The 67,849-nt window shown below is 54.2% G+C and overlaps 3 protein-coding genes and 1 pseudogene across 5 annotated transcripts; all 4 read right to left on the bottom strand.

The window, feature by feature from the left end:
• Positions 1–7,416: 7,416 nt before the first annotated feature.
• Positions 7,417–13,593, bottom strand: LOC135418600 (maestro heat-like repeat-containing protein family member 6). The gene is made up of 16 exons (XM_064664031.1): positions 13,255–13,593; positions 12,774–13,124; positions 12,469–12,533; positions 11,932–12,354; positions 11,616–11,764; positions 11,238–11,385; positions 10,800–10,987; positions 10,575–10,712; positions 10,182–10,296; positions 9,871–10,011; positions 9,348–9,524; positions 9,061–9,216; positions 8,801–8,902; positions 8,308–8,410; positions 7,986–8,042; positions 7,417–7,690 (listed from the first exon to the last, which is right to left on the bottom strand). Exons 2-16 carry the CDS (start codon positions 12,886–12,888, stop codon positions 7,494–7,496), a joined length of 2,274 nt encoding a protein of 757 aa, XP_064520101.1. The 5' UTR covers positions 12,889–13,124; positions 13,255–13,593; the 3' UTR covers positions 7,417–7,493.
• Positions 13,594–15,807: 2,214 nt separating this feature from the next.
• LOC135418599 (maestro heat-like repeat-containing protein family member 6) lies at positions 15,808–22,156 on the bottom strand (annotated as a pseudogene).
• A 2,044-nt stretch (positions 22,157–24,200) lies between these two features.
• LOC135418597 (maestro heat-like repeat-containing protein family member 6) lies at positions 24,201–46,834 on the bottom strand. 3 transcript variants are annotated; one of them, XM_064664030.1, is made up of 16 exons: positions 46,155–46,834; positions 45,851–45,915; positions 29,019–29,138; positions 28,716–28,892; positions 28,400–28,548; positions 28,022–28,169; positions 27,584–27,771; positions 27,359–27,496; positions 26,966–27,080; positions 26,655–26,795; positions 26,132–26,308; positions 25,845–26,000; positions 25,585–25,686; positions 25,092–25,194; positions 24,770–24,826; positions 24,201–24,472 (listed from the first exon to the last, which is right to left on the bottom strand). In XM_064664030.1, exons 1-16 carry the CDS (start codon positions 46,273–46,275, stop codon positions 24,276–24,278), a joined length of 2,154 nt encoding a protein of 717 aa, XP_064520100.1. In that variant the 5' UTR covers positions 46,276–46,834; the 3' UTR covers positions 24,201–24,275. The 3 variants fall into 3 exon arrangements, with proteins under 3 accessions (XP_064520100.1, XP_064520098.1, XP_064520099.1); XM_064664028.1 differs by having other exon boundaries at positions 28,716–29,138; XM_064664029.1 differs by lacking the exons at positions 45,851–45,915; positions 46,155–46,834 and adding exons at positions 29,253–29,317; positions 29,558–29,829 and having other exon boundaries at positions 28,716–29,138.
• LOC135418512 (uncharacterized) lies at positions 32,366–40,203 on the bottom strand. The gene is made up of 20 exons (XM_064663942.1): positions 39,522–40,203; positions 39,218–39,276; positions 38,785–39,102; positions 38,292–38,439; positions 37,987–38,045; positions 37,555–37,872; positions 37,060–37,207; positions 36,710–36,813; positions 36,395–36,543; positions 36,017–36,164; positions 35,584–35,771; positions 35,359–35,496; positions 34,978–35,092; positions 34,713–34,850; positions 34,283–34,459; positions 33,996–34,151; positions 33,735–33,836; positions 33,354–33,456; positions 33,019–33,087; positions 32,366–32,725 (listed from the first exon to the last, which is right to left on the bottom strand). The coding sequence occupies exons 1-20, from the start codon at positions 39,640–39,642 to the stop codon at positions 32,631–32,633; spliced, it is 2,853 nt and encodes a 950-aa protein (XP_064520012.1). The 5' UTR covers positions 39,643–40,203; the 3' UTR covers positions 32,366–32,630.
• Positions 46,835–67,849: the final 21,015 nt, after the last annotated feature.

The following is a 67,849-nucleotide window of genomic DNA, read 5'->3' as shown; positions in this document are numbered from 1 at the left end:
AATGGTTGATAAATTATGTATCACTCTGGTCTGAGTAGGCAAGGAAGAAAACAAGACTCTGTACTTGGACTTAATTTTGACATGTAAGGATTTTATATGCAACATGAATATACATATATTTATAGCAGTTGTTTTTTAAAAGGGACAGACCAAACAAAACATTCAAAATATGCCAGATTTAACAGCAGATAGTGAAGGAACTCTGCTTTTTGTGGCTTCTGGGCAATGCTTTCTGGGTGTGCTCTACTTCAGTATGTCCACCGCTGTTGTTGGCATTCCCCACATTCATCCATAAAAATCTCGGAAGGGTTTGGGCTGGGAGGGACCTTAAAGCTCATCTCATTCCAGCCCCCTGCTTTGGGCAGGGACACCTTCCACTAGATAAGATCTATTGTTTGTTATTTTAGAGGTCTGTTCAGGTGCAGTGTGGATTATTTACACGCACTGATAATGTGATGGGAGGTTTGATCCCAAAAATCCCTGCCACTATTTCCTAAACTTGCTTTCTCTCATCTCCCACATTTATTTCCCCTGCTTCAAAACCTGTGAAGGCCACAAGGTTGCACACACCACCTCTTGGGCTTCTGGGGCATTTTGCACTTTGTAAGCAGGGAGTGAAAATCTCAAATATCTACTTTGTCAGAATTCCATAGTAGGGGGAGTCCCACAGACACAGGGATGAGGGAAGAGCACTGGCACAGGTTGCCCAGAGAAGCTGTGGCTGCCCCTGGATCCCTGGAAGTGTCCAAGGCCAGGTTGGACGGGGCTTGGAGCACCCTGGGCTAGTGGAAGGTGTCCCTGTCCATGGCAGGGGGTGGAACTGGGTGGGCTTTGAGGTCCCTCCCAGCCCAAAACGTTCTGGGATTCCATGAAGAGCAAAAGGAATGGAGGTCAACCAAGCAAGAGAGAATAAATGTCATCCTTTCTTCCCCTCACATTGCCACAGGCATCCCTCTCTAAGAGCTGCACACCCATCAAAACACTAACAAAATTCCTCCTTTTCTTGGCTGGTGGCACTTCCAAGCTCCTTGATCCCTCAGCCATACTGGAACACCAATTAGCCCCCGTGAGTACAGCATTGTTTTGAGTCTTTAACCCAGAACTAAACAAACTTTTAGTTCCTTCTTGGTTAATATTTACCCACGTGAGTAAGGCTGTGATTATTTCACAGGTTCTCTTGTAATAGTTACCTGCTTTATTTTGTCTTCCTGACAACAAATTGCAGAGTCCTGAGGCTGGAAGACAACTAAAATATTGTATCAGACTGTGGCTCATATTCACCTGGATTCTGATTAAAGACAGTTGCATCAGGGTCTGTATTTTTATCCAAAATCACCTCTCTCCAATTAGTAGGTAAATTTGTTTCGGAATTCACCACATAAAGCCATATTGAAGGTTGTTTTGGAATTTAGGGAAACTTTCAGAACTGTCTAAAACCCACTTGAAATATCTCCAAAGGTCATGAATTTGTAAGGGTTGGAAATTTTAACAATTCGTTTGACGCTTCCTGGTTTGAGAATTAACACGGGATATTTTCCTTTGATGTGAAAAGCGAAGAAGGTTCCAGAGAAGGTTTTGTCGGTGCAAAAACGGCAACTTTAAGTTCCACTTCTGGGAGGTCTTAATTCCATATTCTTGGTAGGAGTTTGAGCACATCAGGCACTTGAGGGTAAGGCCTGGTGCTGAAATCCCACGTTGCTGAGGTTCTGCAAACACTTAAACCACAGCGAAGACCATGGAAGGAAAAACAACATATTGAACTTTTTCCTGAGCTACTTGTACACGTCCTTGAGGATGAGGCTGGTTCAGCCACGTGGACAACAGGTAGTGTGGCAGTGAAAGTGTTAATTAGGGTCAGATTTAGCTCTAAAATGGACAGGGATGTGGGAGGAAATATGTCATTCCAGGCACTGTGCAGGCTTTTTGTTCTAGCAGCGTTTAAATTCATTTTTGGGAGTAATTTGAAGAAATTTGGGAGTAATTTGAAGAAATTTGTTGATCTGTTCCAGTGCTTGGCGCTCACAATAAATGGTGTAAATAAATACAGAGCACGCACTGGGTTGGGTAAGAGGTTAATTTTCCTGTGCTTGAAAAATCTCATGGAGAAGATGGAGAGGGCTCTCCTAAAGTAATTTATGCTTAGGAGAAAAATGTAGGAGACAAAGAAAGTGGCAGAGTTTCCCACTGATTGCTTGCTAGTAAGCAGATCAAGCAATTGCAAAGGCAGCTGGAGGTGACTTTAGACATCAGTCAAAAAAAAATGTGCTAGAAGGAATAGGAGAATGGAATAGGCTTTTGCTGTATTAATATATGCATGAAAAGCTCCCTTTCCAAGTGAAATAATTCAAGCATATTGTTAAGCTTCACGGGGAGAATAAATATGTTCTTCCCTTTGCAGAGTTTCCAGCACCTTGCTGGCAAACTGGCTGCTCACACCTGAGCTGGCTTTGAGCCCGTTGTCATCCTGCTGTTCAGTGGAGAGAGCAATCCAAGGGGGAAAATGTACCCCGTGCAGGCAGGGGAAGAGCCTGAGCAGCAGGTTGAAAAGCCCCCCGTGGGCTTGGCAGGAATGATGTGTGCAGGAAACGCTGCGTGGCTGGGTCTGTCTTCACTGCTCTGGTGTCTTGCTGTTGTTGGGCCATGAAAATGGTTTAATTAAAACACTCAGCACTCCAGAAGGAACAGGGCTTTAGAGCAGGTGGATACAGCACAAATTCCAGAGCGTGAAACCTCCAGGGCTCCCTTTCCCTCTTCAAGAGACAGAAGAGGGTCCGTTGTGTTCAGGGCAGGAAGGAATCTCGGAGTTGTCTCAAAACACCTTTAAATATTGGTGGTGTCCACCCCCATTTTTTTCCTGACAGATCTGAGTAATCATGGAATCCCGGGCTGGTTTGGGTTGGAAGAGATCTTAAAGCTCATTTCATTCCAACCCCTGGCCATGGGCAGGGACACCTTCCACTAGACCAGGTTGGTCAGGCTACAGATGTAGACAAATACCATTTAATAAAGTTATTAAAAGATCATCTTCAGCTCCTTTCCCTTGATAAAACCATGGGGTGGATTTACAGGATGTTTTCCTTGCTGCTAATTGGGGTTAAGCTTGAGGTATCCTTCATTTGCATTCCGAAAAGCTTTAATACATCAGCTATAGAAAAATCAGCCTATAATATCTTCACATTACATTATGTATATATATGAATGTATCTTCCAGTTATACACTTTTATATCTTTTTTTCCAGCTGTATCAGTCTTTGCTCTCTGTCAGTGACTGGGTTCTCTGAGGAACTGGCTTATTAATCTCTCAAAATGCTGCAAATATTGTGTTTATTTGTAAAAATCTGTTTTAAAATGCTTATAATGTCTTGTCCTCAGTGAAATCTCTTGACAGTGAATTTCATAGACAAATTTTAACCAGTATCTCCCCACAATATCTTTTTTTCTGTTTCAATGTATTGTTGATCAAGAGCTTGTGTTTGTATCATGAAAGATCAAGACATGACAGACTTGCACTTTGGGTCTTTTTAGCTTTGTAATTTATACACTAAAAGGTTTTTCTCCATTCAGCAGTCTGTGCTCAAAGTGTGAATATTGTATATTTAATTCTCGCTTTAAAGCTGAGAAATTTCAGCTTAATGAAACTGAAAAAGGGACTGAAAATGTGATAGGAATTTTTGCTGTGGAATTTTGCATTTACTGGGTCCAAATGTTCTCGTAAAGGGTGTATAAAACTGAAGCTGGGGTCAGTAGAAGGAGCCGAGGGTCTGTCTTGAATAAATCAATCAACGAGGATGTGGGGAAAGAACAAATGGGTTATTTGGGCTGGTCAGGGCTGCAGTACCTGAGCTGCAGGTGATGGGAGGACGAGGAGTCGGAAAAGCTGGGAATCGAGGCTGGAAGGGGCTGTCCCTCTTTTTATAGTGTACCAAGACTCTGCCAGGTTGCCATCCCTGTTTCCACCCGATCCCGGGCGGTTCCCCCAGTTCAGACCAGTCCCACAGGCAGCATCTGCTGGTTTCCCGGCGCCACCTCTTGGTCGTTCCTCCTGCCGGGCTGGAAGCTCGTGATTTCCACACTCCCTACTCACTGCACACCGGGCTTTGCCAGGAAATAGTATTAAAGTAAGTGTAATGCAAAGGAGAACGGGACATCGCTCAGGGTTTGGTTGAAAGCAGAACTCTAGAACACGGGCTTCAGGTGGCTCGTTCCTGGCAAGGTTGGTGGCAAGGATTGCAGGGGTCGGGGAGAGCTGGATCCTGGTTCCTTGATCTCAGCACATCTTTCTGCTCTGGGGGTTCCCTGTACGATGCTGAGATTTGAGGGGAAGTTTCAACTGGTTCAAGTGCAAGGAGCTGCACTTTGGGGACAGGGCAGCCCCAGAGATGAGTAAAGGCTGGGAGGTGAACTCCCAGAGGGCAGCCCTGGGGAGAAGGACCTGGGGATTCTCATGAGTGACAAGCTGGACACAAGCCAACAGTGTGTGTTGACAGCCCAGAACCCCCCGTGCCCTGCTCTGGTCCCACAGTGTGGGGGTCCCACAGGGGGGAATTCTGCTCCTCTGCCCCTCAGGTGAGACCCTCCACTGGAGAGCTGCTCCAGCCCTGGGGAACAGCACAGGAAGGACGTGGAGCTGCTGGAGAAAGTCCAGAGGAGGCCCCGGAGATGCTCCGAGGGCTGGAGCCCCTCTGCTCTGGAGCCAGGCTGGGAGAGCTGGGGGGGTTCACCTGGAGAAGAGAAGGCTCCAGGGAGACCTGAGAGCCCCTTGGAGGGCCTAAAGGGGCTACAGGAGAGCTGGAGAGGGACTGGGGACAAGGGATGGAGGGACAGGACACAGGGAATGGCTTCCCACTGCCAGAGGGCAGGGAGAGATGGGAGATTGGGAAGGAATTGTTCCCTGTGAGGGTGGGGAGGCCCTGGCACAGGTTGCCCAGAGAAGCTGTGGCTGCCCCTGGATCCCTGGAAGTGTCCAAGGCCAGGCTGGACGGGGCTTGGAGCAACCTGGGCTGGTGGAAGGTGTCCCTGCCCATGGCAGGGGCTGGCACTGGATGAGTTTAAGGTCCCTCCCAACCCAAACCACCCTGTGATGATTCTGTGATGATGATGGTGTCAGGTCTCCTGCATCTGAACATGGGGCTGATGGAAGGGCTCTGCTCTGGAGTTCTGCTCTTTAATGAGGAAAGCCATGGAGGTGAGGGGCAGCAGCTCATTTGGAACATCCTTGCAGTGTCAGCTGGAAGTTTAGTAACATCATCCAAGGAAGTAAGAAATACCTGCCTCTCTGAAACCAGTTTCAAAGCTGCCCCTGTGAACCCCACATTTGTGACCTGAAACAGAACCTAAAGTTTTGGGTCAGATCACATTTGTCTAGTTAGGTTTTGTTGATGTTTTACTTTTGATTATTATTTTTGTGGGTTTTTTTTTCCCCTGTGATTAGCCCATGCCAGATTTTCCAGACAAACCCACTATCCCCTTTAGGGAGACAGAAGTCTGATGTGAAAACATCAAAGGATGGCATTCAGCATCCTTTCCATGAACTCACAGAAGCACAGGTGCAGTTCTCCACTGCCTTTCTTTTCATTCCTCCAGACTCTTACACAACTGATTAAAGTTTCAGTAACTGGTTAAGACAATGCATTCCTGTTCCTTTGTTGTTTTCTCAGGAAAGCAGCTTTCCCAGCATGGTACCTGTTGGAGGGTTTTACAGCAGGGTCTGCCAGCCCCCTTGGCACGTGGAGAGAAACCTGAGCAGATGGTGATGGCTTTCCCTGGGGATCCTGCCTTAACATTTGGATGAAAACTCATTCCTTAGTTCCTTCCATTTGAGTGGCTCTCGGGAGTGTTATCTGAGGGACAGATGAAGGAGGTCTGTGGAACCACAGGTGGGATGGCAGGGGAGTGTTTCAGCTGAAAATGAACCTCCCTGCCCTGTGCCTGCATTGTCTGAGCCCTCCAGTCTCGTCATCCTCTGAGCCTCCTCATCAAAAAGGTTCACCTTCCCCTGCTCTAAACCTTGATGGACTTCACTGACTAATTAAGACAGTCGTGCCTCTGGGCCACTCTCTACCTTTAAAGGGTGGGGATTGCAGCATAATTAGTGGTGCTAATGAGATAAATTACCATTTTGCAGCCCGTCTGAAGTCCTTGAAGAGGAGCAGGAGTAGAAGGAGTTAACTGCTGCTGCTTCTTGCAACAGGGATTTGTGCCTCAACGCTTCAGGAATAACTTATGGTCTGCCTCTGTTTGCAGGTTTCATGATGCCACCCAGGATTAGCTGATTTTTGCCATTAAAGGGAGATAAAATGATAAAACTAAAAAGCAGTCTGTAAATTCCAGCAACAAGGGGTGCCAAGCTCTGCCTTTTGTAATGGATGGGACTTGGATATTTTTATGTTCCTCTTTATTTGCAGTTTGGCTCTACCCAGGGGAGACAACATTAACTGCCAGGAGGTAGAGAGGGAACAGTGCAACTAATAACAACATGGGTTTATAGGACTGGGGGATGGTTTGGAAAAGCACAAGGATATTCTTTCATATCAGTCTATTTTAATCAGGTATTAAAGAATCATTAATGAGAGCGAGAAAAAGCTTTGAAGGAACGTATTAAGCTGCACTGATGAAAATCTGGTGTAAATATACCCTCCATGTTAGAAGGAAGACGTTTCTTATTGTGAGGGTGGGTGGGGAGGCCCTGGCACAGGTTGCCCAGAGAAGCTGTGGCTGCCCCTGGATCTCTGGAAGTGTCCAAGGCCAAGTTGGACGGGGCTTGGAGCAACCTGGGCTGGTGGAAGGTGTCCCTGCCCATGGCAGGAGAGTTGGAACTGGATGAGCTTTAAGATCCCTTCCAACCCAAACCACTCTGGGATTCTGTGAGTTGACCATTCATCACATCTGAGAAGAGTGGTGGATTTTACAGCCAGAAGTCTGACTCCAAAAATTCCATACGGACGAAGATTCCTCCCACACAAAAGGTGCCAGGACAGAAAGCTCTTGCTGCCCATGGAGTGCCCAGGCTGGCCAACAAAGTGCACCAGAAACGATGAAGGCAAGGGCTTTCTTTCCTGGGGAAAAGGGCTGATGTTCACTTGAAGGAATCCTAGAGCCGAAATAGGAAGTCCAGCTAAAAAAATTGAATACGGACGAAGATTCCTCTCAGACAAAAGGTGCCAGGAGAGAAAGCTGGGCTTGTGGCCACCTCCCAGGGCCAGCTTCTCAGGGATCCCCACAGCTCCAGGCTCTGCCCATCCGCTCTGCTGCAAGTGTTGAGGCTCCAGCAGAACCCCCCAAGGCCAAGGGCCTTTTGGGCACTTTCCCTTCCGCACTGCACCTTTGGGCAAGTGTTGTGGAGCACAAGGGCCCTTTTTCCCCTCTTCCCAGATGCCCTGTGGACACCAGGCACCAAAAAAAACTCCTGAGCCTCTGTGTATGCTGAGAGGAATTTCTTAGTCTCAAGCTGGGGGAACAGGAACATGTTGCGCAGAGGGGTCTGTCCTGCAGGCTCAGGTGGTTCCATCAGACGGGGTTCCCAGGATCAGTTCTCCGCTGACCTCTGGCAGAGGAGCCTCCCTTCTGGAGGTGATCTTCAAACTGCTGGAACCTGGAGAAGACTGAGGTCTCTGGACAGCTCTTAGGATTTCCTGGGTTTGACGTGCCAGGCTTTTGACAGCAGCGCTGTCGGGAGTCATGCCTTCAATAACTAAAGAGAAAAGAACAGAGCCAAGGTCAGAGAGCAGATCTCTGGTGAGCCAAGAAGCCCCTCCTGCCAGGACCATCCCCCCAGCTCTTGCCATGGCCAGGAGGGAGCAGGGCCCAACGGGATCAGGCAGGAGGTGCTGGCCCCCAATCCCCCCCGTGCCCCTGAAATCTCTCTCTGCTCTGCCCAAGCCGTTCCTCATCTCTGCAGGGAGCAGAGCCCTGCGCAGCCAGGGCAGGATTGCAGCTCCCTGCCCAGGCTCTGTGCTCCCCTCAGCAGCCCCCCTGCCCTCACTCACCGTCAATGGCGATCTGCAGCTCTTCAGGCTGTCCCTTCAGGTACCTGCCGGCGATCCCTGGGAACACAGACCCTGTCAGGCCCCAGCGGCACAGCTCCCCCCCGGCGGCGCTGCCGGCCCGGCCACGCACCCTCCTGCCCTGGCAGGGCTGAGCCCGGGGCCTTCCCGCCTCGGGACTCCCCAGGGCTGGGCTGGCACAGGGCGGCAGCCGCCAGGGCACTCGGGGCTCCCCAGCACATCCCTGGGCCGCATCCTGCTGCCGCTGCAGCAGCCGGGGCTGGGGCCGAGCTGCAGCGGGGCGGGGAGGGACCTTGTGGCTCACCGATGAACCTGAGGGCCGCCTCTCGCACGGGCTCCTGTGGGCTCTCCAGGTACGACAGGGCCTGGTGCAGGTACTCGACCGCTCTTCTCTTGTCCTTTTCCAGCTGCAGAGAGCGGCAGGGCACGGAGGGAAGGGTTGGCTGGGGCTCTGCCCCTTGGCCGGGCGCTGCCTGCGCCCAGCACTGGCCTCCCCTGCCCGCACAGCCCTGAGGCGCGGGCAGCAGCCGCTGGGGCCGGCTTTGGAGGGAGCAGAGGGCTGGCTGCTCCCCTGCAGCCGCGGGGCCGCCCTGCCCCACAGCCCAGCTGGGCCGGGGCTCCAGCGGCACCCTGGCTCGGGGGCAGAGCAGCCTGCAGAGGAGCCCGCACGCCCCAGCAAGGCAGCAGCGGGTGGGGCGCAGGCTGCTGTGCCACGGGTGGGTACAGCAGTGGGCAGGGGCACAGTGCCGGCCCCGCACTCTGGGCATCGGGGACTGCGGCTTTGGGGTCGTCCTTACCAGGCACTCACTGAACCTCCAAGGCTGCTCTGCCTTCAGCAGCTTCACCAGATCCTTTCTCTTCAGCAACCCCACTGCACGAAGCAGCGCTTCCCGAGAGGCCTGCAGAGCAACAGAGACCAGGACATGGCACTGCAGCCCAGGGCACGGGACCCGTGTCCCTGGACCACGGCCAGGAGGAGACTGGAGCCTTTGAGGTGCCAGGGCAGGAGACAGCCCAGCCCCCTGCTGCGGGGACACCAGACCCTGCAAGTTCTCACTTCTGCCACGTCCTGGTTCTCATTATGCCAGTAGAAAAAAAGTGGGAGCAGGCTGTGGATCACATGTGTCTTCAGGAGTTGTTTACTCTTATCCACTCCCAACTCCATCACCTTTCGGAAGAGGTGAATGGAGAGCAGCTGCATATGGATGTTGTCCTGATGGAAAGGAAGAGGAAAAGACCTCAGCACCGGCTGCTCCAGGCCCACCAGGGCACAAGCCTGCAAGTCCACAGGCCACAGTTTCCTGGCAGCACCCAGCGCCTGGGGTGGGGGGCACAGAGCCTTACGTGGCCAAAGAGTGTCTGGAGCAGCTCAGCCAGCCGCAGGGCAGTGGGGGTGGAGATTGGGATGTCTCTGTCCTGGACTTGATTGATGAATAGAGAGAGGACCATCCCCACCAGCTCTCTGTCTGTATACCACAGTAGCTCCACGAGGCTTGGTGTCAGGCTCCGCATGCCGTCAGCCTGTGTGGAACACAATGGTGTGCTGTGAAGCCACGAATCATGGAATCCTAGAATATCCCGAGTTGGAAGTGACCCACAAGGATCACTGAGTCCAACTCCTGGCCCTGCACAGGACCATGCCCAACAATCCCGTTGTGTCCTTGGGAGTGTTGTCCTTGAGCTCTGGCAGCCTTGGGGCTGTGACCTCTTCCCAGTGGGGCCTGTTCCAGTGCCAGAGCACCCTCTGAGTGAAGAAGCTTTCCCTACTCCCCAAGCTAAACCTCCCCTTGGCCCAGCCAAGCCCAAGCGATTGCGCTCCCCAGCCCCAGGCTGCCAGCACAGCTTCAGCCAATTGCCCCCTCCTCACCATCCCAGGAGCCTTGCTCAGCACCGTGAGGCCTCTCAGCACCAGGCGATGCATCTCTGCGCACTGGCTCCGTGCAAGGCGCCTGGAAAGGATCTCCAGGACGCTGTCTCTCCATTGGGTTATGTCCGGGCAGTCCAGGATCTGAAAGGCACGGAGCAGTGACGGGGTGCCCGGCCGGCAGGAGCCCAGACCCGCACCGGGCTGGGCCCAGGCAGCAGCACAGGGCACGGCACCGTCCCGGGCAGCTGCGGCTGCGAGAGGGCAGAGAGGTGGAGGCAGGTCAGCAAGGCAGCGCTCGCCATCAGGCTCACCTCCACCAGGAATGCCATGGCAGGAAGCTCCCAGCCGGGCTTCTCCCTGCTGAGCAGCCTCAGCACGCCGAGGGCAATCGGGTAAAACAAGGGGCTCGAGGCACGGCGCATCTCCCTGCCAGGGGGAAACAGGCACCATCAACCCTGAGCCGGGTGGGCCAACCTCTCCCAGGACTCACTGACAGAGTCCTGGTCTTTCCCCACCAGTTTGGGAGGGGACGAGGGCTCTCTGGCAGGCAGCTCCTCCTGCGCACCCGCCTCTCCCAGCCTTTGCCACTCTGCTCGACCATCCCTGGGTGACAAGGCCCTCTGGCCCACGACCACGGGCACTGCGTGGAGTGCCCCGTGCAGAGGGCAGAAATGACAGGGGCAGCGGGGACAAGGGGGTCTCACCTGGCCAGCAGACCCACTGCGTAGTGGTGAGTGTCAGAGTTGAGGAGCGTGTCCCAGCCATGCTTCTGTTCCATTGAGAGCACGACATCCTCACACTCAATGTGACAAAGCAGGGTCTTCAGGGTCAGCACTGCAAACCTGGGTGCAGAGCAAAGCCCGGGTCACGCTGGGAGCCCTGAGCAGCCCCGAGGGCATGAGAGGGTCAGGAGGACTGGGACAGAGCACCTCTTGGAGTTTGTTGGAAGGTTGTATTGCTTCTGGCATTCCCTCCACAAGGTGTCAACTTCCTCTGGCATCTGCTCTGGGCTGATGGAAATCTGGAAGAGCAGATCCGCGAGGAGGTGGGGGGAATACTTTTTCAATGGCTCTGGGCGCTGGAGCATCTGGAGAATCTCCCAAATCACCCTGGTTGCCTGCAAAAGATAAAGCACCCGGACACAGCTCTCAGTGCCCAGATGTCCATGTGAAAGAGCCCAGGTGTGGGAGGGAGAGGCCAGGGAAGACGCAGGGGCAGCCCCCAGCCTGGTGCCCCTGAACCCGCCCCTAAGCCAGGTTTCCAGCCCAGCGCCTGAGGCAGGGAGATGCAATGCTCTGCTCGGGGAGGGTGGAGAGCTGCTGGAGAAGCGACCTGTGGGCAAGTAAAGTCCAGTTCCAGAAACTCACAGCCAGGGCAAAGACATTCGTTTCGTCCCCGTCAGAGGTGGACATGCTCAGCCATGGCCAGTACTCCATCACACGGAGCAGCTGTGGCAGAACCTTCTCCACTGTCCTTCCCGATGAGGTGATGGTCTTCCACAGGGTTGCAGCAGCTCTGTGGGACCAGAGTTCTGTGTCAGGGGGGTGCTGGCCAAAGTGCCTTGAGGAGCAGGGAGGGACCATGGCAGCAGGATGGAGGCTGACATGGCAGGGCTGGGAAACAGAGGTTCCAGATGGTCCTGGAACTCTCCATCCCTCTGGCAGACCATGTGGGACAGGATGGACAGGGTGATGTGCTCTGAAGGCTGGTGAGCCCCGAGCCGTGAAGGCAGGGAGGCCCTGTACCTGTCACACGATGGGGCACAGCGCAGGAGGGTGAAGACAACATCAGCAGGGTGTTCATCAGTCACCCTCAGAAACTCCGCCAGCAGCTTCTCTTCTGGAGTGGCGCTGGCTGTCAGTCTCTGGTGCACATTCCTGACGAAGGCTGGCACCTGGAGGAGGCATGGGGGAAGAGCTGCCAGCTTGCCCAGCTTCCCTGACAAGTGCTTCCCTTCCCACCACGCTGTGCTGGCCTCAAAGGCTGAGAGGGCCCAGGGGAGCTGGCTTGAGGGGCCACAAGCCCCTGGAGTGGCTTGAGCCTTGGGTGCAGGCTGCTTACTTGCTCTGGACTGGAGACACCATTCTCCTCAAAACTATCTGGAGTGGGAGCATAATTCACACTCTCCCTGGGCACGAGGTCAGTGTCTGCAGTGCCCTCGGTCATTGCAGTGTCGGCCTCCGCAGTGAGATCGGGCGGTGCAGCGCCAGAGTTTGTGGGTTCATCGGTCAGCGGGATGTCAGAGATTGCAGTGCCATCGATGGATGGGGTGTCAGTGTCAGTTGTAGCAGCAGTCATAGCAGGGACAGACTTTGTTGCATGAACAACTGGCAGGGTATCACAGTTTCCTGTGCCATCAGTCAGTGCGCTGGTGACATCAGGGTCTGCCTCGAGCTCAGTCGGGCTGGGGTCAGGCTGTGCCATGACCTCAGTCGGTCTGGTTGTGTTCCTTTTGCGCCGAATGCCCAAGAATTTCAGAAAGGCCTGCAGAAGAACGGAGAGCAGGGAAGAGAGGGATGTGCCATGGTGAGCTCCGCCAGCAGTGCCAGGCTGAGCAGGGACAGCAGGCCCAGCCCAGGAGGCCATGGCTGCAGGTACCTGTGCTGCCCTGCGGAAGCGTCCACGGGGACGGTCCTGCTCTCGTGTTTGGTCCTGTCCTGGATCTGGGAAAGAGCGAGAGCGGTCAGAGCTGAGGGGCTGCGGGACAGGCCGGAGAACACGGCCCAGCCCTGCGCTCCACAGGCAGGGCCAGCCCCGGGATGCCAAGTGCAGGGAGCTGCCGGGGGAACAGTCCTGGGCCCTCTTCCCTCCTGCCTTTCCCTGGCCATGTCCACAGAGGACGGGGTGGGATGAGGCAGAGCCGGCTGCAGCCACCAGCCCTGTGGCCCAGCTGTGCCACTCACCCTCCTGCAGGGGATGCAACTGCTCCATCTTCTCCGGGTGCTGGGTTGGGTCAGCTCCAGGGCCTTCCTTCTTCTTCCGAAAGGGCCTGAGCAGGCTCAGGCGTCTTCCCGCCATCTGGTCTTGAAGGCACCTGCAAGAGAGAGACACCTCGGAAGATCTCCGGGTCACCGAGTCCGGCAGGCTGCCCTCGAGGCCACCTACCGCAGGGATTGGAGACTCCGGAAAATTTCCGGGTCCCCAATCCTGCGGTCTGGCCTCGAGGGCACCTCAAAGAGAGGAAAGCCTAACAAACGGTATGGGTCAGCAAGTCCTGAAGTCTGGGCTCAAGGACACCGGAAACACAGAAAAGCCTAGCAAACGCTAGGGGTTAGCAAGTGCGGCCTCGAGGGCAGCTGCCGCAGGGATTGGGGACACCTCGCAGAAGCTCCGTGTCACCAATCCCGCAGTCCGGCCTCGAGGACGCTCACACCACAGAAACACCACCAAAACGCTCCGGTCAGAAAGGAAGGAGTTGGCTGCGTGGGGGCTCCACACAGCACAGCTCTGTTCCGTCCTCCCGTCGCCTGCTCCTAGGAGCACTGAGGCGTGGCCACCTCCCCACCAGTACTATGTCCTCACGTGTCACAAAGGGCCCTGTGACACCCTGCCCTGTGCCATCCCACCGTGTCACAAAGGGCCCTGTGACACACTGCCCCGTGCCCTGGGGGCTCCCCCAGCCCGGCCAACCTGCCCCAGGTGGGAAGGAGTCCGTTCTCCAAAGTATCTAAGACAGCTGGACATGAACTTTAGGCACAGCTGAAAAACTAAGCAAACCCTCCCCTGCTGGCACGGGCTCCCTGGGAGAAGTGCCGGCTGGTGCCCTCCCGAACACGGGGCTGTGACACACAGAAGGAACGTGGGGGCGAGGGCACCAATGCTGCTGCCACCCCATTGCCCAGGGCTGCACCAAAATCAGCAGCTCTGGCAAGTCCTCACCCAAGGAGACCTGCCACTGCCCCGAGTCCTGGCAGGGCTGGTGCCCGTCTCCTGCCCCACAGAGCTGTGTCCCCGGGGCACTTCTCTGCCCCAGGGCAGCCAAAGCCAGCGGGCACAGATGTCTGTGCTCTTGCAGGGGGCTGTTGGGAGCGGCAGCTGGAGCAATTGGTGGCCCTGCTCGGCAGCTGTCAGAAGGCAGAAGCACTTTCTCCTTGGGGGAATGATTTTTTTTCGGGCAAGTGATGAGCTGCAGCACAAAACTCCCCTCGGTTGCTGTCTTTTGCAGGAAGATTAGATTGGTCAGACATCCTGTCAAGTTTCCTTGTGTTCTTTGGACTTTTTTCTTGCATTCTGCAAAATAAAAGCTGCCCAGCCTGGTGTTCAAAGCTCCAGTTGCTGTGTGTCCGACTGTGACTCCCAGCTGATCTCCAGGGCACTGGGGAAAGTGAAGGGGACAGGGAGAACTCAGGGATGCAAACCTGTTCCGTGTCTCTGATTAGGGTGCCGGCCTCCTGAAGGAGCAGCCAAGACAAGTGCTGGCAGCAGACACCTTCTGCCAGTTGCTGCTCTCTCATGGACACAGGGCACACGTGTTGCCATGTGTTGCTGTGGGAGTTAGGTGCTGAAAAAATCTCCAGAGCAGTTAATTAGGGGTGAGATAAGAAAGGGTTTATTTTGCCAAGGCAAAGATGTTACAAGACGCATGCCCCTGTGCCCGAGAGGTTACATTTTTATAATACCATCCATCCAATCCCAGATGTGTCCACCTTGTGGCCTTTACTCTAGACCACCCCGGGTCCACCCCCTGAAAATGGTCTGGGGTGTGTTTCGGGACCCTCTGTTCATCCCATCTTCATCTTCATCAGAGCACAAAGGGTACATAGTCACCCAGTTTTTGACCGTGTTCTGTGGTTTAGGCCCTGATATGCTGTTCTGCCAACAATCTAGGCCTTGCCTTGACAAAAGACTAAACAGTTCTACTGGATTCAGGGATAGGGGTGATACAGGGAGCATAGAATGGGGTAAGAGGGTTAAGAAATGTGTAAACAAGGGTGCTAGAGGGAAAGGGACAAAGGAGGGAGGGTTGCTGCTTTTAAAATCTACTTATAAAACTTATGAGGCTTACCAATATTAGAAAAATAAAAAAACATTAGGGGCTTAAGGCATCACACGGGTGCAGAACACTTGATGCAAGAGCAATGGGGGGCCGTGCACTGGTAGGGAATGGGCTCCAGCACGCCCAAAGTAGGATCCTCCAGCAGCAAAAGCTGAGCCATCTTTGCAGATGTTGGTGGGGCTGGGGGAGACCCTGGGGGGAAAGGGCTGTTGTTTGCTTTTTCCACGCTTGCAATCAAACTGCCAGCCTGACTCCCAAAATTCCATAGGGATGAATATTCCTCCCAGACAAAAGGTGCCAGGAGAGAAAGCTCTTGCTGCCCATGGAGTGCCCAGGCTGGCCCACTGAGTGCACCTGAAATCCAAAGCTTCCAGGCTTTCTTTCCTGGGGATAAGGGCTATTGTTTGCTTTTTTCAGCCCTGTGCTGAAATTGCCACTCCTGCCACCCACGCCCTCACGCATTGCCCTCGCTGCTTCCCACTCCCTTGTCCCGGCAGGGCCTCCGCAGCCCCTCAACCCTTCAGGGCCTCCCAGTGCCCCGTCCCCTCAGGCTCTCCCCCAGCCCCCACGACCGGCCCGGCAGCGGCGCAGCCCTGAAGGAGCTCCACGGGAGCTGGCTCAGGAGGCACCTGCCAGCCCTCAGCAAGCCAGACAGCAACACACGGGCAGGCCACAGATGCTGCTTCCTGGCTGGCACAGGGCTTGTGGCCACCTCCCAGGACCAGCTTCTCAGGGAGCCCCACAGCTCCAGGCTCTGCCCATCTGCTCTGCTGCAAGTGTTGAGGCTCCAGCAGAACCCCCCAAGGCCAAGGGCCTTTGGGGCACTTTCCCTTCCGCACTGCACCTTTGGGCAAGTGTTGTGGAGCACAAGGGCCCTTTTTCCCCTCTTCCCGGATGCCCTGTGGACACTGGGCACCAAAAAAAACTCCTGAGCCTCTGTGTATGCTGAGAGGAATTTCTTAGTCTCAAGCTGGGGGAACAGGAACATGTTGCGCAGAGGGGTCTGTCGCGCAGGCTCAGGTGGTCCCATCAGACGGGGTTCCCAGGATCAGTTCTCCGCTGACCTCTGGCAGAGGAGCCTCCCTTCTGGAGGTGATCTTCAAACTGCTGGAGCCTGGAGAAGACTGAGGTCTCTGGACAGCTCTTAGGATTTCCTGGGTTTGACGTGCCAGGCTTTTGACAGCAGCGCTGTCGGGAGTCATGCCTTCAATAACTGGAAGAGAAAAGAACGGAGCCAAGGTCAGAGAGCAGATCTCTGGCGAGCCAAGAAGCCCCTCCTGCCAGGACCATCCCCCCAGCTCTTGCCATGGCCAGGAGGGAGCAGGGCCCAATGGGATCAGCCAGGAGGTGCTGGCCCCCAATACCCCCCGTGCCCCTGAAATCTCTCTCTGCTCTGCCCAAGCCGTTCCTCATCTCTGCAGGGAGCAGAGCCCTGCGCAGCCAGGGCAGGATTGCAGCTCCCTGCCCAGGCTCTGTGCTCCCCTCAGCAGCCCCACTGCCCTCACTCACCGTCAATGGCGATCTGCAGCTCTTCAGGCTGTCCCTTCAGGTACCTGCCGGCGATCCCTGGGAACACAGACCCTGTCAGGCCCCAGCGGCACAGCTCCCCCCCGGCGGCGCTGCCGGCCTGGCCACGCACCCTCCTGCCCTGGCAGGGCTGAGCCCGGGGCCTTCCCGCCTCGGGACTCCCCAGGGCTGGGCTGGCACAGGGCGGCAGCCACCAGGGCACTCGGGGCTCCCCAGCACATCCCTGGGCCGCATCCTGCTGCCGCTGCAGCAGCCGGGGCTGGGGCCGAGCTGCAGCGGGGCGGGGAGGGACCTTGTGGCTCACCGATGAACCTGAGGGCCGCCTCTCGCACGGGCTCCTGTGGGCTCTCCAGGTACGACAGGGCCTGGTGCAGGTACTCGACCGCTCTTCTCTTGTCCTTTTCCAGCTGCAGAGAGCGGCAGGGCACGGAGGGAAGGGTTGGCTGGGGCTCTGCCCCTTGGCCGGGCGCTGCCTGCGCCCAGCACTGGCCTCCCCTGCCCGCACAGCCCTGAGGCGCGGGCAGCAGCCGCTGGGGCCGGCTTTGGAGGGAGCAGAGGGCTGGCTGCTCCCCTGCAGCCGCGGGGCCGCCCTGCCCCACAGCCCAGCTGGGCCGGGGCTCCAGCGGCACCCTGGCTCGGGGGCAGAGCAGCCTGCAGAGGAGCCCGCACGCCCCAGCAAGGCAGCAGCGGGTGGGGCGCAGGCTGCTGTCCCGCGGGTGGGTACAGCAGTGGGCAGGGGCACAGTGCCGGCCCCGCACTCTGGGCATCGGGGACTGCGGCTTTGGGGTCGTCCTTACCAGGCACTCACTGAACCTCCAAGGCTGCTCTGTCTTCAGCAGCTTCACGAGATCCCTCCTCTTCAGCAACCCCGCTGCACGAAGCAGCGCTTCCCGAGAGGCCTGCAGAGCAACAGAGACCAGGACATGGCATCGCAGCCCAGGGCACAGGACCCGTGTCCCTGGACCAAGGCCAGGAGGAGACTGGAGCCTTTGAGGTGCCAGGGCAGGAGACAGCCCAGCCCCCTGCTGTGGGGACACCAGACCCTGCAAGTTCTCACTTCTGCCACGTCCTGGTTCTCATTATCCCAGTGGAAAAAAAGTGGGAGCAGGCTGTGGATCACATGTGTCTTCAGGAGTTGTTTACTCTTATCCACTCCCAACTCCATCACCTTTCGGAAGAGGTGAATGGAGAGCAGCTGCATATGGATGTTGTCCTGATGGAAAGGAAGAGGAAAAGACCTCAGCACCGGCTGCTCCAGGCCCACCAGGGCACAAGCCTGCAAATCCACAGGCCACAGTTTCCTGGCAGCACCCAGCGCCTGGGGTGGGGGGCACAGAGCCTTACGTGGTCAAAGAGTGTCTGGAGCAGCTCAGCCAGCCGCAGGGCAGTGGGGGTGGAGATTGGGATGTCTCTGTCCTGGACTTGATTGATGAATAGAGAGAGGGCCATTCCCACCAGCTCTCTGTCTGTATACCACAGTAGCTCCACGAGGCTTGGTGTCAGGCTCTGCATGCCGTCAGCCTGTGTGGAACACAATGGTGTGCTGTGAAGCCACGAATCATGGAATCCTAGAATATCCCGAGTTAGAAGTGACCCACAAGGATCACTGAGTCCAGCTCCTGGCCCTGCACAGGACCATGCCCAACAATCCCGTTGTGTCCCTGCGAGTGTTGTCCTTGAGCTCTGGCAGCCTTGGGGCTGTGACCTCTTCCCAGTGGGGCCTGTTCCAGTGCCAGAGTACCCTCTGAGTGAAGAAGCTTTCCCTACTCCCCAAGCTAAACCTCCCCTTGGCCCAGCCAAGCCCAAGCGATTGCGCTCCCCAGCCCCAGGCTGCCAGCACAGCTTCAGCCAATTGCCCCCTCCTCACCATCCCAGGAGCCTTGCTCAGCACCATGAGGCCTCTCAGCACCAGGCGATGCATCTCTGCGCATTGGCTCCGTGCAAGGCGCCTGGAAAGGATCTCCAGGACGCTGTCTCTCCATTGGGTTATGTCCGGGCAGTCCAGGATCTGAAAAGCACGGAGCAGTGACGGGGTGCCCGGCCGGCAGGAGCCCAGACCCGCACCGGGCTGGGCCCAGGCAGCAGCACAGGGCACGGCACCGTCCCGGGCAGCTGCGGCTGCGAGAGGGCAGAGGGGTGGAGGCAGGTCAGCAAGGCAGCGCTCGCCATCAGGCTCACCTCCACCAGGAATGCCATGGCAGGAAGCTCCCAGCCGGGCTTCTCCCTGCTGAGCAGCCTCAGCACGCCGAGGGCAATCGGGTAAAACAAGGGGCTCGAGGCACGGCGCATCTCCCTGCCAGGGGGAAACAGGCACCATCAACCCTGAGCTGGGTGGGCCAACCTCTCCCAGGACTCACTGACAGAGTCCTGGTCTTTCCCCACCAGTTTGGGAGGGGACGAGGGCTCTCTGGCAGGCAGCTCCTCCTGCGCACCCGCCTCTCCCAGCCTTTGCCACTCTGCTCGGCCATCCCTGGGTGACAAGGCCCTCTGGCCCACGACCACGGGCACTGCGTGGGGTGCCCCGTGCAGAGGGCAGAAATGACAGGGGCAGCGGGGACAAGGGGGTCTCACCTGGCCAGCAGACCCACTGCGTAGTGGTGGGTGTCAGAGTTGAGGAGCGTGTCCCAGCCATGCTTCTGTTCCATTGAGAGCACGACATCCTCACACTCAATGTGACAAAGCAGGGCCTTCAGGGTCAGCACTGCAAACCTGGGTGCAGAGCAAAGCCCGGGTCACGCTGGGAGCCCTGAGCAGCCCCGAGGGCATGAGAGGGTCAGGAGGACTGGGACAGAGCACCTCTTGGAGTTTGTTGGAAGGTTGTATTGCTTCTGGCATTCCCTCCACAAGGTGTCAACTTCCTCTGGCATCTGCTCTGGGCTGATGGAAATCTGGAAGAGCAGAGCCACGAGGAGGTGGGGGGAATACTTTTTCAATGGCTCTGGGCGCTGGAGCATCTGGAGAATCTCCCAAATCACCCTGGTTGCCTGCAAAAGATAAAGCACCCGGACACAGCTCTCAGTGCCCAGATGTCCATGTGAAAGAGCCCAGGTGTGGGAGGGAGAGGCCAGGGAAGACGCAGGGGCAGCCCCCAGCCTGGTGCCCCTGAACCCGCCCCTAAGCCAGGTTTCCAGCCCAGTGCCTGAGGCAGGGAGATGCAATGCTCTGCTCGGGGAGGGTGGAGAGCTGCTGGAGAAGCGACCTGTGGGCAAGTAAAGTCCAGTTCCAGAAACTCACAGCCAGGGCAAAGACATCCGTTTCGTCCCCGTCGGAGGTGGACATGCTCAGCCATGGCCAGTACTCCATCACACGGAGCAGCTGTGGCAGCACCTTCTCCACTGTCCTTCCCGATGAGGTGATGGTCTTCCACAGGGTTGCAGCAGCTCTGTGGGGCCAGAGTTCTGTGTCAGGGGGGTGCTGGCCAAAGTGCCCTCCTTGAGGAGCAGGGAGGGACCATGGCAGCAGGATGGAGGCTGACATGGCAGGGCTGGGAAACAGAGGTTCCAGATGGTCCTGGAACTCTCCATCCCTCTGGCAGACCATGTGGGACAGGATGGACAGGGTGATGTGCTCTGAAGGCTGGTGAGCCCCGAGCCGTGAAGGCAGGGAGGCCCTGTACCTGTCACACGATGGGGCACAGCGCAGGAGGGTGAACACAACATCAGCAGGGTGTTCATCAGTCACCCTCAGAAACTCCGCCAGCAGCTTCTCTTCTGGAGTGGCGCTGGCTGTCAGTCTCTGGTGCACATTCCTGACGAAGGCTGGCACCTGGAGGAGGCATGGGGGAAGAGCTGCCAGCTTGCCCAGCTTCCCTGACAAGTGCTTCCCTTCCCACCACGCTGTGCTGGCCTCAAAGGCTGAGAGGGCCCAGGGGAGCTGGCTTGAGGGGCCACAAGCCCCTGGAGTGGCTTGAGCCTTGGGTGCAGGCTGCTTACTTGCTCTGGACTGGAGACACCATTCTCCTCAAAACTATCTGGAGTGGGAGCATAATTCACACTCTCCCTGGGCACGAGGTCAGTGTCTGCAGTGCCCTCGGTCATTGCAGTGTCGGCCTCCGCAGTGAGATCGGGCGGTGCAGCGCCAGAGTTTGTGGGTTCCTCGGTCAGCGGGATGTCAGAGATTGCAGTGCCATCAATGGATGGGGTGTCAGTGTCAGTTGTAGCAGCAGTCATAGCAGGGTCAGACTTTGTTGCATGAACAACTGGCAGGGTATCACAGTTTCCTGTGCCATCAGTCAGTGCAGTGGTGACATCAGGGTCTGCCTCGAGCTCAGTCGGGCTGGGGTCAGGCTGTGCCATGACCTCAGTCGGTCTGGTTGTGTTCCTTTTGCGCCGAATGCCCAAGAATTTCAGAAAGGCCTGCAGAAGAACGGAGAGCAGGGAAGAGAGGGATGTGCCATGGAGAGCTCTACCAGCGGTGCCAGGCTGAGCAGGGACAGCAGGCCCAGCCCAGGAGGCCATGGCTGCAGGTACCTGTGCTGCCCTGCGGAAGCGTCCACGGGCACGGTCCTGCTCTCGTGTTTGGTCCTGTCCTGGATCTGGGAAAGAGCGAGAGCGGTCAGAGCTGAGGGGCTGCGGGACAGGCCGGAGAACACGGCCCAGCCCTGCGCTCCACAGGCAGGGCCAGCCCCGGGATGCCAAGTGCAGGGAGCTGCCGGGGGAACAGTCCTGGGCCCTCTTCCCTCCTGCCTTTCCCTGGCCATGTCCACAGAGGACGGGGTGGGATGAGGCAGAGCCGGCTGCAGCCACCAGCCCTGTGGCCCAGCTGTGCCACTCACCCTCCTGCAGGGGATGCAACTGCTCCATCTTCTCCGGGTGCTGGGTTGGGTCAGCTCCAGGGCCTTCCTTCTTCTTCCGAAAGGGCCTGAGCAGGCTCAGGCGTCTTCCCGCCATCTGGTCTTGAAGGCACCTGCAAGAGAGAGACACCTCGGAAGATCTCCGGGTCACCGAGTCCGGCAGGCTGCCCTCGAGGCCACCTACCGCAGGGATTGGAGACTCCGGAAAATTTCCGGGTCCCCAATCCTGCGGTCTGGCCTCGAGGGCACCTCAAAGAGAGGAAAGCCTAACAAACGGTATGGGTCAGCAAGTCCTGAAGTCTGGGCTCAAGGACACCGGAAACACAGAAAAGCCTAGCAAACGCTAGGGGTTAGCAAGTGCGGCCTCGAGGGCAGCTGCCGCAGGGATTGGGGACACCTCGCAGAAGCTCCGTGTCACCAATCCCGCAGTCCGGCCTCGAGGACGCTCACACCACAGAAACACCACCAAAACGCTCCGGTCAGAAAGGAAGGAGTTGGCTGCGTGGGGGCTCCACACAGCACAGCTCTGTTCCGTCCTCCCGTCGCCTGCTCCTAGGAGCACTGAGGCGTGGCCACCTCCCCACCAGTACTATGTCCTCACGTGTCACAAAGGGCCCTGTGACACCCTGCCCTGTGCCATCCCACCGTGTCACAAAGGGCCCTGTGACACACTGCCACGTGCCCTGGGGGCTCCCCCAGCCCGGCCAACCTGCCCCAGGTGGGAAGGAGTCCGTTCTCCAAAGTATCTAAGACAGCTGGACATGAACTTTAGGCACAGCTGAAAAACTAAGCAAACCCTCCCCTGCTGGCACGGGCTCCTTGGGAGAAGTGCCGGCTGGTGCCCTCCCGAACACGGGGCTGTGACACACAGAAGGAACGTGGGGGCGAGGGCACCAATGCTGCTGCCACCCCATTGCCCGGGGCTGCACCAAAATCAGCAGCTCTGGCAAGTCCTTGCCCAAGGAGACCTGCCACTGCCCCGAGTCCTGGCAGGGTCGGTGCCCGTCTCCTGCCCCACAGAGCTGTGTCCCCGGGGCACTTCTCTGCCCCAGGGCAGCCAAAGCCAGCGGGCACTGATGTCTGTGCTCTTGCAGGGGGCTGTTGGGAGCGGCAGCTGGAGCAATTGGTGGCCCTGCTCGGCAGCTGTCAGAAGGCAGAAGCACTTTCTCCTTGGGGGAATGATTTTTTTTGGGCAAGTGATGAGCTGCAGCACAAAACTCCCCTCGGTTGCTGACTTTTGCAGGAAGATTAGATTGGTCAGACATCCTGTCAAGTTTCCTTGTGTTCTTTGGACTTTTTTCTTGCATTCTGCAAAATAAAAGCTGCCCAGCCTGGTGTTCAAAGCTCCAGTTGCTGTGTGTCCGACTGTGACTCCCAGCTGATCTCCAGGGCACTGGGGAAAGTGAAGGGGACAGGGAGAACTCAGGGATGCAAACCTGTTCCGTGTCTCTGATTAGGGTGCCGGCCTCCTGAAGGAGCAGCCAAGACAAGTGCTGGCAGCAGACACCTTCTGCCAGTTGCTGCTCTGGCATGGACACAGGGCACACGTGTTGCCATGTGTTGCTGTGGGAGTTAGGTGCTGAAAAAATCTCCAGAGCAGTTAATTAGGGGTGAGATAAGAAAGGGTTTATTTTGCCAAGGCAAAGATGTTACAAGAGGCATGCCCCTGTGCCTGAGAGGTTACATTTTTATAATACCATCCATCCAATCCCAGATGTGTCCACCTTGTGGCCTTTACTCTAGACCACCCCGGGTCCACCCCCTGAAAATGGTCTGGGGTGTGTTTCGGGACCCTCTGTTCATCCCATCTTCATCTTCATCAGAGCACAAAGGGTACATAGTCACCCAGTTTTTGACCGTGTTCTGTGGTTTAGGCCCTGATATGCTGTTCTGCCAACAATCTAGGCCTTGCCTTGACAAAAGACTAAACAGTTCTACTGGATTCAGGGATAGGGGTGATACAGGGAGCATAGAATGGGGTAAGAGGGTTAAGAAATGTGTAAACAAGGGTGCTAGAGGGAAAGGGACAAAGGAGGGAGGGTTGCTGCTTTTAAAATCTACTTATAAAACTTATGAGGCTTACCAATATTAGAAAAATAAAAAAACATTAGGGGCTTAAGGCATCACACGGGTGCAGAACACTTGATGCAAGAGCAATGGAGGGCCGTGCACTGGTAGGGAATGGGCTCCAGCACGCCCAAAGTAGGATCCTCCAGCAGCAAAAGCTGAGCCATCTTTGCAGATGTTGGTGGGGCTGGGGGAGACCCTGGGGGGAAAGGGCTGTTGTTTGCTTTTTCCACGCTTGCAATCAAACTGCCAGCCCGACTCCCAAAATTCCATAGGGATGAATATTCCTCCCAGACGAAAGGTGCCAGGAGAGAAAGCTCTTGCTGCCCATGGAGTGCCCAGGCTGGCCCACCGAGTGCACCTGAAATCCAAAGTTTCCAGGCTTTCTTTCCTGGGGATAAGGGCTATTGTTTGCTTTTTTCAGCCCTGTGCTGAAATTGCCACTCCTGCCACCCACCCCCTCACGCATTGCCCTCGCTGCTTCCCACTCCCTTGTCCCGGCAGGGCCTCCGCAGCCCCTCAGCCCTTCAGGGCCTCCCAGTGCCCCGTCCCCTCAGGCTCTCCCCTAGCCCCCACGACCGGCCCGGCAGCGGCGCAGCCCTGAAGGAGCTCCACGGGAGCTGGCTCAGGAGGCACCTGCCAGCCCTCAGCAAGCCAGACAGCAACACACGGGCAGGCCACAGATGCTGCTTCCTGGCTGGCACAGGGCTTGTGGCCACCTCCCAGGACCAGCTTCTCAGGGAGCCCCACAGCTCCAGGCTCTGCCCATCCGCTCTGCTGCAAGTGTTGAGGCTCCAGCAGAACCCCCCAAGGCCAAGGGCCTTTGGGGCACTTTGCCTTCCGCACTGCACCTTTGGGCAAGTGTTGCTGAGCACAAGGGCCCTTTTTCCCCTCTTCCCGGATGCCCTGTGGACACTGGGCACCAAAAAAAACTCCTGAGCCTCTGTGTATGCTGAGAGGAATTTCTTAGTCTCAAGCTGGGGGAACAGGAACATGTTGCGCAGAGGGGTCTGTCGCGCAGGCTCAGGTGGTCCCATCAGACGGGGTTCCCAGGATCAGTTCTCCGCTGACCTCTGGCAGAGGAGCCTCCCTTCTGGAGGTGATCTTCAAACTGCTGGAGCCTGGAGAAGACTGAGGTCTCTGGACAGCTCTTAGGATTTCCTGGGTTTGACGTGCCAGGCTTTTGACAGCAGCGCTGTCGGGAGTCATGCCTTCAATAACTGGAAGAGAAAAGAACGGAGCCAAGGTCAGAGAGCAGATCTCTGGCGAGCCAAGAAGCCCCTCCTGCCAGGACCATCCCACCCAGCTCTTGCCATGGCCAGGAGGGAGCAGGGCCCAATGGGATCAGCCAGGAGGTGCTGGCCCCCAATACCCCCCGTGCCCCTGAAATCTCTCTCTGCTCTGCCCAAGCCGTTCCTCATCTCTGCAGGGAGCAGAGCCCTGCGCAGCCAGGGCAGGATTGCAGCTCCCTGCCCAGGCTCTGTGCTCCCCTCAGCAGCCCCCCTGCCCTCACTCACCGTCAATGGCGATCTGCAGCTCTTCAGGCTGTCCCTTCAGGTACCTGCCGGCGATCCCTGGGAACACAGACCCTGTCAGGCCCCAGCGGCACAGCTCCCCCCCGGCGGCGCTGCCGGCCCGGCCACGCACCCTCCTGCCCTGGCAGGGCTGAGCCCGGGGCCTTCCCGCCTCGGGACTCCCCAGGGCTGGGCTGGCACAGGGCGGCAGCCACCAGGGCACTCGGGGCTCCCCAGCACATCCCTGGGCCGCATCCTGCTGCCGCTGCAGCAGCCGGGGCTGGGGCCGAGCTGCAGCGGGGCGGGGAGGGACCTTGTGGCTCACCGATGAACCTGAGGGCCGCCTCTCGCACGGGCTCCTGTGGGCTCTCCAGGTACGACAGGGCCTGGTGCAGGTACTCGACCGCTCTTCTCTTGTCCTTTTCCAGCTGCAGAGAGCGGCAGGGCACGTTGGGAAGGGTTGGCTGGGGCTCTGCCCCTTGGCCGGGCGCTGCCTGCGCCCAGCACTGGCCTCCCCTGCCCGCACAGCCCTGAGGCGCGGGCAGCAGCCGCTGGGGCCGGCTTTGGAGGGAGCAGAGGGCTGGCTGCTCCCCGGCAGCCGCGGGGCCGCCCTGCCCCACAGCCCAGCTGGGCCGGGGCTCCAGCGGCACCCTGGCTCGGGGGCAGAGCAGCCTGCAGAGGAGCCCGCACGCCCCAGCAAGGCAGCAGCGGGTGGGGCGCAGGCTGCTGTGCCACGGGTGGGTACAGCAGTGGGCAGGGGCACAGTGCCGGCCCCGCACTCTGGGCATCGGGGACTGCGGCTTTGGGGTCGTCCTTACCAGGCACTCACTGAACCTCCAAGGCTGCTCTGCCTTCAGCAGCTTCACCAGATCCTTTCTCTTCAGCAACCCCACTGCACGAAGCAGCGCTTCCCGAGAGGCCTGCAGAGCAACAGAGACCAGGACATGGCATCGCAGCCCAGGGCACGGGACCCGTGTCCCTGGACCAAGGCCAGGAGGAGACTGGAGCCTTTGAGGTGCCAGGGCAGGAGACAGCCCAGCCCCCTGCTGCGGGGACAGCAGACCCTGCAAGTTCTCACTTCTGCCACGTCCTGGTTCTCATTATCCCAGTGGAAAAAAAGTGGGAGCAGGCTGTGGATCACGTGTGTCTTCAGGAGTTGTTTACTCTTATCCACTCCCAACTCCATCACCTTTCGGAAGAGGTGAATGGAGAGCAGCTGCATATGGATGTTGTCCTGATGGAAAGGAAGAGGAAAAGACCTCAGCACCGGCTGCTCCAGGCCCACTGGGGCACAAGCCTGCAAATCCACAGGCCACAGTTTCCTGGCAGCACCCAGCGCCTGGGGTGGGGGGCACAGAGCCTTACGTGGCCAAAGAGTGTCTGGAGCAGCTCAGCCAGCCGCAGGGCAGTGGGGGTGGAGATTGGGATGTCTCTGTCCTGGACTTGATTGATGAATAGAGAGAGGACCATCCCCACCAGCTCTCTGTCTGTATACCACAGTAGCTCCACGAGGCTTGGTGTCAGGCTCTGCATGCCGTCAGCCTGTGTGGAACACAATGGTGTGCTGTGAAGCCACGAATCATGGAATCCTAGAATATCCCGAGTTGGAAGTGACCCACAAGGATCACTGAGTCCAACTCCTGGCCCTGCACAGGACCATGCCCAACAATCCCGTTGTGTCCTTGGGAGTGTTGTCCTTGAGCTCTGGCAGCCTTGGGGCTGTGACCTCTTCCCAGTGGGGCCTGTTCCAGTGCCAGAGCACCCTCTGAGTGAAGAAGCTTTCCCTACTCCCCAAGCTAAACCTCCCCTTGGCCCAGCCAAGCCCAAGCGATTGCGCTCCCCAGCCCCAGGCTGCCAGCACAGCTTCAGCCAATTGCCCCCTCCTCACCATCCCAGGAGCCTTGCTCAGCACCGTGAGGCCGCTCAGCACCAGGCGATGCATCTCTGCGCACTGGCTCCGTGCAAGGCGCCTGGAAAGGATCTCCAGGACGCTGTCTCTCCATTCGGTTATGTCCGGGCAGTCCAGGATCTGAAAGGCACGGAGCAGTGACAGGATGCCTGGCCGGCAGGAGCCCAGACCCGCACCGGGCTGGGCCCAGGCAGCAGCACAGGGCACGGCACCGTCCCGGGCAGCTGCGGCTGCGAGAGGGCAGAGGGGTGGAGGCAGGTCAGCAAGGCAGCGCTCGCCATCAGGCTCACCTCCACCAGGAATGCCATGGCAGGAAGCTCCCAGCCGGGCTTCTCCCTGCTGAGCAGCCTCAGCACGCCGAGGGCAATCGGGTAAAACAAGGGGCTCGAGGCACGGCGCATCTCCCTGCCAGGGGGAAACAGGCACCATCAACCCTGAGCTGGGTGGGCCAACCTCTCCCAGGACTCACTGACAGAGTCCTGGTCTTTCCCCACCAGTTTGGGAGGGGACGAGGGCTCTCTGGCAGGCAGCTCCTCCTGCGCACCCGCCTCTCCCAGCCTTTGCCACTCTGCTCGGCCATCCCTGGGTGACAAGGCCCTCTGGCCCACGACCACGGGCACTGCGTGGGGTGCCCCGTGCAGAGGGCAGAAATGACAGGGGCAGCGGGGACAAGGGGGTCTCACCTGGCCAGCAGACCCACTGCGTAGTGGTGGGTGTCAGAGTTGAGGAGCGTGTCCCAGCCATGCTTCTGTTCCATTGAGAGCACGACATCCTCACACTCAATGTGACAAAGCAGGGCCTTCAGGGTCAGCACTGCAAACCTGTGTGCAGAGCAAAGCCCGGGTCACGCTGGGAGCCCTGAGCAGCCCCGAGGGCATGAGAGGGTCAGGAGGACTGGGACAGAGCACCTCTTGGAGTTTGTTGGAAGGTTGTATTGCTTCTGGCATTCCCTCCACAAGGTGTCAACTTCCTCTGGCATCTGCTCTGGGCTGATGGAAATCTGGAAGAGCAGAGCCACGAGGAGGTGGGGGGAATACTTTTTCAATGGCTCTGGGCGCTGGAGCATCTGGAGAATCTCCCAAATCACCCTGGTTGCCTGCAAAAGATAAAGCACCCGGACACAGCTCTCAGTGCCCACATGTCCATGTGAAAGAGCCCAGGTGTGGGAGGGAGAGGCCAGGGAAGACGCAGGGGCAGCCCCCAGCCTGGTGCCCCTGAACCCGCCCCTAAGCCAGGTTTCCAGCCCAGTGCCTGAGGCAGGGAGATGCAATGCTCTGCTCGGGGAGGGTGGAGAGCTGCTGGAGAAGCGACCTGTGGGCAAGTAAAGTCCAGTTCCAGAAACTCACAGCCAGGGCAAAGACATTCGTTTCGTCCCCGTCGGAGGTGGACATGCTCAGCCATGGCCAGTACTCCATCACACGGAGCAGCTGTGGCAGAACCTTCTCCACTGTCCTTCCCGATGAGGTGATGGTCTTCCACAGGGTTGCAGCAGCTCTGTGGGGCCAGAGTTCTGTGTCAGGGGGATGCTGGCCAAAGTGCCTTGAGGAGCAGGGAGGGACCATGGCAGCAGGATGGAGGCTGACATGGCAGGGCTGGGAAACAGAGGGGCCAGATGGTCCCGGAACTCTCCATCCCTCTGGCAGACCATGTGGGATGGGATGGACAGGGTGATGTGCTCTGAAGGCTGGTGAGCCCTGAGCCGTGAAGGCAGGGAGGCCCTGTACCTGTCACACGATGGGGCACAGCGCAGGAGGGTGAACACAACATCAGCAGGGTGTTCATCAGTCACCCTCAGAAACTCTGCCAGCAGCTTCTCTTCTGGAGTGGCGCTGGCTGTCAGTCTCTGGTGCACATTCCTGACGAAGGCTGGCACCTGGAGGAGGCATGGGGGAAGAGCTGCCAGCTTGCCCAGCTTCCCTGACAAGTGCTTCCCTTCCCACCACACTGTGCTGGCCTCAAAGGCTGAGAGGGCCCAGGGGAGCTGGCTTGAGGGGCCACAAGCCCCTGGAGTGGCTTGAGCCTTGGGTGCAGGCTGCTTACTTGCTCTGGACTGGAGACACCATTCTCCTCAAAACTATCTGGAGTGGGAGCATAATTCACACTCTCCCTGGGCACGAGGTCAGTGTCTGCAGTGCCCTCGGTCATTGCAGTGTCGGCCTCCGCAGTGAGATCGGGCGGTGCAGCACCAGAGTTTGTGGGTTCCTCGGTCAGCGGGATGTCAGAGATTGCAGTGCCATCGATGGATGGGGTGTCAGTGTCAGTTGTAGCAGCAGTCATAGCAGGGTCAGACTTTGTTGCATGAACAACTGGCAGGGTATCACAGTTTCCTGTGCCATCAGTCAGTGCAGTGGTGACATCAGGGTCTGCCTCGAGCTCAGTCGGGCTGGGGTCAGGCTGTGCCATGACCTCAGTCGGTCTGGTTGTGTTCCTTTTGCGCCGAATGCCCAAGAATTTCAGAAAGGCCTGCAGAAGAACGGAGAGCAGGGAAGAGAGGGATGTGCCATGGAGAGCTCTGCCAGCGGTGCCAGGCTGAGCAGGGACAGCAGGCCCAGCCCAGGAGGCCATGGCTGCAGGTACCTGTGCTGCCCTGCGGAAGCGTCCACGGGGACGGTCCTGCTCTCGTGTTTGGTCCCGTCCTGGATCTGGGAAAGAGCGAGAGCGGTCAGAGCTGAGGGGCTGCGGGACAGGCCGGAGAACACGGCCCAGCCCTGCGCTCCACAGGCAGGGCCAGCCCCGGGATGCCAAGTGCAGGGAGCTGCCGGGGGAACAGTCCTGGGCCCTCTTCCCTCCTGCCTTTCCCTGGCCATGTCCACAGAGGACGGGGTGGGATGAGGCAGAGCCGGCTGCAGCCACCAGCCCTGTGGCCCAGCTGTGCCACTCACCCTCCTGCAGGGGATGCAACTGCTCCATCTTCTCTGGGTGCTGGGTTGGGTCAGCTCCAGGGCCTTCCTTCTTCTTCCGAAAGGGCCTGAGCAGGCTCAGGCGTCTTCCCGCCATCTGGTCTTGAAGGCACCTGCAAGAGAGAGACACCTCGGAAGATCTCCGGGTCACCGAGTCCGGCAGGCTGCCCTCGAGGCCACCTACCGCAGGGATTGGAGACTCCGGAAAATTTCCGGGTCCCCAATCCTGCGGTCTGGCCTCGAGGGCACCTCAAAGAGAGGAAAGCCTAACAAACAGTATGGGTCAGCAAGTCCTGAAGTCTGGGCTCAAGGACACCGGAAACACAGAAAAGCCTAGCAAACGCTAGGGGTTAGCAAGTGCGGCCTCGAGGGCAGCTGCCGCAGGGATTGGGGACACCTCGCAGAAGCTCCGTGTCACCAATCCCGCAGTCCGGCCTCGAGGACGCTCACACCACAGAAACACCACCAAAACGCTCCGGTCAGAAAGGAAGGAGTTGGCTGCGTGGGGGCTCCACACAGCACAGCTCTGTTCCGTCCTCCCGTCGCCTGCTCCTAGGAGCACTGAGGCGTGGCCACCTCCCCACCAGTACTATGTCCTCACGTGTCACAAAGGGCCCTGTGACACCCTGCCCTGTGCCATCCCACTGTGTCACAAAGGGCCCTGTGACACACTGCCCCGTGCCCTGGGGGCTCCCCCAGCCCGGCCAACCTGTCCCAGGTGGGAAGGAGTCCGTTCTCCAAAGTATCTAAGACAGCTGGACATGAACTTTAGGCACAGCTGAAAAACTAAGCAAACCCTCCCCTGCTGGCACGGGCTCCTTGGGAGAAGTGCCGGTTGGTGCCCTCCCGAACACGGGGCTGTGACACACAGAAGGAACGTGGGGGCAAGGGCACCAATGCTGCTGCCACCCCATTGCCCGGGGCTGCACCAAAATCAGCAGCTCTGGCAAGTCCTTGCCCAAGGAGACCTGCCACTGCCCCGAGTCCTGGCAGGGTCGGTGCCCGTCTCCTGCCCCACAGAGCTGTGTCCCCGGGGCACTTCTCTGCCCCAGGGCAGCCAAAGCCAGCGGGCACTGATGTCTGTGCTCTTGCAGGGGGCTGTTGGGAGCGGCAGCTGGAGCAATTGGTGGCCCTGCTCGGCAGCTGTCAGAAGGCAGAAGCACTTTCTCCTTGGGGGAATGATTTTTTTTGGGCAAGTGATGAGCTGCAGCACAAAACTCCCCTCGGTTGCTGACTTTTGCAGGAAGATTAGATTGGTCAGACATCCTGTCAAGTTTCCTTGTGTTCTTTGGACTTTTTTCTTGCATTCTGCAAAATAAAAGCTGCCCAGCCTGGTGTTCAAAGCTCCAGTTGCTGTGTGTCCGACTGTGACTCCCAGCTGATCTCCAGGGCACTGGGGAAAGTGAAGGGGACAGGGAGAACTCAGGGATGCAAACCTGTTCCGTGTCTCTGATTAGGGTGCCGGCCTCCTGAAGGAGCAGCCAAGACAAGTGCTGGCAGCAGACACCTTCTGCCAGTTGCTGCTCTGGCATGGACACAGGGCACACGTGTTGCCATGTGTTGCTGTGGGAGTTAGGTGCTGAAAAAATCTCCAGAGCAGTTAATTAGGGGTGAGATAAGAAAGGGTTTATTTTGCCAAGGCAAAGATGTTACAAGAGGCATGCCCCTGTGCCTGAGAGGTTACATTTTTATAATACCATCCATCCAATCCCAGATGTGTCCACCTTGTGGCCTTTACTCTAGACCACCCCGGGTCCACCCCCTGAAAATGGTCTGGGGTGTGTTTCGGGACCCTCTGTTCATCCCATCTTCATCTTCATCAGAGCACAAAGGGTACATAGTCACCCAGTTTTTGACCGTGTTCTGTGGTTTAGGCCCTGATATGCTGTTCTGCCAACAATCTAGGCCTTGCCTTGACAAAAGACTAAACAGTTCTACTGGATTCAGGGATAGGGGTGATACAGGGAGCATAGAATGGGGTAAGAGGGTTAAGAAATGTGTAAACAAGGGTGCTAGAGGGAAAGGGACAAAGGAGGGAGGGTTGCTGCTTTTAAAATCTACTTATAAAACTTATGAGGCTTACCAATATTAGAAAAATAAAAAAACATTAGGGGCTTAAGGCATCACACGGGTGCAGAACACTTGATGCAAGAGCAATGGGGGGCCGTGCACTGGTAGGGAATGGGCTCCAGCACGCCCAAAGTAGGATCCTCCAGCAGCAAAAGCTGAGCCATCTTTGCAGATGTTGGTGGGGCTGGGGGAGACCCTGGGGAGAAAGGGCTGTTGTTTGCTTTTTCCACGCTTGCAATCAAACTGCCAGCCCGACTCCCAAAATTCCATAGGGATGAAGATTCCTCCCAGACAAAAGGTGCCAGGAGAGAAAGCTCTTGCTGCCCATGGAGTGCCCAGGCTGGCCCACCGAGTGCACCTGAAATCCAAAGCTTCCAGGCTTTCTCTCCACGGGAGCTGGCTCAGGAGGCACCTGCCAGCCCTCAGCAAGCCAGACAGCAACACACGGGCAGGCCACAGATGCTGCTTCCTGGCTGGCACAGGGCTTGTGGCCACCTCCCAGGACCAGCTTCTCAGGGATTCCCACAGTTCAATGCTCTGGCCATGCACTCTACTGGAAGTGTTGAGGCTCCAGCAGAACCCTCCAAGGCCAAGGGCCTTTTGGGCACTTTCCCTTCCCCACTGCACATCTGGGCAAGGGTTGCTGAGCACAAGGGCCCTTTTCCCCTCTTCCCCTCCATGGACACCAGGCACTAAAAAAACTTGCTGGGCCTCTGTGTTTTATAAGATGTCTAGATGTATTTGATATTCCCATGCTGGTCTAAAAGGCCATCCTTGCAGAAAAGAGGCCTTTTTCCTCTCCAGAGCCTGTCTTGGAGCTGCTGGAGTGTGAAGCAGGGAGCTGTTTGTACAGCTCTTAGCATGTACAGTTTGGGATGGCCAGGCCTGCGATGGCGAGTCTGAGGTCATCGGTCATTCCTCTCAGGGCTGGAACAGAGAGGAATGGAGGCTACCGGAATCTGGTGGATTTAGATTTCGGTGTCGGTTAAGGTTTAGATTTCTGGACACCCTTGATGATTTTCAAGGTTTCAGCTGCCAGCCTTGAGATGGCAGGGCTGTCAGCAGTCATGCCTTGAAGGGCTGGAAGAGAAAAGACCGGAGCCAAGATCAGAGCCAGCATCTGCAGGGACCTGAGGAGCCCCACCTGGCTGGGCCATCCCACCCAGCTCTTGCTGCGGCCAGGAGGGAGCAGGGCCCAACGGGATCAGCCAGAAGGTTCTGGCCACCAATACCCCCCGTGCTCCTGGAATCTCTCTCTGCTCTGTCCATGCAGGGAGCAGAGCCCTCCACAGTTGGGGCAGGATTGCAATTCCCTGCCCAGGCTCTGTGGTCCTCCCGCCAGCCCCTGCTGACAGCCCACTGCCCGCACTCACTGTCAGTGATGACCTCTGTGATGAGCTCGTCCTCCTCCTGCCCCTTTCTGAGGTACTTGCTGGCGATCCCTGGGAACACAGACCCTGTCAGGGCCCCAGCGGCACAGCTCCCCCCCAGCGGCGCTGCCGGCCCGGCCACGCACCCTCCTGCCCTGGCAGGGCTGAGCCCGGGGCCTTCCCGCCTCGGGACTCCCCAGGGCTGGGCTGGCACAGGGCGGCAGCCACCAGGGCACTCGGGGCTCCCCAGCACATCCCTGGGCCGCATCCTGCTGCCGCTGCAGCAGCCGGGGCTGGGGCCGAGCTGCAGCGGGGCGGGGAGGGACCTTGTGGCTCACCAATGAACCTGAGGGCCAACTCTTGCAGGGGCTCCTGTGGGCTCTCCACGTATGGCAGGGCCTGCCACATGAACTGCACCACTCGTTTCTTCTCACTTTCCACCTGCAGAGAGTGGCAGGGCACAGAGAGAAGTGTTGGCTGGGGCTCTGCCCCTTGTCCGGGCGCTGCCTGCGCCCAGCACTGTCCTCCCCTGGCTCGGGGGCAGAGCAGCCTGCAGAGGAGCCCGCACGCCCCAGCAAGGCAGCAGCGGGTGGGGCGCAGGCTGCTGTCCCACAGGGGGGTGCAGCAGTGGGCAGGGGCACAGTGCCAGCCCCACACTGTGGGCATCGGGGACTGGGGGCTGGCCTAACCTGGGGCTGGGCCTTCTTGGCCATCCTTACCAGGCAGTCAAAGAAACACCATGGCTTGTCCGCCTCCAGCAGGTTCTTGAGATCCCTTCTCTTCAGGAACCTGAGTGCACGAATCAGCACTTCCCAAGAGGCCTGCAGAGCAACAGAGACCAGAACATGGCACCGCAGCCCAGGGCACAGGACCCTTGTCCCCACACCAAGATCAGGAGGAGGCCGGAGCCCGGGAGGTGCCAGGGCAGGAGGCAGCCCGGCCCCCTCCCACGGGGACACCAGAGTCCAGAAAGTCCTCACTTCTGCCAGGTGCTCGTTGTCATCATGCGAGAGGAAGAAGAGTGGCAGCAGGCTCTGGATCACGTGCGTCTGCAGGGGTTGTTTTCCCTCCTCCACTACCAACTTCAACACCTTTCGGAAGAGGTAAATGGAGAGCAGCTGCACGTGGATGTTGTCCTGATGGAAAGGAAGAGGAAAAGACCTCAGCACCGGCTGCTCCAGGCCAACTGGGGCCCAGGTCTGCAAATCCACAGGCCACAGTTTCCTGGCAGCACCCAGCGCCTGGGGTGGGGGGCACAGAGCCTTACGTAGCCAAAGAGTGTCTGGAGTGCCTCAGCCAGCTCCAGGGCAGTGGGGGTGGAGATTGGGATGCCTCTGTCCTGGACTTGATTGATGAATAGAGAGAGGGCCATCCCCACCAGCTCTCCATCTGCATCCCACAGTAGCTCCAGGAGGCTTTCTGTCAGGTTCCACATGCTGTCAGCCTGTGAGGAACACAGTGCTGTGCTGTGAAGCCATGAACGGCTGCAGCCCCAACCCTGCTCCGGTGGGGCAGCCCCATGTGCTGCCGTGGGGCCCAGAGGCCAAAGGCCTTTCCTGAGGGACTCGGGCAGCTGAACAGGGAGGCAGCAGAGCTGGGTGCAGCTGCCACAGCTCCCGAAGCCCAGCCAAGCCCAAGCGACTGCGTTCCCCAGCCCCAGGATTCCAGCACGGCTTCAGCCAACTGCCCCTTCTCACCATCACGGGATCCTGTCTGAGCACCAGGAGGCCTCGGAGCGCCAGGCGACGCATCTCTGGGCACTCACTGCTGAGGTGCCTTGAAAGGCTCTGCAGAATGCTGCCTCCCCAGTCACTCATGTCCAGGCAGTCCAGGACCTGAAAGGCACGGAGCAGTGACGGGGTGCCCGGCTGGCAGGAGCCCAGACCCACACAGGGCTGGGCCCTCCAAGAGGGCAGAGAGGTGAAGGCAGCTCGGTGAGGCAGCGCTCGCCATCAGGCTCACCTCCACAAGGAATGCCACGGTGAGGAGCTCCAAGTGGGGCTCCTCCCTGCTCAGCAGCTCCAGCAGGTGGAGTGTGATGCGGGAACACAAGGGGCTGGAGACACGGCGCATCTCCCTGCCAGAGGGAAAAAGGCACCCACTGACCCTGAGCCGGGTGGGCCAACCTCTCCTGGGATGGACTCACATAGGCCTGGTCTTTCCCCAGGACAAGGGCACTCTGGGAGGCAGCTCCTCCTGCGCACCCGCCTCTCCCAGCCTTTGCCACTCTGCTCGGCCATCCCTGGGTGACAAGGCCCTCTGGCCCACGACCACGGGCACTGTGTGGGGTGCCCTGTGCAGAGGGCAGAAATGACAGGGGCAGTGGGGACAAGGGGGTCTCACCTGGCCAGCAGACCCACTGCGTAGTGGTGGGTGTCAGCACTGAGGAGCGTGTCCCAGCCACACTTGCGTTCCATTGAAAGCACAACTTCCTCACACTCCAGATGGCAAAGCAGGGCCTTCACGGTCAGCACTGCAAACCTGTGTGCAGAGCAAAGCCCAGGTCATGCTGGGAGCCCTGACCAGCCCCGAGGGCACAGAAGGCAGGGGAGGACTGGGATGGAGCACCTGTTGGGCTGGGTGGGAAGGTTGTGTTGCTGCCAGCATCCCCTCCAGAAGGTGTCGACTTCCTCTGGCGTCTGCTCTGTGCTGATGAGGACTTGGAAGAGCAGCAGCACGAGGAGACGGGGGGAGTACTCTGTCAATGACTCTGCGAACCAGAACGTCTGCAGAGTCTCCCAAATCACCCTGGTTGCCTGCAAAAGATAAAGCACCCGGACACAGCTCTCAGTGCCCAGATGTCCATGTGGCAGGGCCTGAGTGTGGCAGGGAGACGCCAGGGAGGATGCAGGGGGAGCACATGGCCTGGTGCCCCTGAACCTGCCCCTAACCTACATTTCCAGCCCAGCGCCTGAGGCAGGGAGATGCAGTACTGGGGGAGGATGGAGAGCCACCGGAGAGGTGACCTGGGGGTGAGCAAAAGCCCTTTCCAGAAACTCACAGCCAGGGCAAAGACATCCATTTCGTCCCCGTCGGAGGTGGACATGCTCAGCCATGGCCAGTTCTCCATCACGCGGAGCAGCTGTGGCAGCACCTTCAGCACTGTCCTTCCTGATGAGGTGATGGTCCTCCACATGATGGCAGCAGCTCTGTGGGGCCAGAGTTCTGTGTCAGGGGGGCACTGGCCAAAGTGCCTTGAGGAGCAGGGAGGGACCATGGCAGCAGGATGGAGGCTGACATGGCAGGGCTGGGAAACAGAGGTTCCAGATGGTCCCGGAACTCTCCATCCCTCTGGCAGACCATGTGGGACGGGATGGACAGGGTGATGTGCTCTGAAGGCTGGTGAGCCCCGAGCCGTGAAGGCAGGGAGGCCCTGTACCTGTCACACGATGGGGCACAGCGCAGGAGGGTGAACACAACATCAGCAGGGTGTTCATCAGTCTCCCTCAGAAACTCCGCCAGCAGCTTCTCTTCTGGAGTGGCGCTGGCTGTCAGTCTCTGGTGCACGTTCCTGACGAAGGCTGGCACCTGGAGGAGGCATGGGGGAAGAGCTGCCAGCTTGCCCAGCTTCCCTGACAAGTGCTTCCCTTCCCACCACACTGTGCTGGCCTCAAAGGCTGAGAGGGCCCAGGGGAGCTGGCTTGAGAGGCCACACCATCCCTGGGGGCTTGAGCCCTGGCCACAGGCTGCTTACTTGCTTTGCATCAGAGACACCGCTCTCCTCAGAAACATCCGCAGGGGGAGCATCATTCCCGCTCTGAGCAGGCCTGCTGTCGGTGTCTGCACCGCTGTCCTGGCCTGGATGTGGCAAAGAGCGAGCGCGGTCAGAGCTGAGGGGCTGCAGAGGAGGCCAGAGAACACGGCCCAGCCCTGCGCTCCACAGGCAGGGCCAGCCCCGGGATGCCCAGTGCATGGAGCTGCCGGGGGAACAGTCCTGGGCCCTCCTACCCTCTCCATTTCCCTGGCCATGTCCACGGGGAATATGATGGGAAGAGGCCCATCTGGCTGCAGCCACCAGCCCTGTGGCCCAGCTGTGCCACTCACCCTCCTGCAGGGGGTGGGACTGCTCTGCCTCCTCAGGCTGCTGTGCTGGGGCAGGCCCAGGGCTTTCCTCCTCCTCCTCCATCACCCAGGCCTGCTTGGGCACGCTGGGAGGTCTCTGCTCCATACCTCTGTCTGGCTCCATGGCTTCCTGCAGGAGACGTGGCACGGAAAAGCTCTGGGTCACCAAGTCCTGCAGTTGTGCCCCGAAGGCTCCTTCAACAGAAGACCTGGGAACTCGCTGGCCCATCAAGTCCAATGGTCTGGCCTCGAGGGCACCTGCCACAGGGACTGAGAGGCCTTGGAAAAGCTCCAGTTTACCAAGTCCCACTCTCTGGCCTGGAGGGGGCACGTGGGAGAGTGGCCAGAAGGAGCAACTTGCCCAGTTTCCCCTGAGAAGTGCTTCCCTTCCCACCACACTGTGCTGGCCTCAAAGGCTGAGGGGGCCCAGCAGACCAGTTTGAGGGCCCACACAATCCCTGCCCGCAGGCTGCTTACTTGAGCAGAGACAGCTCCGTCCCCAAGAACATCCCGACTGGGAGCATCGGGCAGGCACTGAACAGGTGTGCTCTCAGTGTCTGCCATGCCCTCAGTTGTTGCCCCGTCAGCCTCCGTGCTGAGCTCAGGCAGCGCCGTGTTGGAGTTTGTCCCGACATCGGTCACCGCGCTGTCACAGTTTGCTGTGCCGTCAGTCGACGCGGTGCCGACATCAGGGTGTGCCTTGAGCTCAGTCGGCGTGGGGTCAGGCTGTGCTATGACCTCAGCTGGTGAGGTCCTGGCCTTTCTACGCCGAATACCCAAGAGTGTCAGAAAGGCCTACAAGAGAATGGAGAGCAGGGAAGAGAGGGATGTGCCATGGAGAGCTCCGCCAGCGGTGACAGGCTGAGCAGGGACAGCAGGCCCAGCCCAGGAGGTCGTGGTTGCAGGTACCTGTGCTGCCCTCCGGAAGCATCCACGGGGACGGTCCTGCTCTTGTGTCTGGTCCCGTCCTGGATGTGGCAAAGAGCGAGCGCGGTCAGAGCTGAGGGGCTGCGGGACAGGCCGCAGAACACGGCCCAGCCCTGCGCTCCACAGGCAGGGCCAGCCCCGGGAAGCCCAGTGCATGGAGCTGCCAGGGGAACAGTCCTGGGCCCTCCTATCCTCTCCCTTTCCCTGGCCATGTCCACGGGGAATATGATGGGAAGAGCCCCATCTGGCTGCAGCCACCAGCCCTGTGGCTCAGCTGTGCCACTCACCCTCCTGCAGGGGCTGAGACTGCTCTGCCTCCTCAGGCTGCTGTGCTGGGGCAGGCCCAGGGCTTTCCTCCTCCTCCTCCATCACCCAGGCCTGCTTGGGCACGCTGGGAGGTCTCTGCTCCACACCTCTGTCTGGCTCCATGGCTTCCTGCAGGAGACGTGGCACGGAAAAGCTCTGGGTCACCAGTCCTGCAGTTGTGCCCCGAAGGCTCCTTCAACAGAAGACTTGGGAACTCGCTGGCCCATCAAGTCCCATGGTCTGGCCTCGAGGGCACCTGCCACAGGGACTGAGATGCCTTGGAAAAGCTCCAGTTCACCAAGTCCTACTCTCTGGCCTGGAGGATGCACATGGAGGGCAGCCAGAAGGAGCGACTTGCCCAATTTCCCCTGAGAAGTGCTTCCCTTCCCACCACACTGTGCTGGTCTCAAAGGCTGAGGGGGCCCAGCAGACCAGTTTGAGGGCCCACACAATCCCTGCCCGCAGGCTGCTTACTTGAGCAGAGACAGCTCCGTCCCCAAGAACGTCCCGACTGGGAGCATCGGGCAGGTGCTGAACAGGTGTGCTCTCAGTGTCTGCCATGCCCTCAGTTGTTGCCCCGTCAGCCTCCGTGCTGAGCTCAGGCAGCGCCGTGTTGGAGTTTGTCCCGTCATCGGTCACCGCGCTGTCACAGTTTGCTGTGCCGTCAGTCGACGCGGTGCCGACATCAGGGTGTGCCTTGAGCTCACTTGGCGTGGGGTCAGGCTGTGCCAGGACCTCAGCTGGTGTGATCCTGATCTTTCTCCGCCGAATGGCCAGGGATGTCAGACAAGCCTGCAGAAGAACAGAGAGCAGGGAAGAGAGGGATGTGCCATGGTGAGCTCCGACAGCGGTGCCAGGCTGAACAGGGACAGCAGGCCCAGCCTGGGGGGGGGATGGCTGCAGGTACCTGTGCTGCCCTGCGGAAGCGTCCACGGGCACGGTCCTGCTCTCGTGTTTGGTCCCGTCCTGGATGTGGCAAAGAGCGAGCGCGGTCAGAGCTGAGGGGCTGCAGGAGACGTCAGAGAGCACAGCCCAGCCCTGCGCTCCACAGGCAGGGCCAGCCCCGGGATGCCCAGTGCATGGAGCTGCCGGGGGATTGGCCATGGGCCCTCTTCCCCCTCCCTTTCCCTGGCCATGTCCACAGGGGATGGGATGGGAAGAGCCCCATCTGGCAGCAGCCACAGGCCCTGTGGCCCAGCTGTGCCACTCACCCTCCTGCAGGGGCTGAGACTGCTCTGCCTCCTCAGGCTGCTGTGCAGGGGCAGTCTCAGGGCTTTCCTTCTTTTTCTTCCTCCTGAGAAACCTGCACAGGCTGAAGCGTCTCTCTGCCATCCTACAGTCGGGCCTCGTGGGCACCTGCTGCAGGGAATGGAGACGCAAGAGAAAAGCTCTGGGGCACAGAGTCCAGGGAATGACCTCGAGGGCACCTGCCGCCGGGATTGGAGACGACTCGGAAAATTTCCGGGTCACCAATCCTGTGGTCTGGCCTCGAGGGCACCTGAATGAGAGAAACGCCTACAAAACAGTGTTGGTTATCAAGTTCTGCAGTGCGGCCTCAAGGGCAGCTGCCGCAGGGATTGGGGACACCTCGCAGAAGCTCCGTGTCACCAATCCCGCAGTCCGGCCTCGAGGACGCTCACACCACAGAAACGCCACCAAAACGCTCCGGTCAGAAAGGAAGGAGTTGGCTGCGTGGGGGCTCCACACAGCACAGCTCTGTTCCGTCCTCCCGTCGCCTGCTCCTAGGAGCACTGAGGCGTGGCCACCTCCCCACCAGTACTATGTCCTCACGTGTCACAAAGGGCCCTGTGACACCCTGCCCTGTGCCATCCCACCGTGTCACAAAGGGCCCTGTGACACACTGCCACGTGCCCTGGGGGCTCCCCCAGCCCGGCCAACCTGTCCCAGGTGGGAAGGAGTCCGTTCTCCAAAGTATCTAAGACAGGTGGACATGAAATTTAGGCACAGCTGAAAAACTAAGCAAACCCTCCCCTGCTGGCACGGGCTCCCTGGGAGAAGTGCCGGTTGGTGCCCTCCTGAACACGGGGCTGTGACACACAGAAGGAACGTGGGGGCAAGGGCACCAATGCTGCTGCCACCCCATTGCCCGGGGCTGCACCAAAATCAGCAGCTCTGGCAAGTCCTCGCCCAAGGAGACCTGCCACCGCCCCCAGTCCTGGCAGGGCTGGTGCCCGTCTCCTGCCCCACAGAGCTGTGTCCCCGGGGCACTTCTCTGCCCCAGGGCAGCCAAAGCCAGCGGGCACTGATATCTGTGCTCTTGCAGGGGGCTGTTGGGAGCGGCAGCTGGAGCAATTGGTGGCCCTGCTCGGCAGCTGTCAGAAGGCAGAAGCACTTTCTCCTTGGGGGAATGATTTTTTTTGGGCAAGTGATGAGCTGCAGCACAAAACTCCCCTCGGTTGCTGAGTTTTGCAGGAAGATTAGATTGGTCAGACATCCTGTCAAGTTTCCTTGTGTTCTTTGGACTTTTTTCTTGCATTCTGCAATATAAAAGCTGCCCAGCCTGGTGTTCAAAGCTCCAGTTGCTGTGTGTCCGGCTGTGACTCCCAGCTGATCTCCAGGGCACTGGGGAAAGTGAAGGGGACAGGGAGAACTCAGGGATGCAAACCTGTTCCGTGTCTCTGATTAGGGTGCCGGCCTCCTGAAGGAGCAGCCAAGACAAGTGCTGGCAGCAGACACCTTCTGCCAGCTGCTGCTCTCGCATGGACACAGGGCACACGTATTTCCACAGGTGCAGAACACTTGATGCACGAGCAATGGGGGGCCGTGCACTGGTAGGGAATGGGCTCCAGCACGCCCAAAGTAGGATCCTCCAGCAGCAAAAGCTGAGCCATCTTTGCAGATGTTGGTGGGGCTGGGGGAGACCCTGGGGGGAAAGGGCTGTTGTTTGCTTTTTCCACGCTTGCAATCAAACTGCCAGCCTGACTCCCAAAATTCCATAGGGATGAAGATTCCTCCCAGACAAAAGGTGCCAGGAGAGAAAGCTCTTGCTGCCCATGGAGTGCCCAGGCTGGCCCACCGAGTGCACCTGAAATCCAAAGCTTCCAGGCTTTCTTTCCTGGGGATAAGGGCTATTGTTTGCTTTTTTCAGCCCTGTGCTGAAATTGCCACTCCTGCCACCCACGCCCTCACGCATTGCCCTCGCTGCTTCCCACTCCCTTGTCCCGGCAGGGCCTCCGCAGCCCCTCAACCCTTCAGGGCCTCCCAGTGCCCCGTCCCCTCAGGCTCTCCCCCAGCCCCCATGACCGGCCTGGCAGCGGTGCAGCCCTGAAGGAGCTCCACGGGAGCTGGCTCAGGAGGCACCTGCCAGCCCTCAGCAAGCCAGACAGCAACACACGGGCAGGCCACAGATGCTGCTTCCTGGCTGGCACAGGGCTTGTGGCCACCTCCCAGGACCAGCTTCTCAGGGATTCCCACAGTTCAATGCTCTGGCCATGCACTCTACTGGAAAGTGTTGAGGCTCCAGCAGAACCCTCCAAGGCCAAGGGCCTTTTGGGCACTTTCCCTTCCCCACTGCACATCTGGGCAAGGGTTGCTGTGCACAAGGGCCCTTTTCCCCTCTTCCCCACCATGGACACCAGGCACTAAAAAAAACTTGCTGGGCCTCTGTGTTTCATAAGATGTCTAGATGTATTTGATATTCCCATGCTGGTGTAAAAGGCCATCCTTGCAGAAGAGGCATTTTCCTCTCCAGAGCCTGTCTTGGAGCTGCTGGAGTCTGGAGCAGGGAGCTGTTTGTACAGCTCTTAGCATGTACAGTTTGGGATGGCCAGGCCTGCGATGGCGAGTCTGAGGTCATCGGTCATTCCTCTCAGGGCTGGAACAGAGAGGAATGGAGGCTACTGGAATCTGATGGATTTAGATTTCGGTGTCGGTTAAGGTTTAGAATTCTGGACACCCTTGATGATTTTCAAGGTTTCAGCTGCCAGCCTTGAGATGGCAGGGCTGTCATGCCTTGAAGGGCTGGAAGAGAAAAGACCGGAGCCAAGATCAGAGCCAGTGCATGGAGCTGCTGGGGGAATGGTCCTGGGCCCTCTTCCCCCTCTCTTTCCCCAGCCATGTCCACGGGGAATATGATGGGAAAAGCCCCATCTGGCTACAGCCACCAGCCCTGTGGCCCAGCTGTGCCACTCACCCTCCTGCAGGGGCTGAGACTGCTCTGCCTCCTCAGGCTGCTGTGCTGGGGCAGGCCCAGGGCTTTCCCCCTCCTCCTCCATCACCCAGGCCTGCTTGGGCACGCTGGGAGGTCTCTGCTCCATGCCCCTGTCTGGCTCCATGGCTTCCTGCAGGAGACATGGCACAGAAAAGCTCTGGGTCACCAAGTCCTGCAGTTGTGCCCCGAAGGCTCCTTCAACAGAAGACTTGGGAAATCTCTGGCCCATCAAGTCCCATGGTCTGGCCTCGAGGGCACCTGCCACAGGGACTGAGATGCCTTGGAAAAGCTCCAGTTCACCAAGTCCTACTCTCTGGCCTGGAGGATGCACGTGGGAGAGCGGCCAGAAGGAGGAATTTGCCCAGTTTCCCCCGAGAAGTGCTTCCCTTCCCACCACACTGTGCAGGCCTCAAAGGCTGAGGGGGCCCAGCAGACCAGTTTGAGGGCCCACACAATCCCTGCCCGCAGGCTGCTTACTTGAGCAGAGACAGCTCCGTCCCCAAGAACGTCCCAACTGGGAGCATCGGGCAGGCACTGAACAGGTGTGCTCTCAGTGTCTGCCATGCCCTCAGTCATTGCCCCGTCAGCCTCCGTGGTGAGCTCAGGCAGCGCCGTGTTGGAGTTTGTCCCGTCATCGGTCACCGCGCTGTCACAGTTTGCTGTGCCGTCAGTCGACGCGGTGCCGACATCAGGGTGTGCCTTGAGCTCACTCGGCGTGGGGTCAGGCTGTGCTATGACCTCAGCTGGTGAGGTCCTGGCCTTTCTACACCGAATACCCAAGAGTGTCAGAAAGGTCTGCAAGAGAATGGAGAGCAGGGAAGAGAGGGATGTGCCATGGAGAGCTCCGCCAGCGGTGCCAGGCTGAGCAGGGACAGCAGGCCCAGCCCAGGAGGCCGTGGTTGCAGGTACCTGTGCTGCCCTGTGGAAGCGTCCACGGGGACGGTCCTGCTCTCGTGTTTGGTCCCGTCCTGGATGTGGCAAAGAGCGAGCGCGGTCAGAGCTGAGGGGCTGCGGGACAGGCCGGAGAACACGGCCCAGCCCTGCGCTCCACAGGCAGGGCCGGCCCCGGGATGCCCAGTGCATGGAGCTGCCGGGGGAACAGTCTCGGGCCCTCCTACCCTCTCTTTCCCTGGCCATGTCCACAGAGGATGGGATGGGAAGAGGGCCATCTGGCTGCAGCCACCAGCCCTGTGGCCCAGCTGTGCCACTCACCCTCCTGCAGGGGCTGAGACTGCTCTGCCTCCTCAGGCTGCTGTGCTGGGGCAGGCCCAGGGCTTTCCTCCTCCTCCTCCATCACCCAGGCCTGCTTGGGCACGATGGGAGGTCTCTGCTCCATGCCCCTGTCTGGTTCCATGGCTTCCTGCAGGAGACATGGCACGGAAAAGCTCTGGGTCACCAAGTCCTGCAGTTGTGCCCCGAAGGCTCCTTCAACAGAAGACCTGGGAACTTGCTGGCCCATCAAGTCCCATGGTCTGGCCTCGAGGGCACCTGCCACAGGGACTGAGAGGCCTTGGAAAAGCTCCAGTTTACCAAGTCCTACTCTCTGGCCTGGAGGATGCACGTGGGAGAGTGGCCAGAAGGAGGAATTTGCCCAGTTTCCCCCGAGAAGTGCTTCCCTTCCCACCACACTGTGCTGGCCTCAAAGTCTGAGGGGGCCCAGCAGACCCAGCTCGAGGGCCCACACAATCCCTGCCCACAGGCTGCTTACTTGAGCAGAGACAGCTCCGTCCCCAAGAACGTCCCGACTGGGAGCATCGGGCAGGCGCTGAACAGGTGTGCTCTCAGTGTCTGCCATGCCCTCAGTTGTTGCCCCGTCAGCCTCCGTGGTGAGCTCAGGCAGTGCCGTGTTGGAGTTTGTCCCGACATCGGTCACCGCGCTGTCACAGTTTGCTGTGCCGTCAGTCGACGCGGTGCCGACATCAGGGTGTGCCTTGAGCTCACTCGGCGTGGGGTCAGGCTGTGCTATGACCTCAGCTGGTGAGGTCCTGGCCTTTCTACGCCGAATACCCAAGAGTGTCAGAAAGGCCTGCAAGAGAATGGAGAGCAGGGAAGAGAGGGATGTGCCATGGAGAGCTTCGCCAGCGGTGCCAGGCTGAGCAGGGACAGCAGGCCCAGCCCAGGAGGCCGTGGTTGCAGGTACCTGTGCTGCCCTGTGGAAGCGTCCACGGGGACGGTCCTGCTCTCGTGTTTGGTCCCGTCCTGGATGTGGCAAAGAGCGAGCGCGGTCAGAGCTGAGGGGCTGCGGGACAGGCCGGAGAACACGGCCCAGCCCTGCGCTCCACAGGCAGGGCCGGCCCCGGGATGCCCAGTGCATGGAGCTGCCAGGGGAACAGTCCTGGGCCCTCCTACCCTCTCTTTCCCTGGCCATGTCCACAGAGGATGGGATGGGAAGAGCCCCATCTGGCTGCAGCCACCAGCCCTGTGGCCCAGCTGTGCCACTCACCCTCCTGCAGGGGCTGAGACTGCTCTGCCTCCTCAGGTTGCTGTGCTGGGGCAGGCCCAGGGCTTTCCTCCTCCTCCTCCATCACCCAGGCCTGCTTGGGCACGATGGGAGGTCTCTGCTCCATGCCCCTGTCTGACTCCATGGCTTCCTGCAGGAGACATGGCACGGAAAAGCTCTGGGTCACCAGTCCTGCAGTTGTGCCTTGAAGGCTCCTTCAACAGAAGACTTGGGAACTCCCCGGCCTATCAAGTCCCATGGTCTGGCCTCGAGGGCACCTGCCACAGGGAATAGGATGCCTTGGAAAAGCTCCAGTTCACCAAGTCCCACTCTCTGGCCTGGAGGATGCACGTGGGAGAGTGGCCAGAAGGAGGAATTTGCCCAGTTTCCCCCGAGAAGTGCTTCCCTTCCCACCACACTGTGCAGGCCTCAAAGGCTGAGGGGGCCCAGCAGACCAGTTTGAGGGCCCACACAATCCCTGCCCACAGGCTGCTTACTTGAGCAGAGACAGCTCCGTCCCCAAGAACGTCCCAACTGGGAGCATCGGGCAGGTGCTGAACAGGTGTGCTCTCAGTGTCTGCCATGCCCTCAGTCATTGCCCCGTCAGCCTCCGTGCTGAGCTCAGGCAGCGCCGTGTTGGAGTTTGTCCCGTCATCGGTCACCGCGCTGTCACAGTTTGCTGTGCCGTCAGTCGACGCGGTGCCGACATCAGGGTGTGCCTTGAGCTCAGTCGGCGTGGGGTCAGGCTGTGCTATGACCTCAGCTGGTGAGGTCCTGGCCTTTCTACGCCGAATGGCCAGGGATGTCAGACAAGCCTGCAGCAGAACGGAGAGCAGGGAAGAGAGGGATGTGCCATGGTGAGCTCCGACAGCGGTGCCAGGCTGAGCAGGGACAGCAGGCCCAGCCCAGGAGGCCGTGGCTGCAGGTACCTGTGCTGCCCTGCGGAAGTGTCCACGGGCACGGTCCTGCTCTTGTGTCCGGTCCCGTCCTGGATCTGGCAAAGAGTGAGCAGGATCAGAGCTGAGGGGCTGCGGGACAGGCCGGAGAACACAGCCCAGCCCTGCGCTCCACAGGCAGGGCCAGCCCCGGGATGCCAAATGCCTGGAGCTGCCGGGGGATTGGCCATGGACCCTCTTCCCCCTCCCTTTCCCTGGCCATGTCCACAGGGGATGGGATGGGAAGAGCCCCATCTGGCAGCAGCCACAGGCCCTGTGGCCCAGCTGTGCCACTCACCCTCCTGCAGGGGCTGAGATTGCTCTGCCTCCTCAGGCTGCTGTGCAGGGGCAGTCTCAGGGCTTTCCTTCTTTTTCCTCCTCCTGAGAAACCTGCACAGGCTGAAGCGTCTCTCTGCCATCCTACAGTCGGGCCTCGTGGGCACCTGCTGCAGGGAATGGAGACGCAAGAGAAAAGCTCTGGGGCACAGAGTCCCAGAGAATGACCTCGAGGGCACCTGCCGCCGGGATTGGAGACGACTCGGAAAATTTCCGGGTCACCAATCCTGTGGTCTGGCCTCGAGGGCACCTGAACGAGAGAAACGCCTACAAAACAGTGTTGGTTATCAAGTTCTGCAGTGCGGCCTCAAGGGCAGCTGCCGCAGGGATTGGGGACACCTCGCAGAAGCTCCGTGTCACCAATCCCGCGGTCTGGCCTCGAGGACGCTCACACCACAGAAACACCACCAAAACGCTCCGGTCAGAAAGGAAGGAGTTGGCTGCGTGGGGGCTCCACACAGCACAGCTCTGTTCCGTCCTCCCGTCGCCTGCTCCTAGGAGCACTGAGGCGTGGCCACCTCCCCACCAGTACTATGTCCTCACGTGTCACAAAGGGCCCTGTGACACCCTGCCCTGTGCCATCCCACCGTGTCACAAAGGGCCCTGTGACACACTGCCACGTGCCCTGGGGGCTCCCCCAGCCCGGCCAATCTGCCCCAGGTGGGAAGGAGTCCGTTCTCCAAAGTATCTAAGACAGCTGGACATGAACTTTAGGCACAGCTGAAAAACTAAGCAAACCCTCCCCTGCTGGCACGGGCTCCCTGGGAGAAGTGCGGGCTGGTGGCCCTCCTGAACACGGGGCTGTGACACACAGAAGGAACGTGGGGGCGAGGGCACCAATGCTGCTGCCACCCCATTGCCCAGGGCTGCACCAAAATCAGCAGCTCTGGCAAGTCCTCGCCCAAGGAGACCTGCCACCGCCCCCAGTCCTGGCAGGGTCGGTGCCCGTCTCCTGCCCCACAGAGCTGTGTCCCCGGGGCACTTCTCTGCCCCAGGGCAGCCAAAGCCAACGGGCACAGATGTCTGTGCTCTTGCAGGGGGCTGTTGGGAGCGGCAGCTGGAGCAATTGGTGGCCCTGCTCGGCAGCTGTCAGAAGGCAGAAGCACTTTCTCCTTGGGGGAATGATTTTTTTTGGGCAAGTGATGAGCTGCAGCACAAAACTCCCCTTGGTTGCTGAATTTTGCAGGAAGATCAGATTGGTCAGACATCCTGTCAAGTTTCCTTGTGTTCTTTGGACTTTTTTCTTGCATTCTGCAAAATAAAAGCTGCCCAGCCTGGTGTTCAAAGCTCCAGTTGCTGTGTGTCCGACTGTGACTCCCAGCTGATCTCCAGGGCACTGGGGAAAGTGAAGGGGACAGGGAGAACTCAGGGATGCAAACCTGTTCCGTGTCTCTGATTAGGGTGCCGGCCTCCTGAAGGAGCAGCCAAGACAAGTGCTGGCAGCAGACACCTTCTGCCAGTTGCTGCTCTCGCATGGACACAGGGCACACGTGTTTCCACAGGTGCAGAACACTTGATGCAAGAGCAATGGGGGGCCGTGCACTGGTAGGGAATGGGCTCCAGCACGCCCAAAGTAGGATCCTCCAGCAGCAAAAGCTGAGCCATCTTTGCAGAAGTTTGTTGGCCTGGGGGAGACCCTGGGGGGAAAGGGTTGTTGTTTGCTTTTTCCACGCTTGCAATCAAACTGCCAGCCCGACTCCCAAAATTCCATAGGGATGAAGATTCCTCCAGACAAAAGGTGCCAGGAGAGAAAGCTCTTGCTGCCCATGGAGTGCCCAGGCTGGCCCACCATGTGCACCTGAAATCCAAAGCTTCCAGACTTTCTTTCCTGGGGATAAGGGCTATTGTTTGCTTTTTTCAGCCCTGCGCTGAAACTACCAGTCCAACTCCCAGAATTCCATACAGATGATTGCTTTCAGTCTTACAAATCCTCTGTCTGTCTTTTCTCACCTGGACCTGCAATCACAGAGGTCACAAAGCACTTCCTGTGTGCTCTGAAGATGCTGGTTTGGTGAGGGGCTCAGATGTGTCCATCACTGTCTGTAAAACCCTGGAAAACAGAATGCAGAGCTTATTTTAATTTATTTATTTTTAAATTTTTTTTTCTTGTAATGCAAATTGGATGATCTGTGCCCCCATCCCCTCCCCAACAAAATATGGGGCTTTGGCTCTTGGACTCAATGATTTTACTGGTCTTTTCCCACCTTAACAATTTTATAGTTTCAAGTGCATAATGATGACTGTCAGCTCTATAAAATGTTCTCTTACTGTTTCCTGCTGCCCCCATAATTTAAGGGCCCAGCTTTGTTCCATACAACTACAAGGGTTGTGAGTGGATTATGCATTAGGTGTGAATTGCAGACCAGCTTTCAGCAACAGAAAGGAGCTTCCAGGGATCATTCCTCACCTTGGGTACCTTTAGGATGTGTACCATTGCCCATTTTCCATATGGTGTCCCAGGAACCTGGATTATCTTTGGCTGGCTGGTACAGGCAGAAGTTGGGAGGCTCAGAGTCATCTCTCAGTGCACCCAGATAAGACTTGTAAGACTGCAGTATATTTCTGAGTATTTGAGTTTATCTTCCTCTAGTTCCTGTGTGGTGAGCAGTAAAACTGGAATTATTCCATCGAATCTCCTTGTTCTTTTCTTTTTCTAGATTATGACCAGGTTTTTCCGTGTATCTGTGGGTGCCTGGAGAAAAAGACTGGGGAAAGAAAAGAAAACCAGGTAGAACCTCAGTTTGCTAAAAATAATACAAAAAAGTGGTTCCTGTTTTCACTCCTTTTTGGTAGGACCCTGGAATCAAGCTGAAGTAAAATTACTAATTATAATAATTTAACCTGGACATTAAAAAGCTACATGAAGGCAGAATTTTCATTTGAAATAGAAATGTCAGGCAAATTTAACAATTATGTAATATGGAAGTGTCCAAGGCCAGGTTGGACAGGGCTTGGAGCAACCTGGGATAGTGGAAGGTGTCCCTGCCCATGTATGAGCTTTGTGGTCCCTCCCAGCCCAAACCATTCCTTGATTCTGTGATTCCATGTAATGTGTGTCTTGAACAAATGGGAGTCCAGGCACAGACTGAGGAAGTCAGCTAATATGGGATTTTGGAAGGCTGGGCATACATTCTCAACCAAATACAGGCTGAAATTTTATTCCACTCCTTTATTCCTGTAAGAATTCAGGAAAATCTGCAAGTGGCGCAAAGGACAATTTGACTGATTAGTGCTTTGACCTTGAAAAGCTGAGTTTTGAAAGGTGTATCCCAAGAAGTCAATGTGTGTGTATGTACAAAACAGTCAGAATGTAACCTTAACCTCAGCTTTGACTGTGGGTCATTATTTTAATGCACACAATAAATGAGAGGAGATAGATTAGCATTGAGAGAGGCAATCCAGGTGAGCAGGAAGGAACAAACTGAATTAGTCTTTAGGAATTTGTCTTTTATGGGTAATGTCAGCTCATAACGTTGCTGTTAATGATGACATTTTCATTTCTTTGAGGGGATCAGAGAGATGAAGGTGGGAATGATGCTGATGTCTTAACAAGCCTGTGCTGAATACTGGGATATAGATGTTGTTGGAGAAATTCTCATTGTGCATTTATGTTGTTAAATTGGTCTTACAGTAAAAGAGAACTTACCCACTTCTGGAGATCATATCTGTCCTTAAAGCTAAAAGATATAATGTGACACCCTGCTGTCCCTCAGGGCTGCAAAGCATTTCAGCTGAAGAACCCTGATAATTAAGTCAGATGGCCCTGAAATGAAGTGCAGGGGAATTTTGCTTTCAAGGCTCTGTTATTAGTCAGCCCCTGCTCTGCATGAACTACCCGAGGCCTCCAAGGTGATACAAAGCTTTATTGCTTTCCCAGGGGGCGGGGTGGTGGAGGAACTCTGCAGGAATAGATTTGCCTGCAGTTTGCTTGGTCAGCACACTGTACATGCAATTTATATTTTGTTGAGGCAGGTGGGAGAGGGAGCAGACTCTTCCCAGTGTCTCTCACTCCACGGAGTCTTTCCCCTCAGTGCTGTTATTGGCCCCTTTTTTGGGATCCTCGGGAGGTCCCCCGGCCCATCCTGTTTGTGCAGTGGGTCCCCAGAGCCCCCTGCTTGGGCAGGTACCTCCCGAGGAGGTGAGAGCTGCCCTGGAGTTGCTGATTTCTATTTCTGGATGCCACTTCTAGTCTATTCCCCACAGGAAAAATGGAGTGGGAAACTTAATGAGTTGCTTCGTGGTTTTTTTTTTACCTCTGGGAAACATAAAAAAAATAGTAATCACTGATTCAGAGCTGGTCTAATGTGATTTCAGAGATGGCAGCAGGAGAGCAGAGGGAAGGGGAAGGCACCTAAATGTGTTTTGAGCTGATGGGAAAAGCAGACTACGGTAAATCAAATCCCACCATGGATTTGACCCCTGGCAAAATCAGCTCCCAGTTCGTGATGTCTTTAAGAGTTATCATAAAACCACCATAGGTGGGGTCCAGTTTTCAGGAGAAGCTGTTAATCCTGGTAAAACACAGATGGAGGAGATACCAGCCCTTCAGGACTTTCTGTTCCTTTATCACAGCTGGAAACCACTGCAGGAGCTGGAGCAAAACCTAAAGTGGGCAATAACAAACATTTAGGAAGAGGAACAAAGGAACCCAAATCTGATGGCCCTGCAGAATTTGCCCCAGAGAGGGTGGGCTGAGTTATTTAGATTTAGTTCTTTAAATAAAATTTAAAGTAGAAGTTAATTACAGTTGGTTGAAAGGTTCAGAGGGTGATCTGGAGTGAGGAAAAAGGATACCTTAAAACGCCCAAAAAATGAAGGAAAGTAAATATCAAGAGGTGCTGGTACTTTTGTCTCATTTACACATGAAACCGGCTCTCTCTGAATTACTCCCTGCATCTCTGCTGGAGTGGATCATTCAGTGGCACCTTGAAACAAGGATGTTTGTGCAAAAAGCTTGTGCTGATGACTTATTAGCACACAAAAATAGAAGATTATAGCAGAGGGATCAAAGCAGGAGATGCTCCAGAGGCCTGGAGGGAGTGGGACAAAGAATGGGAACTGCTTGTCCACACCTTCCATGACTGGGTGTTAAGGGATGTACCAAGAACCCTGGATAAAGCTGATTTTAGGAATAACAAAGAGAACAAAGAACAAGAACATACAGTAACTCTGCCAAACACGGCAAAACTTGATATAACATGGAATTTTACATCAATGAGGAAAGAACAAGTGAGCAAAGCATTCAGGAAGCCGTAAAAATCACCCACATGGGCTCAGGAGGAGGAGGAAGAAATTCCATTGTCAGTGCTAGAATCCTGGTGAGGAAGGTGGGTGAAGAGCTAGACAGGGGGAGATCCCAGAAAAAGGGGGAACTGTGAGCAAGTTTTGCCAGCAGGGATTGTAATTGTGTCAGCATTGCAAATTGGCTGCTTTGCACTACAAATGTTCCTGTCCTTGTAATTGCACTGATAATAATTCTTGGATTAGGCTGTCGAGGCTTTAATTAGCTGATCAATAAGTTCTTGGCCCTGCATATCAAGTGTGTTCCTCTGGCTCAGGTGGGTTGGGAAGGTGTTGGGGAGGTCACCTGCCCTTAAAGGCTGGTATAAAATCTGAGTGCAACAACATGAATGATGGATAAAGGGCCTTTTTGTGATGTTCCAGAAAAATTGGGTACAAAATGTTTGTTAAAACTAGATATTTCACGAAATAATTAAGAGAAGTTATTCTCAAAAATGTTAATATTTGGACAAGTGGGCTGGAGACAACTGTTTTTTGTTGGGTTTCTTTTCCCACATTGGAGCCCTGGTTCTCCCTGGGCAGAATTTGTACATTTAGGTGGACTTCCAGCAAAGGAAGAGGTAAAGATTGGTTGAAATCTGTCTGGATTTTTGTTGCTGGTTTTTGGGGCAAAAAATGAGCCCCTAATTTTAGTAAATATGTAACAAAATAAGAAAAGAGGAGAGGATGACCTTTCAAAGCTTATATTGGATGTCTTCTAGCACAGGGCCATTCAAAGAAGGTTGCAGATGCAGCCAAATCTGTTTGCTTTCAGGCCTCAGGAAATTGTCCTTCCTGCTCAGAGAAGCACAGGTTGTATTGTACAGCCAAGCTTATTGCTGAGTTTTAGTGAAAACTGACTCTGATTTAAAAAATACCGGGTTTTCTGAGGAAAACAACCAAAGCAGTTAAAAAAAAAATAAAAAGAAAAAGAAAAGAAAAACTGACTAATGAAAATATACAAACTGAACACTCAGTTTTCTAGAATGTTAAAAATTTTCTCATGTCCATTTCTTCATGTGGTTTCCTGTTTTGGACTATAATATCCCATTTAAATTTGGGAAAATGAGCTTTGACTGGGGCTGTCTAAGCAGGTGTGTGCATGTGTTTTTAAAAAGTGGTAGAGGGATAAAGGCACATCCTTATTTTCTCCTTTAATCTGTTCCCCTTCCCAACACTCCCTGCTGTGGAAGTTTCCCTCACATCCACTAGATGCTCCCCGTGCTCTGCAGGAGTCAAGCACGGCAGGGATACGAAATTCCTGAGCAAAGCTCTTCCTGAGGAGCTTTTGCCGTGTCAAACCCTTCCCCAGCACCAACCACCTCCCTCCCCTCCCATAATTTACTTTCTCGAGTGTTACTGTCACATCTAGAATTTACAAAACTGTCACTTAAGAGGAGAAAGTGACGATTTCCTTCGGGATCTTCCAGTTGCAGAGACCTCGCTCGCCCTTCTGAGCACGTTAAATGCACCCAGTACATGGCAACACTTCAGAGAGCAAAACTGCAAAAGCAAGGCTGCCCATTTTAACTCTTCCCTGAGTCTGAGTTCAGTCCTGCAAGGAATTTCTACTGAGCTTCACAGGCACTAAAGGAATATGTTGTGAAGTTTGGCATTAGTTTGAATTTTGGGTTCTCGTGTTTTCATCTCTTGCTGTTTTTACATCAGCACTTAGGAAAATTTATTTTTTAAGAGAATTGGTGTGTCTTTGCATCTCTTTTGGGGTGTTTTTCTTCCCTCTTTCCCCTTATTTAAGGATACAGGCAATAAGGAGGGTTAGGACAAGCCTGTCTCCCTGTTTCAGTTGTGTCACTTGTGGTTCCACTGCACCAGCTCCGGTACTTCACTCATGGCATCACTAATCCAACAGAAAACCAACCCAGAAAAATAAATTCTTCTGCTGAAGAAGGGAGTTCTGTGGTAGACAAGGACTAGGAGATGGGGGACAGGATCCCATCTCCATCTCCTTGGGAGTTTGTTCTCCACTGGCATTGCAGGAGATCCAGCTGTCGGCTGGGGACAGCAGGAAGCAGCTCCTGGAGTGAGGGGGGTAGGAGTGAAGCTGCTGCTTTGGGCACTGCTGATCTGGTAGATAAAATCATGGAATCACAGAATATCCTAAGCTGGAAGGGACCCACAGGGATCATCCAGTCCAACTCCTGGCCCTGCACAGACACCCCAGCAATCCCACCCTGTCCCTGAGAGCATTGTCCAAACCCTCCTGGAGCTCTGGCAGCCTTGGGGCTGTGCCCACTGCCCTGGGGAGCCTGGGCAGTGCCAACCACCCTCTGGGGGAAGAACCTTGTCCTGAAATTCAACCTAACCCTGCCCTGACACAGCTCCAGCCATTCCCTTGGGTCCTAATTAATTGTAAAACAGTTTTCTTAGGCTTGACTCCTACCCTGTTTCCTTCCATCTGACTGGGAGACCCTCAGCAAAACACCCCAGTGCAGAAAGTCAGGAGTAGGCTTCCAGTTTACTCTCACACTGGGGAATTTAGGGAGGATAAACCATCCATGGATGCTGTTGAATGACCCAAAAGCTGTCTCAGGCTGCCTGCAGGTCCAGGAAGGTGACGTCTCTTGGGTTACCCTTAAATCACAAATCCATGGCAGACTCTGCAACTGAAGCGTGAAGGAGCAGCAACGGCCTCTCAGGCTGTTCAGGGACTGGCTTTTGCAGGGTTAAGGGGTATGAATCCCAGATTCCCATGCCAGGGACTTGCTGGTGGCCTCAGCCTTGCCTTTCCTCTCCTCTTTGACTTTTTAATCACCACAGCAAGTCTTCCCCTCCTTACCCGTGCATGCAGTGGCCAGGGACAGGGGCTTGGGGGCTCAGCTGAGTGTGGCACGAGTGTTAATTAATAATAGATGAGTTATGCCGTGGAAGAGCTGGTTGTGTGCAATTCTGAATGTTCTTTTCAAAGGTCAGAAAAGACATGTGCAGCAGACCCTTCGTCCAGCTCCTCAGAGGACGGGGCTTGTGTCAAAGCAGTTTCAAAGCAACTTTGGACAAAGGCCACAAAATGTCTCCCTCAGCAGCCACAACTACATATGTGGCATAAAACCTGTGGCCACAGGTAAATGTTTTCACAGGAAAAACGCAGATTTTTCAAAGCAAATCCCAGTGGATGAGTTATTCCAGTCATTTCTGCATGCAGGATTTTAAAATGTTTATATACAGTCTAATTAACATGAAGCTGTTCATAAATTTTAACTGTCTGTGGTAACAGCTCAAGAAATTGGCTTGACCGAGCCAACTGTGTCTCTTGAAGGAACTATTTAATGTTAGGAGAGAGTTCTAAACTAGTGTTATTTAATTATATATTAATTAATGTAATTAATTATAGTATTTAATGTAATAAAAATGTATAAATGTATTAAAATATATAAAAATTTATAAAAATGTAGTTAATGTAAATTGAATGTTCCAACCCAAGCCATTCTGTGACTCTGTGGTGATCCAAGTTGCAGGAGACCTTGCTACAGTTTTCTCTTCTACCTGAAATGTTTTCAACTCCCACTTCCCAGGTTCTCCAGCAGGTCAGGTCTCTCTTCTGCTGCCTTGAAGCTTAACCTCCCTGGGGGTAACTTTAGGCTGAACTTTAGTCGATGGTCACCAGTAGTGCTACCAAATTTCTTAAACTCCTCTCAAAAGGACAGAGAAAATTACACTTGTCAAACAGTTCTGCTGTGTTACCAGCCCCAAATAATTAATATTTATGGAACTAAGGGAATTACTGAGCACGATCCCACTGGTTCCACCCTGTAGTAATGAGTTGTACAATGGCTCTGGCAGGAGCTGAGTAAGTTGTTACAACACCTTCCCTTCCTCTCTACCACAGCTTGGCAAACCAGGATTGCGAACAAGTCTCTGTGTTTACATGTTCTGTGGTGTGCCTTGTCCCAGCTTAACATGTGAAAAGTGTTGAAAACCCTTCATTTTTTACTCCCTGTAGGATGTTCATTCCTATTTTTGCTACCTGGCTGAGAATCCAATTCCCTTCTGAATGCTCCTGAGAAAGACAAACGTATGCAAAACTGCTGGATCTCGGCCCATCACCAGTCACTTGCTTCCCTCAGAAGATCACAGAATAGAAGAAAGAAAATAGAGCAGTTCAGAGCTGCTCTTTTATATGAGAAACGTTTCCCTTTTTAACTCCTAAGTGCTTGTCTCCCCTGGGACCAGCACACCTGGAGCTGCTGGACTCACTTGAACACTCCCAATTGCTCCCAAAGGAACAAAAGGAGCAGTTTTGGACACTGCTTTGGGGATGTGAGCCTTTTTCAGATTGTTGTTCTTTTGCTTTTCCTGGCTGTGGCTGTCCCAAATCATCCCAGAAGGCATTTTACACAGGGTGTAAATACAACGTGAGAGCTGAGGCCTTTGATATTTTGAAGTTGTGTGCTTTCGTGTAGGTGTTTTACAGGTTTAATTTTCATTTGGTTTGAGTCAGGAATTGGAACTGGATAGGGGTTTCATTGCTACAGATGGTGCCTTGACAGGAATCTTTGGTCTGGTACAAATAGAACAGAAATTTCACATGATGCCCACAGGCTCAAAAGAAGAGGATCCAGATCAATAATGCAGCAGGTGTTGGCCATTCCTGTCCCTCATTTGGGTGATATCAAGCATCCAGTCAGTCCTGGGACTGAGCAGCTTTGGCTCTGATGTACTGATGGCAGCAATACCTTTTATTTTCTCTAAACCGTAACTTCTCTGCCCGTGATTTAACCAGGGTTCAAGCTGAGCTTTGTTAACTTTTCATATTGCATTTTTAGCTTAGAAAATTTCTCTGATATCAAAATTAGAGCCAGAGTTTTCTCTGTAGATTTGTTTTTGCATAATTGTACTGAAGAATCAAATACATTATTTGCATGATGGAGTTTCATCCACTCATAGAGAAAAGGCCCCAAAAGCCAACTGAGAAAGACCAGGGTTGGTGGAACTGCTGTTGTGTCCAAATAATGGTTGTTTTGCCAACATGTTCCCATTTGTCACCTCTGATGGATGCAGTGCTGTGAGGCAGAGGGAGTTCCTTCCCGGTGCCTTCCAGCCATCACTCAGTACTATGGACAGAATTTCCTCTTTGGACTGGTTTTAATACTTGGAAAGTGGGCGTTTATTGAAGATATCACAGAATCGCTGAATGGGTTGGGTTGGAAAGGACCTTAAAGCCCACCCAGTGCCACCCCCTGCCGTGGGCAAGGGCACCTTCCACTAGCCCAGGTTGCTCCAAGCCCCATCCAGCCTGGCCTTGAACTCAAAACCAGTGTGAAAACCAAACCATGGAGAGTGGAGAGATGTTTTCTGATGAGGGGATAAGCACACACAGGGGGGTTCAGTGCAAAGAAGGATAAATCACAGGGAATACAAGCACTGAAATAAAAGCAAAATGTGGCTTGAGGTTTCATAGGAAAGTGAAACAAGGAAATGCCCTGAAACCAGCAAAGGAGACTGTAAAATCCACACCAAGGGCATTGGTGCAGACACAGAAACCACTCCGTGGTTGTTACTCAGCGAGTCTCACTATTTATTATTCAAGCAGACTATGCAAATGCTGGCATTAACATTTTAACACAGAGCCACCCTGAACTGCTGGAAAAGAACACACTGAGGCCTCTGAATGCACAAAAGAGTTTTTCTTCTCATCACCTGATCTTTGCAGGTTATTATGCACAAACATGGACAGGAGAGACCGTCTGATATTGGAAGCTGTCACTATAGAGCTGTTTTTGCCAAGCTGTGCTGCCAGATCTATTTGGTTACCAGGTGGATACTTATCCTTAAATGCTGGATACACAGTTGAGAGGTGACTTGTGAGCCTCAGTGGGTTTCCTAGTGGGCAAATCCTCACCTCAGTGACGTGGAAAATGTCCTGCAAAGGATGGCATGGATTAACCATCTTGCCAACAGTCTTGTCTGAGAATATCAAAGCTGCACACAAAAATATCTCTTGAGGTTTAACCCCTCCTCCTGGGTTGAGATAAGAGCAGTTGAATAATTGAAACAAAATAAAGTATAATAACATTGTAATGAAAGGGAGAGAGAGAGGAAAGCAACAAGAAAGACAAGTGATGTCCAATGAGTCCATCCCTCAGCAGCCTTTGGTCCCTGCTGGTCTTGTCCCCCCGTTTTTATACTGGGCATGACATTCCAGGGTATGGAATATCCCTCTGGCCATGCTGCTGGCTTCTTGTGCACCTCCTCAAAAACCCCCCAAACCCCAATCTATTCCAGTTTGGGGAAGGAGAATAACTAATACCTTGTTAGAGACACAGCAGAGGTACCTGTGTGTGATTTTAACACAGGTGGAGGTGGAATTTAATGCTGTATTTACACCTTTGGACATCCTGTGGAACAGAGGAGGAATTGTGCAGAGGATGGACCACAAAGGAGATGATTCTGTGGTCTTGGAGGTCTTTTCCAACCTTAATGTTTTTATGATTCTGTGAACTCTGAGCTGTTTTCTTGCGAATCAGGATGAAATTGCTTTCTACAATCTGAGAAAAGAGTTTGTTTGAATCCCTGGCTCTGTGTCCATTAACTCAACACAGAAATTCCTGAGCTGGCCTTCATTTGTGTAACAAGTGAGCATTTTTTTTTGAAAGACTGAGACTTTAGAGCTGCTACCTGGTAGTCACATATTGCTGTGGCAAGAAAAAAAAGTGCACTTTTAAAGCACAGTGTCTCAGCTGATGGAAGCTCAAATTTGTGAGCTGAGGGTGGGATTGGCAAACAGCCACTGAGATGATGCTGTTCGAAGTGGTTGCCCTGCCATGGCTGCAGATATGACTCAGGAAAGGACACGAGAGCTGACCTACATCTCTTTTTTGATGGTGAGTAGTTTAGATAAATGAGGATAAAACTCCTTCGATCTGCCAGAATATTGCTTGATTTTTTTGATGTTTTAAGAAGAATTCCTTCTTTCCTTGCTCTGACTGTTAAAACTAAGTTGCCAAGGTAACACAGAAAAGGAAAACTGTTTCCCTGCATTCACTGTGACTCGGTGATCCCACAAAAAATGTGGTCCAAGGAAAAGCAGCCTTTCACTGCATGGGTTGATTTATTTTGCTGGGTGTGAAATTCTGCAGAGCTGCAAGATAAAAAAAGGGTGGAGAAATCAACCTTCACTCCAGCGTGGCTTTTATCTCACCCTAAGTATGAGGGTCTTACCAGCCCCATTTTCCTTTGCAGTACAAGTTCTTTCCTATGGTTAATCTCCTTCCAGTTCCTCAGCAGTTGATTAACCTCCTTTTTTCATGACATGGAGGAAAATCAATATAAAAACTGGATAGCTCAAATTAAGTTTTATTTTTGGAAAAGCCTCCAAAAGCCCCCAATAAACAAGGCTATAGGTTGAGGCTGAGCACCAGCCTGTCCTTGCCAGGCTTTATTTTTAGAAGCTCCTGTTCTGGGCTTTGCCATTCACACCTCAGATCTGATCTAATTGTGGAAGACAAAGAACTGCTCTGGAGGCCTCTCCCAGGGATAATCTCTTATGCTGAGAAAATCTTTAGACTTAATTAAGACAGTTTTATCATTCCTGTGGACTTCCAGAGTGGCACAAAAAGGCCCTGTTAATGCTCAGAAACTCTCACTATTCTAATCCAGTGATATTAAGCAGAGGTTTATTTCAATGAAGGTAAGAAGCCCCTCCAAGTGGGACTTGTTTTGCACAGAGCTGTGGATTATTCCTTTATCTCCTCTAGAGATGCACCTTGAAAACTTGCTCTACAAATACTTATTTTTACGTCCTGAAAGTGGTGCTAAATTCAAGACCCCGACTGAGCTGTCATTCGGAAAGTATAAATATCCTCTGAGTTTACCTCTTATAAGGCCTTTTTATTTTTATAACTGTTTAACAAGAAATGTAAAGTTATGCATCTGATCAAAGCAAACCCCCTGATGTTTTATGCAATGTGTGTGCCTTTGACTAGAACAAAAAATAGATCTGAGAGTACTTTAATCTGTTGAAAGCAGAACTGTACTTACAGTACGTGTCAGATCTCAATTGTTTGAAGTGACTTTGGCTTTTCTCATCTGACTTGACATTGTTTTACTTCATTGTTCGTGTATTTAAGATAAAAGGAAATCATTACTATTTTAAAGTTAACACAAAGAAAGTAGTCACGATCAACACCAAAGGTTTCCAGCTCCTTGTCTGGGGGTTTTTGGGATGCTGTTTTTGAGTGGCTCTGTGTATACTTTTTATGTACAGTTATGTAGTTATGTTAAATTACTAGTACACTACATTGTGGTACTAAAGAGCTGGAGGACAGTGCTGTATAAACAACCAAAACTCTGCCAGGTCTTCACTTTGGTTTGCAAATTTGGGCTTGGATCCCCGCAGGAAGATGCTCGGGGAAGATTACGGGTGTTTTCTGCTCTTGCCTGGAGTTTACACACCAGCTGAGCAAGGAGCTTTCAGTACAAGGGAGAAAAGGATGAAGTTTAGGACTGTATGTTGGCTTGAGCTTGCTCATCAGTTCTTGTCCAGTTCTCAGTGTCTACTTTATTGCTTCTCAAAAAGAGGGATGTGGAGGCTGAACTCCCACTGTGACACCCAGCAGCTCAGGTTGCCCAGAGCAGCTGTGGCTGCTGCACCTCCTGCTTTTCATATTCCATATTTCTTCCCGCTTTGGGCCATGACTGAACGAGATACACCAGATACCAGAGAGCTCATAATGTTGGGCAGGTCAGAGTCTGCTTTTTGAGGCTCTTTCTCCTTTCTACTCACTCGTTTTCTCCATCAGCCCTTCATTCCAACCAGCCATTTCGTCCTGAGGAAATATTTTGTGACGACTCTTTCCTTGAAACTCGTACCCTCCGGTGAAAAGTTCTGCTCTCAAAAGATCTGCAGTGAAGGAAGAGGTTTTGCCAAACCCCTCCCCATTTGCTTTGCTCTCTGTTTACTCTGTGGTCTATATTTTAGTAGCCACAGGTCATTCCCCACAGAACACTCTGCAGGGGTAGTGAAAGCCCCATTTTTGGAGTCCACCCTCCATCAACATTATTCCTCCTCTACAACTGCCTGTGGAAGGAATTTCTGACCTGCCTCAGCCCAAACTTGCTGTAACTTAAAGGTATTTCAGCATTTTTGTTCCAGGTCTTTGCTAAATTATTATGGGTTGGAGAGAGAACAGAGAGTATGGGGGGTGAAAGTTTCTTCAGCTGCATGATTATAATAAAATCAGAATATATGAAGACCAGTTAAGTTTCCATCCCTGCACCTTGTCCCTGGCTGATCCCTGTTTTAATCTACCTGAGTTATCATTACATAGGGGATTTTAGCACGGGAATTCTTCCCAATCAGGAAGTAATTATAATCACAGACTGAAATATTTAATGGAACAACAATCACATTTTTATTTATTTTTTATTGCAAGCATATGTTTCTCTCCTGAGTTTTGAAAGATGCTGCTGCTTCCTCTTCAATCACAGAAAGGAATGAGCCATGACATTTCTTTTTAATGAAAATGCTGATCTACTGTTCATCTTTGTAGGGGTAAATGAAAACTTTCAGAGGCTGACTTGGTTGAATACATTTATGGTTTAGCTGTGAATTGTCGTGCTGGTGAGAAGTTTGATATCTTTTTTTATGTTGAGGTTTAAAAGCCAGGGAGAGCTTGGAATTGCATCTCCTCCTGGGTCTCTGCTGGCTTGGGATATATGGGTTTATAAGGTAAGAAAAGCTGAGTGTGGAGCAGTGAAGTGTGTCTGTTATGGATGTTTAAAAGGATCCTTTCCTGCCAAAAGAGAAGTAACGTTCAGGTTTACCTTTCCAGAAGGGAATGGATCAGCCAAAGTGATGTGTGGTTTGGTTTTTTTCCCTTTTTTTTTAAGGTCTTCCACTACAGTTCCTGTTTGTATTTTTTTTAATCCTTATTTTTAATTTTTATGGAGGACAATATAGTAGAGAGACAAAACTGGTTTTCCTGTATTACCCAGCTCTCCCTCAATGCTCAGAAAAAATCTGGTTTTTCTCTCCCTCTTCTTCAGAAAGATAATATCCCTGACAGCTCCCTCTTCCATCCTTCTGCCCTGCTGATGCTTCTGAAGAGGGTGGTGGGGATCAGAAGGATGGCAAAGTCTGTCCTCTGTCACATGTCCCTCTTGGCTGGGCTGGCTCTGGCTCCTTTGGGAAGTGGGGCACCCCAAAACAAGCTCTTTGCTCTGTGTCTCCTGTGCACGAGGAGGCAATGGCAATGCTGCCACCTCAGCACAGAATGATTGAGGTTGGGAAAGACCTCCAAGACCTTTGAGTGCCCCCTGTGCCCGATGCCCACCTTGTCCCCAGAGCACTGAGTGCCACGGCCAGGCCTTCCTGGGACACCTCCAGGGCTGGGCACTCCAAACCTCCCTGGGCAGCCCCTGCCAGTGCCTGACCACCCTTTCCAGCAAGAAATTCCTCCTCCTGTCCCACCTGAGCCTCCCCTGGCACAGCTGGAGGCCGTTCCCTCTCCTCCTGTCCCTTGTTCCCTGGGAGCAGAGCCCGACCCCCCCCGGCTCCCCCCTCCTGTCAGGGGGTTGCAGAGCCAGAAGCACCTTTAACAGGGACATCAAACCTCCCAAACAAGACAGTTTCCATAAGATCTTCTTAGTTGGGTTAAAAAGGGAATATTTAAGTGTTTGGCAGTAACTAATTTTCTGCTGTTTGCAACAATGTGCTTGAATCCATTAGTGCAACAACAGCACTTGCTTGGGGACCAGCGTGAGCAGTGATGTTTAATAGAGAGTGTTTGGCTTAGTGGTTCACAGAGAGTGGGTTTTCAACAAACAAAACATTTACCATGCTAATGATACAGCAGACACACACTGTGCCAAAGGACTGTTACAAATAATTTGGGGTTGGCATGGGAAAATTGCCATTTGGAAGTTGCTTAACAATAGCAGCTTTGAACGGGAGGTACCCAAAGTACTCAGGGTTGGATTCTGTTCAAATCAGTGCTTTCAGAGCCAGTTGTCAAATACTAACTGGGAAGGTGGAAAAAAACCATCAAGGCTGTGTTTTGTATCCTGGTTTAAATTTCAAAGCTTTCACACTTAAATAACGTAACCACAAGGTTGAATTATAGATATAGAAGCCTTACAGGAGGTTAAAGAAATGACCAGTAAATCCAGTGCAACAAGGAGCAAAATCCTTCCTGCAAGTTCTGTCCCTCTTATTTTAGCATATTTATGTTTAGAAACTTTTTTTTAGGTGCGGTTTAAGCCCTTTCTGAATTAATGTCAACTAATTGCAACAACTTGGAGTGCTGCCTTTAAAGGAACACGCAGGTTTTAGTAACTCTTTCTATTTATCCAAGATATCTCCTTGCACTTAAGCTTCCTCATCCAACAGGTATGTAATGAGAATTTTTAGGCTTTCAAAATTACAAGAAAAACTTATGTTTCCAATTTTTGCAGCTCAAGCAGTTTTTACCTTGCTTTGGGTGACTTCACTTCTTGCCCACACAAGGATTAATGTTCTCCTTCCTTTTGGTTCTTTCCCCTTCTTTTTTTCCTGTATTAATTTTTGCTGGTGTCGATTTTATTGTTGGTGTGTGTTGTCAGGGTAGCTTTTCTGAACAGTTATTTTCTGAACACTGTGCTGTCAGCCAGGGATGCAAAGTTGCAATCCTCTGGCTCTTTAGATGGAGGGCAGAAACCCACCAGCTGCTTGAAGATTTTCCTCAATTGAAAAAATATGTGTAATATAAATATATAGATAATATAACTCTGGAACCATTTCCCCCCCTCATTTACTGAATAATGGAAACAGAAAGTTCCCCCAGCTTTCTGAAATTACAGGTTATGGTTTTTTTCATCCTATAAATCTCCAGCTGTGATGGTGTACAATTCCTGGTTAGTGGGATTGTTTCCAGCTAGAATGAGATGAACTCTTGTACCTTCCTGCTTTTTGTGGGCTGCTTTCTGTTCTACTCTTGGCATCACATCCACCAGTGTGATAATTTGTGTAGGTTCTTGAATATCATAAGGCAAATGACAGAGACAGGTTTTGGATGCCTGGACATTTCCTGCTTGCATCCAGGTTTAATCTCCACACCCAAAAGGGGTGGGTGAACACAGCAATCCATGTGTAGACCAAATAATAAGGTGTTTTTCCCTTTAATTGTGACAAGATAGTACCTACCTGGGTAGTAGAATATTGACATGTTTCTCTTTGACTATCCATTTTGGTATAATTTTCTTCAGAGATATGTCAGTATTCTTTTAAGACGTGATTTTCTTCCTCCTATTTCCAGCTGTTCTTCCTCATGGCCTTTCAATTTTCTATGTCCCACATATGTTCTTATTTAGAATAATAGAATAATAAAACCATTAAGGTGAGAAAATACCTCTAAGATCATCCAGTCCAGCCAATCTTCCCAGATTTCTGAGCCCTTAAGGCTGAAATTACATCAGTAGATATTTTGGTATTGGTATGTGTGTTATATAAGTACAAATATATATATATATATTTAACACATATAATAGCTTTCAAAATACTTGTTATTCACATCTTAGCAGGGATCTGGTTATGACAGTGCTAAGAGTACTTGTTAGATGCTTTTTTGAAAATTATTTTAAGTTTCTTAAGACTACAGAATCCTTTCCCAGGCTTTCTGCTCAGTGTGCTTGGCTACAGCAGCACCTTTTGCACCTCTGTCTCCAAGAGTTCCTATAAAGCTACCAAGGGTATAAAGGAGATTTTTGTGCTTCATAACTTTACCCATTAGTCATAATTTAGCTAATTATTACCAGTTTGGCTTATTGTGGCTAAATAACTCCAAAGGAAAAACTTGAAGGAAGGAAAAGTGCCTTCTCCTTGGACAGGTCCAGCCAGGTTTATTCAAGTTTATATGACTGTATTTCACTGATCCCACTCCAACAGTTGTTCCTAGAAATCTGTATTTCTGCTAGGCCCATATTAAACATAAACATGGCAAGTCTTTGTCCTGTGAGTCCTCCTCTCCCAAGTTCTGTGCTGATATTTGCTGCTGTCACGCAGTACATTATTTTTTTGCTATAGATTAACAAAGCTGCAACATTTGATGGCACAGGCAAATCATGATGTATGTGCAGCCTTAGATCAGGGTGGCAGTGAGTGATGGGTGCTGTGCACTGATTCCACAGTGCTGCAGCTGGAGTAGAAAGCATCCCACTAAAAACTCATCATTCTTTATGTAGTTTTGCCCTGGGAGGGTGTTTTTTCCAAGTGAGGTCAGGGGGGATCCTGATGGCACTGACACCTCTATGAATGGCATAAACTCAGCAGCAAAATGTGCCAAATCCTCTCCTTGACCAAAGGGAAATGTCTGTCCTTGCAGTTTATTGTTGGTGCCTTGCTCTGAAACGCTCTTTCCTTTGGCACTTGGTTGTGTGTGGTGAGACCACGGGGTGGAAATCCTTTGGTAGGCACTGATATAGGTTCTTTCTAAGCCACAATAAGTAATTAAGGATCTCAGTCAAAATAAGTAGTTAAGGATCTCTGCCATCATAGTGCCCCTGGTAAGTCCAGGTGAACCTCCACACGTTTTCACTGAGGTCAGTGCCCACCCAGAGTGAGGCACCTCACTGGGCTGAAGGGACCAAGAAGACTCTCTGCCTCTGTACCTGCAAGACAATTCCACCTTTTCCAAGGTCCTCTGTGCTCCACAGGTCCTAATCTTTACGATTAGGAAAGAAAATATTCCAGAAAGGAAAAAAAAAAATCATTTTTTTAAGGCAGTTATTTCTTTTTTCTCTTCTGGAATATTCTCAAAATTCCAACAAAATCCATCACTTGAGCTTGTACAACCCCCCAGAGCTCTGGATTTAGGCCATATTTGGTATATATCCCCTCCATCCTGGTCACTGCACAGTCACCCTGGTGAGGGACCATCAGCAGATGGAGATGGAAGATTTTTTTTTTCCTCCTGTTGTGATCTCAGCTGACAAAAGGATAATGTGAATATGGAATTTCTACCAAAATAAGAAGCAGCATTTTCATCCCCCTTTTCAACTGATTTCAAAAAACACTTTAAAAAATGCGGTGCAAAAGATGAGGGGAAAAATACTATTTCCAAACCATCTTTAGTCTGAATTTAGAGCCTTTTACAGAAGGTGACGTGAAATATGAAGTACAAGTGAATGGCAAAGCAGCAGCAAATCCCCAGAGAAGGCCCACATTCCATGTTTTTTGAGGAAGATATGATACAAACAAGCATCCAGAGATGATTAATAAGTAGTGGACCTGATTTATTAAAAAAAAAATCACCTTTACATAATTCTAGGAGGAGAAAATAATGAAAAAACCACAGTTTTAGGGCTCCAACAATGTAAAGGCACCTCAGTGGAAATATGATTTGGGACCAACAGGGTTGTCTTGGTTGGGTTTATCAGCCAGAGCCTGAGTTCACTTCCCAGTTTGGCTCTTCTTCATGTTCCAAAGATGTTCCCTGTGGAAATACCAGGGAAATGCAACAGCCCCATTTGTAAGGAAAAGATATAAATATAGGTCAGGGTACATTTTAGCCAAAAGATGGTGCTAATGTATCTGTGGAGTTGGTTAGAGCCAAAACTGAGCAGGGAAAACATCAAATTTACCTTGCTGGGCTGCATTTTAAATAATGAATGAGCATTTATATTTGTGGCAAGGCATTTTGAATGTGAACAATTTAATTTTTACAGATAACATTCAGCTTCTATAAAAGGATTATTAGATATTAGCAGCTTGGTGGGATATTTCAGAGCTAAGTAGGATAAATGAAAATATACTTGCATAGTAACCTTTAAATTTCACCATTATATTGCAGTTCCTCTGACTGGCCTCTCTTCTCAGTAAAAAAAAATTAAAATAATTGAGAGAGCACAGAAAATACCAGAAACATGTAAGTGGGATAAAGAGACTTTCTGCCTCACCATATTTGCATGTTTACTTCGATTTATGTTAAGTTAAATTCAACTCTCTTCATCCCTGGGTTTAGATGCAACAGGATTTTTAAAGTCCTAAGAAGCTGCACATTTCCAAAAGACAAAAGCTCCCCATAATACTGGAGAATTTGACTGTCACTTACTGGCAGAGACTCGAAGACTCTCAAAATTATTATGGAACTGAGTTTTTCCTGTGTCCTCTAAGAATTCTGCTGTCAAATCCCAGAGAAGGAAGTGTTGGCAGGACTTACTCACTCTGCCACTTCTCCATCTCCCCTCCCTACACCTCCAAGTTATTCCTGTCAAACAGCAGCTCCTCCAGGCTCATAAAATGCTCCTCCAAGTGTACATTTTACTTTTTAATTTTACCAGAAGGCATTAAATTTTAAGCAGTTTAACACATAATCTTGGGGACATACTCCTCCCCTCTCGTGCCTTGCACTGATGTTCCTTATTTTTCTGCCCTGATCTTATTTCTGGTCACCAGGAGCTGGTGTAGAGTCTCAGTGCTGACAGAAAACCCAAGGAGATCTTTCATGGAAAACCAATTCTTCCATATCCTTTTATCCATGTGCGTTTTTGGACAGTGCCTGGCAGACCATTCAGAAATGGTGCCGTTCATGGTTTGAGTTTACCTGTGATCTTCCAGTTCATGGTTTAAGCCATAGGAGGTGACATTCCAACCTTGTCCTCGAGGTGGGATCATGTCCTTTCCAATCCTCTGGAGTGGGGGAAGTCCCAACTCGCCTGTGAGGGGGTGAGGAGGGAAGAGCAGAAGGTGGTGAGGGCTGGCAGAGGCTGGGGATGGACAATCAAGGATGAGCTGAGTTAGGCCAGGCTTATTTCAGCCTCTTCCTGCAATCCTGAGTTGTGACATCGTTGTGTGGAGAGGAGAAGGGTCCAGGGAGACCTCAGAGCCCCTTCCAGGGCCTAAAGGGGCTCCAAGAGAGCTGGAGAGGGACTTTTGCCAAGGGAGTGACACGACAAGGGGGAATGGCTCCAAACTGCCAGAGGGGGAGTTAGATGGGATATTGGGAAGGAATTCCTGGCTGGGAGGGTGGGGAGGCCCTGGCACAGGTTGCCCAGAAAAGCTGTGGCTGCCCCTGGATCCCTGGAAGTGTCCAAGGCCAGGTTGGACGGGGCTTGGAGCAACCTGGGCTGGTGGAAGGTGTCCCTGCCCACAGCAGGGGGTGGCACTGGATGGGCTTTAAGGTCCCTTCCAACCCAACCCATTCCATGATTCTATGACACCAGAGTGCTCCTTAGAGCTGGGAAGGCATTTTAAGCACCTTCTGCTTGTGAGGCTGTTCTGGAATTTTGGCAGTGGGCCTGGTTATTCCAGCAGGCAAATGAAAAGGTCCAGGAGTTTTTTTTCATGTATTTGTTCCCATCCCTTCGGTTGTTAAATGGTGTCAGCAGCTTCTCAGACATGGCTGCTGCACTTTTGTTATTTGAGAAGGGGGAAAACATAACAGCAGC

This window comes from Pseudopipra pipra, chromosome 9 (assembly GCF_036250125.1).
Source record: "Pseudopipra pipra isolate bDixPip1 chromosome 9, bDixPip1.hap1, whole genome shotgun sequence".
In the NCBI taxonomy this organism is placed as follows: domain Eukaryota; kingdom Metazoa; phylum Chordata; class Aves; order Passeriformes; family Pipridae; genus Pseudopipra; species Pseudopipra pipra.
Note: the sequence above shows the minus strand (reverse complement) of the source record. Positions and strands in the feature narration are given on the sequence as shown.

Coding starts and splice junctions, on each gene's coding strand:
- LOC135418600 (XM_064664031.1), bottom strand. CDS start 12,888: ATGGCGGGAAGACGCCTGAGCCTGCTCAGGCCCTTTCGGAAGAAGAAG. Junction 12,355..12,468: donor GCTTCCGCAGGGCAGCACAG/GTACCTGCAGCC, acceptor GTTCTTCTGCAG/GCCTTTCTGAAATTCTTGGG. Junction 9,217..9,347: donor TCCAGACACTCTTTGGCCAC/GTAAGGCTCTGT, acceptor CCTTTCCATCAG/GACAACATCCATATGCAGCT.
- LOC135418597 (XM_064664028.1), bottom strand. CDS start 46,275: ATGGCAGAGAGACGCTTCAGCCTGTGCAGGTTTCTCAGGAGGAGGAAA. Junction 28,170..28,399: donor TGTGCCCCATCGTGTGACAG/GTACAGGGCCTC, acceptor CTGGCCCCACAG/AGCTGCTGCAACCCTGTGGA. Junction 24,827..25,091: donor GGCGGCCCTCAGGTTCATCG/GTGAGCCACAAG, acceptor CTGTGTTCCCAG/GGATCGCCGGCAGGTACCTG.
- LOC135418512 (XM_064663942.1), bottom strand. CDS start 39,642: ATGGCAGAGAGACGCTTCAGCCTGTGCAGGTTTCTCAGGAGGAAGAAA. Junction 38,046..38,291: donor GTCTCAGCCCCTGCAGGAGG/GTGAGTGGCACA, acceptor TGCCACATCCAG/GACGGGACCAGACACAAGAG. Junction 35,772..36,016: donor TGGATGTCTTTGCCCTGGCT/GTGAGTTTCTGG, acceptor TATCTTTTGCAG/GCAACCAGGGTGATTTGGGA.